The following is a 72089-nucleotide window of genomic DNA, read 5'->3' on the forward strand; positions in this document are numbered from 1 at the left end:
GTGATGTCAATTGAAAATGAGCTCTAGGAGTTATGAGGCTCCCTCCCAGAAAGGAAGGGACCAAGCGGGACCATATGACCACTTTTTAGGGGACTTTGTAAAAAGGTACCTTGCAGTGGATAGGCTTGATGTCCATGTCCTTTAGAAGGACTTGGGAACAAACCCAACTCCGATCATGTGTTCTTTTCAAAAGCACTTCAGTCCCTTCTATGTGCCAGGCCCTGGGCACACAGAAGGCACCCATTTCAAAGGACATCTCAGCCCAGCAGTGAAGACAAAGACAATACATGGATCAATGTGACCAACAGCAAAAGAAAGGCCAGGACAGAAACATACTGAAGCAGCGTGTGTCTGCATGTGTCGGGGGTCAGGGCTCGGGACAGCTCCCAACTGCACCTGTCAGGACAAGGGGGCTTCAGCCTGAAAGACCTGGACAAACAGTGGGGTGCAATATAGGTGAGGATAACAAAACACAGTCCATACAAAGGCACAGAGGTGATGAGAAATCAGGGGCGTTCAGACAAACACAAGTGTCCTATAAGAGCACCATTTTCCCCAGGAAACAGGCACAGCATGAGGGCATATGACCAATGTTTATGACCACAGAAACCAACAGGATGACTTTTCTGATACTGTAGACTTACCCAGAAATAATTACATCACAAAACTTCCTAATCAGTGTAAAATGATTTGAGGGCTCCCACCCAACATACATAAATCAGCAGTTTTATTCTCATACAGAGTTAGCTGGCCCACAAATATTTAATGAATCTAATTATTTCTATGGTATTTTGGAATGTGACATTTTCAGAAATTTAGCATTTTTTCTTAAAATTTTTCTTAAAATGCTAGTTTTCCTTTAAAATGAAATTTACACATGACATCAAGAAATTAGAGAAGGGAGCCGTCAGAGCACAGGCTATCTGCTTTTCATCCAGTTCCCATAGGTGAAGGACAACATCCAGCCTTTAGTATGAAGGAGCAGGCTGACATTCCTGCGGACTCAACCACATCATACTTGGTTAGTGTGAAGTTCCATAGATGTGTACATCAAGTTCAGTGCATTCCCTCCTGCGGACACACTGAGAATTAATTCAGAGGGCCTTGCATTACTACCGTAGCAGGGGTGATACTGAATGTCTTCACAACCAGCATGACCAGGGCTCCCGCTTCTGAGGCTGCACCAGCTGTGAGTGGCAGGTTGGCTGCCCTGTGTCCCTCCTGAAGGCACACTGTCCTCTGGGCTCGGAGACAGAACTTCCAGTACAATTAGCCACATGCTGGGAAGTCACCTCTAGTGATACTGGATAAAGGATGTGTATCTTGCTTCTTCAACACATCCAGAAAACAACTTTATATAATTCCAAAAGAAAAACCATAACCATTCTTGGCTTGTAATAGTATCTCTTCTGAAGTTCCCAATGGTATGTTGACAATAACAAATTTTAAATATATATTCTTGTTGAGATGTATGCTGAACTATTTTTGGGTGAAATGACAGAGGCTTTGGATGTTTGCAAATACTACAGTGTAAACAAGTGGGGCAAAGGTAGATAGAGCAAGACTGGCATAATGAATAGACAGTTGTGGAAAACAGCTGATGTAGCGGTTCTATATGCTATTTTCTCCATACTTGTGTATGTTCAAAAACCCTCAAAATTAAAAAAAAAAAAAGGAAAACAACACAAATTCTATTTTAAAGGAAAAAGAAGACTCCCTGATCACATTATTTTCTGGCAGTTAGTTTCTAACATTAGGGGGTGATGGCCGACAACTTATTTCTTCTTACTGAACCTGGCAAGTTGAGTACTCTCAAATAAATCCCTCTAAAAACTTCTAAAAGCAACTCCTTAAAGAAGTGAACATAATCAGGAAACAACCAAGCAACAACTGGGACAAACTTGGACTGTTTTCAATTGATTAATAAAGTCACTTTATAACTAGTACAAAAAATTATTTAAAATTTACTGGTGTTTTAAAGACTAACTTTCCCCTCTGGAAAAAAAAGCAAAAAAAATAGGACAAATGTGACAGAAAATAAAGCACCATCTACTGTGTCACAGTATGAAATGCGAATCATTTAGATGACTAATCTTAGCATTTTCTTCATTCTGAATAATATTGATCTGCTAGGAATCAATGTTCTTAAGATTTCAAGAACTCTTATTATTTTTCAATAAAACCATTACAGTATCCCAATTTGTAATGTTTTCATTTTCACTTAGATGCTGGACTGTGAAAAAATAAATTAAAATCTCAAGTCTAAACGGAGTGTAGAATCTTCTAGGAAAACTGAGAAAATGCTTTTCTAGAAATGTAAATTAAGGACATCCTGCAAACTTAACAAACTGTGGGAAATGTACACATTTAATAACATTCACTATTAGATATATTTGGTCTTTATTTCTGGTTCCTGACACAAAGCTCCTAAAAGACTAAGAATTTCCTGAGTTTTAGGGGTTCCTTTTGAGCAGAGTTTATGCTGATGAAATGACTTCAGGGTCACCCTAGAGAGGTTCAGGGTGCAGCTGGTCACAAGAAAGATCTAAGGAAGTTTTGGCTCCACCCACTGACCTCAGAGAAGGGGGTGCTAGAGATTAAGATCTAGTAAGAAACTTGTTAACAAGATTTGAGAAGCCTCTTGTTTGGTGAACAGGAAAACAGCCATGAGCCAGGAGGGTGGGGCACCCCAAACTCCATGGGGACAGAGGCTCTTGTGCTCGGGACCCTTCCAGGCCTGGCCCTATGTGCCTCCTCATCTGCTGTTCATATGTAGCTTTTGTAATAGACCAGTAATCTCATGGGCTTCCCCGGTGGGCTTAGTGGTAAAGAATCCGCCTGAAATGCAGAAGCCACGGGTTTGATCTCTGGGTTGGGAAGATCCCCTGGAGGAGGGCATGGCAACCCATTCCAGTATTCTTGCCTGAAGAATCCCATGGACAGAGGAGCCTGGTGGGCTATAGTCCATAGGGTCGCAAAGAGTCAGACACGACTGAAGTGACTTAGCACACAGTATAATCTCATAAGGAAACTTTCAGTTCTATGAGCTGCTCTAGAAATTAATTAAACCCAAGGAGTGGGTCATAGGAACCTCAGGTTTAGGGCTGGCTGGTGGGAAGCACAAGTGACACCCTGGACCTGTGACTGGCGCCTAGAATGTGTCGCTTTGGGTGGTGGGGGGTGTTGACGCAGGCTTTAGCTTGTGTGATCTGATGCCATTTCCAGGTAGACAATGTCAGAACAGAACCCATCTGGTGTCAGAAGAATCAGAGGATTGGCTGGCGGTAGAAAACACTCCAGGGACCATATACCACATCTTCTCTCCTCTTCATTTTTTCCTAAAGGCCTTTATTACGAACCACCATGGTTTGGTTCTCCAGCAAATTTTATTGGTCAAGGGATGTGGAATTATATGCAATACCTGGGGTTTAAATTAACAGGCTCACTTTTAAACCAACATTTACCTTATTTTTAAAAAATTTTGCTTTTGCATAAACTGATGTAGCCAAGCAGACATGCTTCTACCCATGCAAAAAGCTGTTCAAAAATGAGCAGCTTGCAAACCCACTGTTAACAAGACACTGAATGAAACATTCTTCCAGTGAGGTCCAAGAAGCAGATCAGTCTGAGAATTTGCTTCATATTTTGACTTTTCAAAATCAAATATTCAAGATATAAAGAAGCAAAATTAAAATATCTAAAACAGTTACATCTTGATATTTTTATCCAAGTCGCTTCCAGAGTTTGTAGTGCTGCTGTGCTCTATTGATTAAAACAAAACAACAAAAGCAGTAGGCAGCTTCTAACTTAAAGGTAATCAAATTTACCACTTTGAGCTAAAAGTCACAGTGGAAGAACACATGTAAGGTGAAGAATGCTATTTAAACCTTTCAGTTTTAAATAGTACTGTATTTTAGCTTTAAAGAAAAGTTCTATATTTTTGCATAAACATTTTAAAATATTAAAACAAGTCTTTGTAATACAATATACATTAACTCATGTCAATTAAAAAACATGTCAACTTGATATCTGTTGTAAGGCATTTAAGTATTTAGCAAAAGTGTACAGAAATTTCTTAGAGGTGTCCCTTTAATATTAACTTTAGTGGGTGTCCTTAAAATGAACGCAAAACAATAAAACACTAAAAAGGAGGCAGTGATGCTGTAATACTTAATCCCAGAAAAAGCACAGTAGCAAAAATGAGTTTTCTAACAGGAAGACCAGATGATCAGCAAACTGGGACCAGGAAAACAGCCCTGGTTCAGCTATTGCACTGACCAATGCTGAGAGCTGCATCTGTTGCCTAGGAAGTTTGGTGAAAGGTACCAGCATCCTTAGTGCCTGAAACACATCGGGTGCTTGGCTCTCCTTCCTGAACTAAGCTGATGAAGATGCTTTAAAATCAGAGTGCTAGACAGTTCATGGGAAAATTTCATTTACCGCTTTATTTCAGTATGTGAGTAAATTCTGATCTAGTATTTCCAGTGTGGCTCATGTAACACCTTGTGGACTGTGGTAAGTACTGCATTGGCCATCAATGCCAGAATCTCTGAATATCAGGTCACAAACAACCAACTGTGCAATATAACCGACATAATGATCAAAGCACACCTCACAATGAACAGATTTTAGTTCAGACGATTAAAAAAAATAAAGTATTAGACTGCATTTAGTGCAGTGGTCTATCATACCATATGTCAGATACCATGCTGTGGAGATGCACTGGACAAGCATACGTACAGTACACAGCCAGGATCCAAACCAGGGTGAAAGGGCGGATATGGGACAGAACACTTTTACATACGTGTATACATTTAACGGTCTCGTCCACTGAACTGGATTTATTATACAGTTTGCTGTGCCACATCTACTAGCTTGCATAATATACCAAATTATTATTATTATAATTTTTTTTGCACAAAGATCTACTTCCATATAAAGTAGAAAAAGACGGTGGTTAAAAAAAAAAACCTTCTTCTTCAAGCTTCAATAATTGTGTCCCAAATACCACTGTATGAATACCTAAAAAATATTAAGAATGATTTAGAAATATGCATAGTTACAAATGTCCAAACATAGCTTAAAGTCACAAAGGGAACCAGTGAACGCTTCCAACTTTTATTTAAGCTTACTTATGCCTATTAGATAATGCTGACTACACGTAAAAAAGAGGAGGCTTTAGAAAGTTAAAATCTCAACTTGCAAATTTTATAAACAAGCCTTAGCTAGAGGCACATTTGATTAGACTTCAACTAACCCAAGAAAGACTCATCACTGACATGAAGGCAGGAGAGTCTGTAACCCAATCATTCCCATCAACTTTCCTTTCTTTCTGAGCAAGAGCATAAAGCTTTCCTACAAATTATTTCAAGCAGAATATCTAATTTTTTTTTTAATTGGGAAGGTTTACGCTAGCATTTTGTTCCATATTTTCCCCATTTGTTCTATGTCCTTTTTCCTTCTTTTTCTGTCTTCTTTCAGATTATTTAGATTAATTATGTGTTTATTCCATTTTAATTCCCATGTTGATTTAAATTTGCCAAAACCCTTTGTTGTGTTGCTTCAGTGGTGGCTTTAGGTTTTTTTCTTAAGATTTAATTTATTTTTAGTGCAGTTTTAGGTTCCCAGTAAAACTGAGGAGGAAACAACTATACACAGCTCCCAAACACCCCCAACCCTCACACATATACAGCCTCCTCCATTACCAACATCCCGCCCGCTGGCACCTTGTTACAGGGGATGAACCTACGCTGACACGTAATTATCACCCCAAACCCACAGTTAAACCACAGTTCACGCTTGTAGATTCTATGGGTTTGGTCAAATATACGCAGACATATATTCCTCCCTCTCATCCCCAGTCTTTTCACTGTCTCCATAGTTTTGCCTTTTTCAGAATGTCACAATCAGGTAGCATGTAGCCTGGCGGCTTCTTTTACTTAGTTACACGCGTTGAAGGTTCTTCTTTCATTTAGTTATATGCATTGAACTTATATGCTAAGTCTTTTCATGGCTTGATAGCTCATTCCTTTTCAGTGCTGAATGATATTCCACGGTCTGGATGGACCATAGTTAACCCATTTGCCTTCTGAAGTACATCCTGTTTGTTTGCAAGTTTTGGCAGTTATGAACAATGCTGCTATAAACATCCATGTGCAGGTATTTGTGTGGACATGAGTTTTCAACTACTTTGTGTAAATACCAAGCAGTGAGACTGCTGGATTATATAGTAAGAGTATGCTTAGTTTTGGACTGTGAATAAGGCTGAGTGCCGAAGAATTGATGCTTTTGAACTGTGGTATTGGAGAAGACTCTTGAGAGTCCCTTGGACTGCAAGGAGATCCAACCAGTCCATGCTGTAGGAGATCAACCCTGGGATTTCTCTGGAAGGAATGATGCTAAAGCTGAAACTCCAGTACTTTGGCCACCTCATGTGAAGAGTTGACTCACTGGAAAAGACTCTGATGCTGGGAGGGATTGGGGGCAGGAGAAGAGGGCAACAGAGGATGAGATGGCTGGATGGCATCACTGACTCGATGGACGTGAGTCTGAGTGAACTCCGGGAGTTGGTGATGGACAGGGAGGCCTGGCGTGCTGCGATTCATGGGGTCGCAAAGAGGCGGACACGACTGAGTGACTGAACTGAACTGATGCTTAGTTTTATAAGAAAATGTCAAACTGTCTTCCAAAGTAGCTGCGCCATTTTGTACTCTTACCAGCAATGAACGAGAATTTCTATTGCTCTACATGCTCACCAGCATTTGCTGCTGTCACTGTCTTAGATTTTGGCCATTCTAATAGGCTTGTAATGACAGCTCATTTATGAAGTATCTTTTCCTGTACTTAACTGCCATCTGGATACCTTCCTTGGCAAGGTATCTGTTAAGGTCTTTGGTCCATTTTTAAGTTGGGTATGTTTTCTTTCTTATTGTTGAGTTTTAAGAATTCTTTGTATATTTACAGTAACAGTTATCAGATATGTCTTTTGTAAACATTTTCTCCTGGTGTGTAGCTTGTCTACTAATTCTGTTGACACTGTCTTTTGTAGAGCAGAAGTTTTTCCTTTTCAGGAAGTTCAGCTTACCAATTATTTCTTTCATGGATTGTATCTTTAGTGTTGTATCTAAAAAATCATCAAAATACTCAAGGATATCTACATTTTCTCTCATTTTATGTTCTATGAGTTTTATGATTTTTCACTTTTCTTTAGATCTATGACTCATTTGGAGCTAGTTTTTGTAAAGGGTATAAGGTCTGACGTCTACATTCATTTTTTGCATAACGGTGGCCAATTGTTTCAGGACCATTTGTTGAAAAGACTATTTCTGCTTCACTGCACTGTCTTTGCTCCTTTGTCAAACACCAGTGTATGGGTCTATTTCCGGGCTCTCTATTCGGTCCCACTGATCTCTTATTTCACCAATGCCATACTGTCCTGACTACAATAGCTCTACAGTGCGCTGAAGCTGGGTGGTGACAGCCCTTCCGTTTTGTTCTTCTCTCTCAGTACTGTGTTGGCTATTAGGGGTCTTTTGTCTTTTCTCCACATGAACTTTAGAATCAGTTTGGTTTTCCTCATATAGATGTTGTTAAGAGTTCTGCCTGAGTATTTCCTTTTTGGGGAAACCGATGTAAATGGTATTGTGTTTTTCAATTCAGACTGCACTTGTTCATTGCTGGCATACAGAAAACTGATAGACTTTTGTATATTAACCTCGTATCTTGCAACTGTGCTATTAATGTATAATCACTTATATGGGAGTTTGTGGATTCTTTTGGATTTTCTACATAATCATGTCATCTGCCAACAATGTTAGTTAATTTCTTCCTTCCCAATCTGTATACCTTTTATTTCCTTTTCTTACTGCATCAGCTAGGACTTCTGGTTTGATGTTGAAAAAGAGTGCTGAGAGGGCACAATCTTGCCTTGTACCTGATATTCACAGGACATCTTCAACTTTCTCACCATTAGGTCTAATTTTAGCAGTAGGTTTTGGTAGACTTTACTAAGTTGAGGTGATTCCCCACTATTCCTAGTTTACTGAGAGTTCTCATTGCAAAACAATATTGGAACTTGTCCACTGATTTTTCTATATGTCTTGATGAAATCATGTGATTTTTGTTCCCTGTTGATGTGATGATTATATTAATTGATTTTGGAATGTTGAACCAGTCTTGTATATCTGGGATAAATCCACTTGGAAGTATGTAATTCTTTTTATACCTTGCTGGATCCAATCTACTATTTTGTTGAGAATTTCTGTATCTATGTTTACAGGAGATACTAGTTTGTAGTTTTCTTTTCTTTTAATGTCTGTCTGGCTTTGGGATTAAGATAATACTGGCCTCACAGAATGCCTTAGGAGGTGTTCTGTCTGCTTTTGTTCTGTAAACAAGACTGCAGAGACCTGGTATAATCTCTTCTTTAAATGTTTGGAAGAATTCACCAGTGGAGCCACCTGGGTCTGGTACGTTCTGTTTTGGAAGGTTACTAGTTATTGGTTCAAGTTCTTTAAAATAGATATAGACTTATATACATTATCTGTTTCTTCTTGTTTGAGTTTTGGCAAATTCTATCTTTGGCAGAATTGGTTTATTTCATCTACGTTATCAAATTTGTGGGCACAGAGTTATTCATAGTCTTCCTTTATTATCCTTTAAATGTCCATAGAATCTGCAGTGATGTCCCTGCTTTCATTTCTGATATTAGTAGTTTATATTGGGTTGTTTTTTGTTTTTTTTTGGCTTGGCTAGAGTCATTGACTTTACTGTATTTTTTCAAGGAACCAACTTTGCTTTCACTAATTTTTTTCTATTGATTTCCTGATCTAATTTTTATTATTTCTTTTCTTCTTTCTACTTTGGATTTCATTGTTCTTCTTTTTCTAGTTTTTTATGGAGGAGACATACGATTATATTTAGATCTTTCTTCTTTTCTAATATATGCCTGCAATGCTATAAAATTTACTTTAACTACTATTTGTGTTGAATCTCCCCCAAATTTTGATAAGTTGTATTTTTTTCATTTAGTTCAAAATACTATTAAATTTCTCTTGAGACTTCTTCTTTGACCCACTTATTATTTAGAAGTATGCTGTTTAATACTCACATTTCTGGATTTCCCAGTTATCTTCCAACTACCGATTTCTAGTTTTCTTCCACTGTGCTCTGAGAGAGGACACAGAATGACTGCTGCTCTTTTAAACGTTTTCAAGTGTGTTTTATGGCCTAGATGTGGCCTGTTTTGATGAGTGCTCCGTGTGAGCGTGAGAAGAATGTGCAAGCCACTGCTGAGAATGGACCTCTAGCTATGCAATCACCTATCCTTTCCATAATGCAGCTTCAAAAAGCAATGGCAGCCTCCCCGGTTAGTCCTGCGTGGGGCTCTGGGTGGGAAACAGGACAGGCCCGACAGGACTGCTGCAATGTGGGCACCTACCTGCGCGCCCGAAATGCCTCAGCAGCCGCACTCCTGCGCGCTCGGGGCCTGTGCACGGCGCGGGGACCGCAGCTGTCTCAAGGCCGCATCTCCGTACTGGATACCTGAGCCCATTCTTTCTGGGTCCAGCTCACCTGAGGATCGAGTAAATCTTTAGAAAAAGTTTTTATGTTTCTGTGATCCCCAAAATATATTAAGTGAAAAAAGCAAAGTACAGAACACTGTATATATAAAACATTATTTTGAATAAAGAGGAAAAATATACACATATTTGATTGCATGGGCATAAAAATATCTTTGGATGGGTACATAAAAAACTGGTAATAGTGGCTGACTTCAAGAAAGAGCTCTAGATGCAGGGGATAGGAGATGGGGGGAATAGAGGGTGAATTTCACTGTATCCTCTACTTGAATCTGGAATTATGTGAATATATTACATATACAAAAAGCACTGAAATGAAACCACAAAGATAACCATTCTTCACTATGAGACTGGTAAAGACCCAAACATGATAATATATCCTGTGGACATGGCTTTAGTGAAATAAAACACCTTCATTCATACTAGTGGGATGATAAACTGCCTCAAGCCTAAAAGGAGGAATCTGACAGCCTCTACATAAATTCCAAATGCCTCTGTTCTTTGACCCATTTCTGAGAATTTATCTTACATATATACTCACACACATGTGAAATGATATACAAAAGGTTACTTACTGCAACATTGTAACATCTGGCAACAACTCAAATGTCCAAAGCAGACTGGTTAGATAAATTATGGCAATATACAAAATTGAATATTACACACACACTACACTTGTATATACACACTAGCACAATGTGTATGTCGAAGTCTCTAAGACCGATCTGCAATGACTGGTAGGTGCAGCAAGAGCAGAATGTATGATACGCTAACCTTTCTGTATAAAGTGGTAGAGAGAATAAAGGGTTTGAACCATGCGCATATACTGCCTATTTAGAAGATTACAATGAAAAAGTACTGCTGAAGAATTCGAACACATCTGGATATGTTTTTCACTTGATGTAATTATGATTTTGATGATTTTAGGAGAAAAAGATCTTGAAAGCTTTCTGTGTGTTAACTTATATGCACTGTCTTCATGGGTACCAAAGGGGGAAGGTAATCTAAATAAGTTGAGCCTGATTGTACTCAACACAACGCCAATTTTAATGTTACCTACTTATGCTATAGACTCTTTAAAAAAAATAACAGTACTGTACCAAGTTGAGTAACTATTTTGTTGCTCTTTTCAGACCAAAAGCCCACCGAGGGGTGGAGCACCCCTCTTTCTGCTGAGACCAGAGGTCTGTCTGGGCCCCAACACTCTCCCACCACCTTCCGTGTCCCACCCTCTTGTCAGTTCCCCTCTCGCCTCTCCTTTACCTTCCTCTCGCTTCTCCCTCAGCATTTACAGGTGCTAAGACTTCTTCCATTCCTGAAACCTCTCATGTTAAATTAACCCTCTGCCTCCTCCTCCAGGGAGACACCCAGGCTCTGCTTCCTCATCTCCTCTGTGCTCAGTTGCTCCATCTCCTCCCTGCATCATTCTGCTGGTAAAGATGACTAGTGACTTCCTCTTGCCCACCCCACCGGATACTTTTCGGCTCTAGATGAAAAGTAGATTCATTTGAAAATGAACAGCCTTTTGGCTGAATGTGGGCAGAAGTGACACTCGTGTTCCTGGGTGTCTTCCTGAATCTCTGACCTTTCCCCGCCTCCTCTCATCCTTCGGTCTGCAAGGCTTTGCTCTGGGCCACTGCTCTTCCCACTCTTCACCGCTCTCTGGGGGATCACATTCCTTCCCCCGGTGCACCTACTCCTATAGACCGACGGCTCCCAGGGGGGCACCACCAGCTGGGTTCTTCCCACAGGTTCCTGGATGGTGCCCTGTGCCTGTTCCAGTGATGCCACCCAGGGAACATTTCAACACACAGCCACCCTGCTTCCCGTGAACTGGCTTCTCCTCTGGTTCTGCCATCTCATCCCTGAGCTGCGCAGCTGTGACATGGAGTTACCTGCGGCTCCTCCTCTCTTCTGATCCCTGCTCTTCCAATACCCCACAAAGCCGAAAGGCCCTGCCCTGCTATTTGGCATCTGAGTCAGGATGCCACTGCCAACATGTTTCTTAGAGTCATCTATGTCTCTTCAGCTCTGCTCCTCATCCTTGTTACAGCTTTAATCAGGCATCTTTTCTTGAATTACTCAAACATGCCTCGGTTGGTATCCTGGCCATCAGCCCTGGGCTCCCTTTGGTCCGTCTCTGATGTGACCGCCTACACACACGACGTGTCTCCAGCCACAACCTGACCATATCACTCTCTGCCTCCCACCCTCGAATGGCTTCTCAGCCCTACAGCAGTGGTCCTCTATCTTGGACGAACATGAGAATCACACGGGACAGCTTTTTAAAATGATGATGCTGAGGCCTTAACTCAGCATCTCCAGAGGTGGGGCCTAGAATTCAAATTTGTACGTATCCCAGGCGACTCTTGCGTCCAGCCAAGGTGGAGACTCAGTCACCCAGGGAGCGAAGTTCGAGCCTGGGTGAAGACCACTGGCCTGGCTGCTGCCTCTCCTGAGCCTTCTCTCCCGCCATTCCCCACTGTGGTCTTTCTCTTCTAGTGACTGCAACCTTCCCCCCAGTCTCCACTCATGCTGCCCCTCTGATGGCCTACCCTCCTCCCCACCCCCATGCCCGGTTCCTCCTCACACTTTGAAAGCCTGAGCTCAGTCACCGTCTCTTCCTAGAAGCTCTTCCTGATATCACCTCCTAAACAAGCAGGCTCTCCTTTGCGTGGCCCCAAGGTCTGGTGCACTTCTCAGTTACTGTATTGACCACACCGTGTTATAATTATCTTTTGACTGTTTCCCATGAAAGACAGTTTCTTGAGGGCGAGGGTTGGGATTAATTTATTTTTGTATCCCCACACCTGACAAAGAATAGGCATTCAGTTAAATGAGTCAATTAAAAATGTAATGCCCACATGTGATTTTGGTGATATTTGAATAAAAATCAACTCTAATAAATGACAACTATATGTTATTTTGTCAGCTGCCTATAGTAGGGTTGTTTTAAATTTATTTTTACTGAAGCAACAAGTAGAACAATAATGAGACAGGTCACTACTGTGACATGCTCAGTTAGCTTCAGAAACAAATTCTCCACGATGCCCGATCTGTAACCAGCAGCATTAAGCGAGGTGCCCATAATTCATTTCCTGTCACACAGTTGCTTCCCTGCCACCACAGAGCTGAAGAAGTCCCTGTGAAGGAGGCCTGGGCTTCCACCTGCAGTGTAGACAAGACCTTCAAACCCCTAAGAGGTCACTGCAGGTCGGCAGGTAGAGAGAGGAAACTCCATGACCAAATCACTCCTGGAAACACTGAAAAGTGACGCTACTGAGCTAGAGAGGAAAATGTGCTGCAGGAAAGTTTATTAATGGGAAGTTCTTACCTGATTCAATTTTGTTAAGGATTTTCCTTGCACACTGTACAAAGGCCTCTTCTACATTCTCCCCTGTGAGTGCACTTGTTTCCAGAAACATCAGCTCTAAAATCAACATCAAACAAAACATGAAGCCATATTTAGAAGATAATCACAATTATTCAACTCATAACCACCTGCTTAATGTATTATTCTCTTAGAATAGCAGACAAAATAGAATTTTGTCCTTATAACCAGGTATTTCTGCAAATAGAAAATCAATAAATGTCAATACATACATATTTTTTAAGTCTTAAAAAAGAATTCCAACTTTTTCTGAAAAGTAACTGGCAGTGTGTGCTAGCACTTACATGTGCTGAAGAAGAAACTAAGCAAGCTGACAGGGAAGCAGGCTGGCTGAGGCACCTAGCTGCTGGCGTAAGACTCAGCAGCAACTTCTTCCCAACAGGCTTCAGGTCGCCAGACACAGCCTGCAAGTGCCGGCGCCGGGGGCCACATGGCGTGTGGTCCCTGACAGTGGGAGGTCTTATGTGAAGGAGCCCTCTGCTATCCACTGGGTGGTCACTCACCCAGGTGAAGGCCTCTCTCCTTGCTTTTGTGAGCAAACCACAACCTCTCCAGACACTTGTTTCCTTATTGGTAAAAATGAGGTGCATGTAAATGATAGAGAAATTCCTTCTGAGCATTAACATTCTCAGCTTACATATTTCTAAACAGCTTCTTTATGAACTCATAATGGCTTATGTTTTTATTGCATGCTTATTTTCTTAGCAGAAAACCTGTTTGTGAGAGTGTAAGTTGGCAGTTCTAGAGTCCCACTGAAAGTTGCTATTAGCGTATTTTATTTCCTGACTGGTTCTAAAAATTAAAGTTATTTTAAAATGTCTGAATTCTCGTTATTTTGCTGTCTATAGGGAATCATTCATTTTATGTGTCATCCTTATGTATTCTACATAAAAATTCAGCAAGTTTCAAAGGCATCTTTAGCCAAATGACTTAAATTTAATGTAAGCAAAATAAAGCCAGTAAGTCCAGCATCTCATCTACTGCTTCACTTTCTATTTAGATCTAATATTTCACCAACTTAGCTTCAAATTACATTTTAAAAATGATAACACCATCGGATTAGGGCCTTTAAAAATTGTTATAATTTTCACTTCAAACCAAGAGCTGTGATATTAAAGATCCTAAACTGAAACACCATCACAGAATGCAAAGAGATTAGCTTCTATCATCATAGCAACCTCTGCAGGCACAAAGCAACAGGGTGAAAATATGCTAGATGTCTAAATGTCTAATAAAAACAATAGGAGCTTCCACACTCCCTAAATACAGCTTCATCTTAAACCTCCAGTAGCTGTGACAGGTGAAAGGCCACTTGCCATTTTCCTGAGCAAATCGGGAGGCCTCCAGGAAAGTGACTTCCCGATCGGTGTCCAAGTCCTTCTTGTTCCCGCAGAGGATGATGACAATGTTCTGGCTCGCGAGCATTCGGGCATCTGTTAACCAATTAGTAAGCGCATTGTAGGTTTCTCGGCTGCGTAATATAAGATTGTGAGAACAGTACATGTATTTTATAAAGCTAGCAACTCTTTCCAGTCACTCACACCACCTCTATACACGCAGGGCAGTGCCCACGACCTTCAAAGCACTCAGAGGACCTGGGCGCCCCAAGAGCACACCACATGCCAAGGGTGTGTTCCACCTTGTTTCCAGGGAGATGCCACAGCGAGTCAGACAGCTTGCCACCGGCTGTTTCCCCAAGCAGGGTGCGGTTATTTACTCGGGTCTTGGTTCACACAACATGCGAGCAAAACCTAAGGCTAACTGCTGTCACTCGACGAATCCGTGCAACATGACGGTCCTTTGTTTCACAGGAATTTATCACACTGATTCTCCGCGACACACTCTTATCATCTCCCATTTACATGAGAAACCTAAGGCCCAGAGAGACTGGTTTAAGTTGCCCAAAGTCACACACATGGAGCCAGGACCTGACCAGGTCTGTCTGCCTCCAGTACTGTGTTCAGCTCTTATCTATCTAAGGGCAAAATCCTTGTATATTCTACGGACTGACCAAGGAACTGAATTTTTAATTGAATTTAACTGTGACACCAAGGTGACGGCTACATGCAGGACAGTGCACTCAGATCCTTAAGATGGGCCAAGAGCTTTATAGGAACCAATTTAACCACCCAACAGCCTCACGAGTATTATGTGGTCATCATGACTCAGTGGAACAGACAAGGAAACTAAAGTCCAGAGGGCTCACACTGCTTTGGGACAGGAACCAGGATTTGAACCCAGGCCATTGCAGCATAGAGCCCGTGCTTATTAACAATTTACCACGTGCAAAACTTCAAGCTGTGAATCTTAAGGAAACACGATGACACAGGAGATGCTTTATCTATCTGAAACTTGGGAACAGGTTTCACATGGTGAAGGGGTGAAAGGGGCTGCTCTGAAAACCTGCAAGACCCTCAGGGAAAGGGCGGAGGGTCTTGCTGAGTCCCACCTCTGCTGTCCGCCGACACACCAGCGGCCTATGGGGAGGAGCAGACCCCAGGGAGCATGGGCTGAGTAGGGGTGTTATTACCTGGTGATGTCGTAGACAAGCAGTGCCCCCGCTGCACCTCTGTAGTAGCTTCTCGTCACAGACCTGGAAGAGTTACAGGCTTTTACTTTCAAGGGAGCAGAGCCCTTGCTCATGAGCAGCAGCCTCCCATGCAAAACACCCATTTTTGGCCTTGACAACTGCAATACAGTGCCAGATACCTCTCTAAAGAGAAATGATACAAAGACATTTGAAAGCAGACACGAAGGGCTGTTCTGTCCAAAACAGGATCACAGTAGTGATAAGGAGGTGGGGCCATGAGGCTGGGGATGAGTGTGCCCCTCATGGAGTGGGGGAGGCCCCGCAGAACTGAGGGGACCTCTGAGAACATGTAGGGGAAAGACAGGAAGGCGGCAGCAGGGCTACAGTGCACGAGGCCCTCGGTGGCTCCTCTGCTTGCGTGGGGTCGTCTTCCAGGGCACGGGCCATCGCCCGCCCTGCCCCAGGCCCGGCGGTGCAGCTCATGCTCCCTCCCTCCTGGGGGCACACCAGTCTGAACTGAGCACCCACCCAGGTACAACACGTCCATTCTCACAACCTCCGGAGTTTTCCTTCAGTAAACACTTCCCTGAATCATGACTTTCCCTGTGCATTAGATTTTCCCAGGGGTAGAATAAAATGTGCTTGGCACCTCCTGTCTTGAACAAGCATGGTGCAGGCAGCAGGAAGCTCCTGCTACTGTTCCAAAGGGGATTCTTTTGCACCCAGACTTCTCAGTAGCTGCTCCACCAGTGCCTCTTCCTCCTCCTCCTCCATGACACAGCCCATCTGGACCACGCAGCTCCACAGACAGATGACCCAGTGCCAGCTGCCCTCCCCCTCTGCCTTGACCCCCTGCCTCCTCCCTCTGCTCTACAGCCCACTCTGTGTTGCATCACTGGAGACACTCTGATTTCACTCTCATACTTCATGGAGAGTCTGGCTGAGTGTACAATTTTAGGTTGGAAAAAAATTTTCATGTTGAGTTTTGAAGTCACGGTTGTAATTATCTTCCAGCTTTCAACTGCTGCTGCTGAAAAGCCCAGTGCAATGGTCATAGTGCTCCTTGAGATGTGTCTGCTTTTCCCTCTTAGAATCTCTGGCATCTCCAGCCCATCCCTGGCGTTCTGAGATTTCACATGGCAGACCCTGGCCTCATCTGTGTTTGGTGTAATGTGGAATTTTATAGACTCATTTCCTTTAGGGGAAAATCTTCAACTGTTGCTTTCATTGTCTCCTCTCCTCCTCTGCCTTCAGGAAGGCATCACTGGTCAGGCCTTGGCCTTCCTGGACTGACTCTGGATGACTCTCTATGTTGTCTCTTCTCTTTCTCACCTCAAGTTTATTGTTTAACTTTCTGGAAGAGTATTACTCTATTTAATACATTATTTTAATTTCTCTTTTTAAATTTAAATTTTGTTTTTATTTCCTTGATGCAACCTTTACTCTTACTTGTGAGGATATAGTAGTTTTTAGTTTTTGTCTATTCCCTGAGAGTTCTTACTTATTTGGGGCTCTTTATTTTAGAAGCTTTCTTCACATACATGTCTGGCTATCCACAGATCATTTATATTGATCATTTATATTCAAGAGCAAGGAATACCAAAGTGAAAAAGATGCTTTTTATGTGTGGGGTTGGGGGGCTCCACTGTGAGATGGCTGGACAGAGATCGGGCTATTTCATTGGGGAAACCAAAATGTTAGTACCTTTAAGCCTTTTCCTTGTGGCTATTTTTCTGTGGAGAAGAATCACTTCCTCTGTCTGAGACATACACGCCTGGCTGTCAGTAACTAAGGAGGATGTGGGGAAGAGATAAGGGTCAGCAGTTTTCAATTAACTTTCATCTTTCCAGTCCTTGCCTCACTTACCCCTGCCCTCTAATGGGTCCCTACTTTCACTTTTTCCAGGAATCTCCGCACAGTCCTCCTTAGTGTTCGCACCAACTTACATTCCCACCAGCAGCGCAGGAGGGTTCCTTCCTTCCCACACCTTCTTCAGCACTTACTGTTTGTAGATTTTTTGTGATGGCCATTCTGACAAGTGTGAGGTGACAGCTCATTGCAGTTTTGATTTGCATTTCTCTAATAATTAGCAATGTTGACCATTTTTTCATGTGCCTACTGGTCATCTGTATGTCTTCTCTGGAGAAATGCCTATTTAGGTTTTCTCCCCATTTTTTTGATCAGGTTTTTAAAATATTGAACCGTATGAGTTTGTGTATTTTGGAATTTAGTAATCCCTTGTCAGTCGTATCATCTGCAAGTATTTTCTCCCAGTCTGTAGGTTGTCTTTTTGCTTTGTTTATGGTTCACTTTGCTGTGCAAAAGCTTTTAAGTTTAATTAGGTCCCATTTTTAAAATTTTTGCTTTTATTTCCATTATTTTAGGAGATGGATCCAAAAAAATATTGCTGTGACTTATGTCAGAGACTGCTCTACCTCTGTTTTCCTGTAGAAGTTTTATAGTATCTGGTCTCACATTTAGGTCTTTAATCCATTTTGAGTTTATTTTTGTGTACAGTGTTAGAGAATGTTCTAATTTCATTCTTTTACATGTAGCTGTCCCCTTTTCCCAGTACCACTTGTTGACGAGACTGTCTTTTCTCTGTTGTCTATTCTTGCCATCTTTGTGGAAGATTAACTGTGTGGACTTACTCCTAGGCTCTCTGTTCTGCTTATTGATCCATATGTCTGCTTCGGTGCAATAGCCTGCCGCTTTGGTTACTGCAGCTTTGTATTCTTGCCTGAAGTCTAGTTATGAGACTTTCTGAAGCAAACAATTATTAAGCATTTAAAATACTCTACCTGACTTTAAGTGAAATGCTTGCACTGGGATTGAGTTTAACTGAATTTTGAAATTGTGAATATCTTTTGTTTGACTTTGTGTATTGACTCAAAAAACACAACCAGAATATTAATCTACTTTCCTGCTTTAGCACTTATTGTTTGTTGTTTAATGTTTAAGTTGTATCTGATTCTTCTGTGACTCCATGGATTGTAGCCTGCCAGGCTCCTTTGTCTATGGGATTTTCCAGGCAAGAATACTGGAGTGGGTTGCCATTTCCTTCTCCAGGGGATCTTCCCTACCCAGGGACTGAACCACACCTCCTGCAGGTGGATTGTTTACCACTGATCCCACTTCAGTAGTTATGGAATATCAAACATGGAACTTATCTGCAGTGATCTGGCAGTTATTATTCCAAATGTTGATTATGACTTGAGTGTAATGAAAGTGCTAAGGAGAGAATATTTTGTGGACTGTTTTCAGTTCAGTTCAGTCGCTCAGTCATGTCCGACTCTGTAAACCCGTGAATTGCAGCATGCTAGGGCCTCCCTGTCCATCACCAATTCCAGGAGTTTACCCAAATTCATGTGCACTGAGTCAGTGATGCCATTCAGCCCCAATCCCTCCCAGCATCAGGGTCTTTTCCAATGAGTCAACTCTTCACATGAGGTAGCCAAAGTATTGGAGTTTCAGCTTTGGCATCAGTCCTTCCAATGATCACCCAGGACTGATCTCCTTTAGAATGGACTGGTTGGATCTCCTTGCAGTCCAAGAGACTCTCAAGAGTCTTCTCCAACACCACAGTTCAAAAGCATCAATTCTTCAGAGCTCAGCTTTCTTCACAGTCCAACTCTCACATCCATACATGACCACAGGAAAAACCATAGCCTCGACTAGACGGACCTTTGTTGGCAAAGGAATGTCTCTGCTTTTCAATATGCTATCTAGGTTGGTCATAACTTTCCTTCCAAGGAGTAAGCATCTTTTAATTTCATGGCTGCAATCACCATCTACAGTGATTTTGGAGCTCCCCAAAATAAAGTCTGACACTGTTTCCACTGTTTCCCCATCTATTTCCCATGAAGTGATGGGACCGGATGCCATGATCGATCTTTGTTTTCTGAATGTTGAGCTTTAAGCCAACTTTTTCACTCTCCTCTTTCACTTTCATCAGGAGGCTTTTTAGTTCCTCTTCACTTTCTGCCATAAGGGTGGTGTCATCTGCTATCTGAGGTTATTGATATTTCTCCCAGCAATCTTGATTCCAGCTTGTGCTTCTTCCAGCCCAGCGTTTCTCATGATGTACTCTGCATATAAGTTAAATAAGCAGGGTGACAATATACAGCCTTGATGTACTCCTTTTCCTATTTGGAACCAGTCTGTTGTTCCATGTCCAGTTCTAACTGTTGCTTGCTGACCTGCATATAGGTTTCTCAAGAGGCAGGTCAGGTGGTCTGGTATTCTGATTATTTAATGTAAAGCAAAACCATCCCCCAAAGAGATTTAAAAAAATTCTTAATGTGCAATGCTATACCCTCCTAATGTGCCACTAGGTCTCAAAGAATAAATTATCCTCCAAATTAGAAAATGTTCATTTGGAAGTGATTCCCTAACCCCCAGGGCACACAGCAGGAGATAACTGGTGGGCCAGCCAGTCAAGTTTCACCTGCCGCTCCCCATCACTTCCCATCGCTCACATTACCACCTAAACCATACCCTCTCCTCGTCTGTGGAAAAACTGTCTTCTGTGAAACCGGTCCCTGATGCCAGAAAGGTTGGGGACACTGTTCTAACATATTCTTCCATAAATCAATGCTGCATGGAGAAAAATGGAGTTTTAGCTTGTCTTAAAGCTTTCACAGGTGAAGTTTCTAAAACCTGTGGTGGGGAGGAGGGGGTTATATACATTAAGAGACCATAATTGATTATTTCAAACCAAATTTTCAAATATTAAGTTAGAGAAAAAGCTACCTGAATCGTTCTTGGCCTGCTGTGTCCCATATCTGTAACTTTACATATTTACCACCAACATTTATTATCTTTGAACCAAATTCCACTCCTATTGTATGATTTGAGTCATCTTTGACTGCAAAAAAAAAAAGGAAATTTAATTTTAGGACATTAAGGTAACAAGCTTATAAATTTAAACACGTAACATTCAAATCAAGAGTTAAGTCTTGATTACATTAATAGAAAATGTAATTTACTTATGCCATTCATTTCTCCAAAAGTAAAATGATAAAAAGCACTCAATGCTTTAAACAGAATACATACAGTTTCTGTTCTCAAAGAGCCAATCAAGTTTTTTTCTCAAAACCCCTAAACAAGCCATATATTTTAAAGCCAACGCTGGGTGACCCTGCCACATGAGGCCGTATCTACCCGACCACTATTAAGGTTCTCAAGAAGGGTAACTGCACAAAATACTGGGCACCACCTTGAGAGGCAAAATACTGGGCACCACCTTGAGAGGCAAAATACTGGGCACCACCTTGAGCGGCTTACTGCCCAGTGACAGACTGCAACTCGGCCAACGATGGTTTCAGCTATTTGGACAAAGATTCTAAACAAAAAAAAGTAAAGGGAAGGAAAAGCACTGTAGCCCAAGAAGGAAACTTGATGGATACCAAAGATTAAAGGAAAAAGAGGAAAAGATAGAGTGAAAAAACACAAATAAACCCCCCCCCCCCACCAAACCAAGACCTGGATGCAGTTATTACAGCTGTTGAGTTTTCATGAACTTCAGCATTGTGTGTGGCAATCATTTGGAACGAATTTGTTGGCAAAATCAATACTGTCTGAATGGGCAGGGATGCAGGCAAAATATGTAGTTTGCCAAACTCAACTGGAATAAGCTGTCTATAAAAGAAAATATCTGTGATGATAAAAAAAGGGATAAAACAAACATCCTGGCTACGCAGTCTGGTTCATAGTTTACAGCCATAGGATAAAATTTAATTGCACCAGAAATCATCTGACAGCTGTGTTCCCTGCTTCCTGGGGACCTGGGGTAGGAAAGGGTTTGAGTCCAGCAGCCTGTCTCATCCTGCACATTCACCAGCACCCAGCTACTGGGCCAGCCTGGGAGGAAACGCCTCCGAAGGTGAGATCTAAAAACCAGGTTAACACACGGCTGAGAGAAATACTGTCGCTATGGTCGTGAGAAGCGAAGGGAGGATGTGTGGGGAGAGTGCCTGCTCAGGCCAGGCACCTGGCCAGTGTCCCCTCTGCTGAGACGGAACAACACAACGTCTAAGTGACTGGTTCAGAACCCTGGGCCCACCCAGCAGATGAACGCTTGTTGATGCAGCGGGCCCTGGCGCCGTGACTAAGCCACACTGGGTCTCTGTCACCACACAGAGACTCCAGTGAGCTCCTGGTCGATGGAAACGGATGCAGCAGAAAACATTCTAGAATCTTACTCTTCAAGCTCTTTCCCAGGACACCCTCTGCCTGCAGTTTACCCACCATCTAACAGATCTCACACACCCTTACTTAGGATGAACTTCATTAAATGAAATTAATTCTGTTTTTGTGCCTTTGTCTGACTATAGTAATATAGACAGGTCATTCTCCACAACTCTTTTGATAATTATAAAAGAAAGGTACATTTTAAGGGCCTTTCAAACCTACCATGTTTTACAATAGTTTGGAATACAAAATGTAACCTCCCTTACAACATGGGGCAAGTCAATGACAAAAGATACTTCTGTGGGCAAAAGGCCTGGATTGAGTCTCACATGCACAGTCACTACCTGTTTCTTTTCCTGTAAAAGGACTGATGACAACAACTGCCCTAATGACAACACAAGGCCGCTGGGGGCCAAACACTACTTTATCCAAGATGTACAACTAGGGTTACCGGGCCACTCCCTGTCAGGAAATGGAATTCCACTGCATTATAAGGTATTTTAGTATCTGGAAAATGTACAAGACAATTTACCACATAATGAACAATGACCCACTATGAAACTGAAGTGCTAAATAATCAGATTATTAAACACTTAATAAGATAAACTTTTACCGTCATTTAAAAATATTTGTAAACTACAACTTTCTTCCTGAAAACATATTCAGAAGTTTTGCCATACACAAGTTGGTGTCGGAGCACGCTCTCAGAAGACGACATAAGAGGAGCACGGACCATGTGACATCACTTACATTTTTTTTCAATAAACTGATGAAGCAAGCAAGACTTGCCAGTTCCTGCATTTCCAATGACCAAGAATTTAAACAAAAAATCTGAAACACAAAAAGAGACTGTGAGCAATAACATTAAAACAGGTGCTATGAGCTTAGACTACAGTCATAAAATTTCATGAGATTGTAATTGTTAACATCACAGAGAAAACAGGTAACTGAATATTTTGAGAACATGGCAATAAACACATTGACTTACCTTTCCACCTTTTCAATACCTGGCTTACATGCTAACCCAGTGCCTTTTCTAACTTCTCTGTGGATAATTTCTTTTCTGAAAGTTTGAAATGTAATAACTATAATGACAAAAGTGACTAAAATCTCTCTCTTTGCTATTCAAATAAATATGCATATCCAGTGACAAGTAAAAATCACTTAGAAACTTCAAATGCTTTCTATACAGAAGAAAAAACTTGGTAGACTCATGGGCTTTGAGAAATTCACTCTTCTTCTTTTAAAAAACAGGTGCAACTTATCTCCACACTTGCTTCTGTGGCCCGGCCTCTGTTCCCGCACCTAGGGCTCATGGGAAGGCTGGCTTCTGGTCAGTATTTCCCAATTTGGTCAGTATTCCACGTGTGAAATTTGTCTCATTCAATACAGGGACAGCTCTTCACTTCTTCTTTACACAGAGGAATATATTTAATTTGGGACCTTATTCTGCATAAACTATAAAAAGAGGCTTTCTAGCATGGAACCTGTGAGTCAGAATGAGGGACACCAGTAGCCTGACATTGCCCTGGTGATTTATGCTGCTTTTTCTGATAGCAAAGGAGTCTAGTTCTGCTCAGCCTAGCCTTGCGAGCATAGCTCCCACCCTCACGCTTTGACCACCACCCACCTCTGCCAATCCCCAGGCTGCAAGGCTCGCCTGTGGCTCTGAAGGCCCTGCTCTATGCTCCTGGTTCCCTTGGCCGCACCTCTGATGCTATCACCTCCACACTCCCGTTTTGGACCTGACCACACATTCCCAGCCCTGGCCAAAAGACAGAAGCAACCCAACTATCCACTGATGGATAAATAATAAACAAAATATGGTACATATATACTTTGGAATATTATTCAGCCTTGAAAAGGAAGGAAATTCTGATATATGCTACAGTATGGATGAAACTTCACACTGTGCTAAGTGAAATAAGCCGGACACAAAAGAAGACATATCAGAAGATTCTGTTCACATGAGGTGCCCAGAGTGCTCAAACTCACAGAGACAGAAAGTTGAATGGTGGTTGTAGGCGTGCTAGGGGAGAGGGAACGCACAGCCAGTGTTCAGTGATTACGAGCATCAGTCTGGAAAGATGAGAGTTCTGAGGATGATGGCGGCGATGGCTGCACAACAAATGTGAGTGTGCTGAGCGCCAGGGCCTCTAAAACGGCCAATCTCATGGCACATGTGCATTTCATCACACACAAAGCAAAACAGGCCAGGTCTGATCATTTGCACTGCACAGCTTTTACAGCCCAAGAAATTAAAACTTCCAAGTTAAAATGACAATACTAAAATTTCTCAATTTTGTTCAGTATCCTCTTCGAGAAATAAAGCCCAATACATTGTTGCATAAGTTGTAAACACAGGAAAATGAGAATCAGGTAAAAATGCTGCCACCGTGTAGGCAAACCTAAGTCTTGAGAGAGAAAATAATTTGTACACACAAATGGGAGTGTTTCTTATGCTTCATATGTACACAGCAAAAGGAGTTTCAGTAATCCATCTAATCCTGAAACAAAACTCTGATGTCTAAGCACAGACTTTGACTTAAAGCTTGTTCCCTTATTATTTTCTGCTTTGGAAGTTTTGCTTAAATGGACTTCATTTGGACATAGGAGCCTGGTGGGCTACAGTCCATGGGGTTGCAAAGAGTCAGACACAACTGAGCAACTAAGCACGCCCGCGTGCGCATGCGCGCGCACGCACACACACACACACACACACACACACACACACACACACAGTAACTGTTTTCCAGATTATACCACAGTCTCAGCAGGTAAAAGGGTAACAATGTCAACTGATTTTACCTTGCTGGACAAAGACAAGTAAGATGTGCAATTTCCATATATGAAAATACTTAATTCCTCCAAAAAACTCTTCACACTCTGAATCTTGTAGCTCAAAGAGGTTAAGTTTTCTTACTTAGAAAACCTTTTTGTTTGAAAACGCTTTTGGAGTCAAACCATTTAAAAAACTATACAGCTGACCTTTCAGGAAAAAGGACTGGAAAAAGCAGTAGGGGCCCTGGAGGGCTGTCAGTTTTGGGTCTTAAGACATGTGGGACCGAGTTCAAGAGTGTACCCATGTGAAGGACAGAGTACAGAGGTCAACCTGAACTTTCTTCAAGGCTTGGCCTGAAGTGAAGGACAGGCTAGGAAATCCTCTCACCAGCTTAGCGGGACAAGGAGCCTTCTCTGACTCTGTCTGGCCTCTCAGCAAAACAAACAAACAAAAAAACATTCCCCTTTGAAGATTTATTATTGGCTGGCTCCACAGGAGTTTGATATTCAAACCAAAAAACACGTGTACGGTGAAACTCCAAGTCAAGAAATTTAAAACAGTAAAAATGGCCCTAGACAGTGATGTCACCAGGATGCCTGGAAGAAGCAAAGCAGATCACTCTGGAATCACACTGGCTCCCAGGTGGTGCTAGTGGTAAAGAACCCGCCTGCCAATGGGGGCGACGTAAGAGACTCAGGTTCAACCCCTGGTTTGGGAAAATACCCTGGATCAGGGCATGGCAACCCACTCCAGTACTCTTGTCTGGAGAATCCCATGGACAGAGGAGCCTGGAGGGCTACAGTCCATAGCGTCACCAAGAGTTTGGACACAGCTGAAGGGACTCAGTACACTGGAAGGACACATCCTCCAATCAGGATACTCAGGAGTCCCAGACTTAGAGCTTCTCTCAAGATAAGCTCACAATTTAAAACAACAAAACACTCTAGCAAACAATCCATCGTGAGTGAGTCAGCAGTCCAGAGATATCACACTCTCAGGAATCTGATCCTGAAAAGAGCCTGAGAGGGGCCTCCCTGGCGGCCATCGGAAGACTCTGCCTTTCAGTGCACGGAATGCAGGCTTGGTCCGACTGGGGGCCGAGACCCAACACATCTCATGGCCAAAACACAGAATAGGGATCTGATGAAGTGCACTCAACGTGATCAAGACGATAAAAGAGGAATTGAATCCATAAGCAAAGAATAAAACGATATGGAAGAATATATCAATTTCTAGAATGTGGTTAGAAACAAAAGCTGCAGTCATTAGAAACAATCAATGGATAAATGAAAGAGCAGAATAAACAAAACTAACGAGAAAATTAGTGGACTGGAATAGAGACTGGAGAAAATTACCATGAGGCAAAATAGAGAACTGAAGAGAGAGAAAATATGAGCGTTTAAGAAAAATGCGAGAGTTGAAAGAAAGGGTCCAACATGGGTCTGATATGTATTTTGGAATAAAAAGAGAGCGAGAGAGACAATGTGTAGAGAAGGTCAACGTTAAACTGTAACAACATTCAGTAAGAAAGGAAAAACTCCCTGCGAAGAAACTAGGTTCCAAAGGTCACCATCTTCAGTGTTGGGACAGAAGCGCAGGAACAGTGCACTGTCTAATGCAGAATTCAATATGCAATGGTCACCCTAAACACCAAGATGGACTTCTGCTTCCAAAAAGAGGGAGCAGAAAGAAGCACTTTTCCTCATTCCTCCTGCTCAGTACAACCTAGGATCCTGGCATCACACATAAAAGAAACACAAGGAGACTTGGAAACGTGTAGCGAAGGTGAGAAACGGGCCAGAGACCTAGGGGCCTGAGGAGTGACACTGGCTTTTCCGTGGGTTTTTCTCCTTTTCCCTCCTATCTCCCAGACAGGGAGCTGAACAAGCTAACAGCCAACAGAGGCAGATTTTAAGAAGCCACAGCAAAAGCCTGGTCTCTCTACTCACAGGACCAGTAAAGGCCAGCCTAGCAAGACAGAAAACTTACACAAAACTGCTCTATTCCAGGCAAACACTACAGGAAAAACTCACCCCAGGTCTCACCCTGCTCAGGCCAGCAAAGGATGGATGGGAACCTGGACCGCTACCCTTTTGAGGCTCTAATGAGGTTCCCCCAACACCAGTAGGGTGCTGTCACAGAAACCAGGGACAGGGTGGGGCCCTCATTCCTGCAAGCCAGTTCTGAGCCATCCTTGCCCCCACTGCATGGCAGGGGAGACACGGCGGTGACAGGGGGCAGAGGGCACAGGTCACAAGAGCTCTCATCCCAACTCAGCAGCACAAGCAGCAGCCCCTCCACCCGGATGTCCAGACGCTCAGACGGCAACCTGGACTTCCACCTCTACCTGGCAGTAATAAGGCAGCACCTAGGAGCAGAAATGAGTTAAACAAGATTTAAGTCAAGATCTAAGGCCTCATAACATAATGCAAACATGCCCATGTTTTGAGTAAAAATCCCTCATCATAGCAAGAACCAGGAAGACCTCAAACAAAGGAAGAATATCAACAGATTTCAATGCCAAGATGATAGAAACGGGAAAACTCTGACAAAGATTTTAAAGCGGCCATCATGAATGCTTCAACAAGCAATAAGAACATGTTTGAAACACATGAAAAGCAGATATCTTCACCAAAAAGAAAGTATCATCAAAGAAAAAGAAAACACATATAAGAACCAAATGGATATTTCCGAATTAAAACATACAATAACTGAAGTACGGGGCTCCGTGGATGGGCTCAAAACAAAATGGGGCAGAGGAAACAGTGAACTGAGCATCAAAGTGACAGAAAATGTCCAATCTGAACAACAAAGAGAAAATAGACTGAAAATGTGTTGATACAGGCCTCATGGACCTTTCAGACTACCAAAAAAAAAAAAAAAAAATCTAACTTTCATGTCACTGGAGTCTCAGAAGGAGAGAAAACAGGATAGGGTTGAAAAAGTACTCAAAAGAAATAATGGCTGAAAACTTTCTAAATTTAATAAGACAGCAATTCAAAAAGCTAGATTATTCCAAAGGGAAAGTGAAAGACGCTCAGTTGCGTCTGACTCTTTGTGACCTGTACAGTCCATGGAATTCTCCAGGCCAGAAAGCTGGAGCGGGCAAGCCTTTCCCTTCTCTGGGGATCTTCCCAACCCAGGGATCGAACCCAGGTCTCCCACATTGCAGGAGAATTCTTTATCAACTGAGCTATCAGGGAAGCCAGATTCTTTCCAACAAGAATCTAAATACATTCATGTCAAGGCACATCATACTTAAACTTCTTGAAACAAATAAACAAAAAAATCTTGAACACAGCCAGAGAAAAATGATAGCTTACCTAAAGGTAAAAAACAATACTAGCGCCAGCACATTTCTCGTCAGAAACCACTGAGGCCTGAAGGGGCACACTAGTTTTCAAGGGCTGCAAGTAAAGAGCGCTCCATTCAGAATCTTATACCCTAAAAATATCCTTCTAGACTGAAGGACTGAGACATTCTTAGAGGGAAAAAAAGAGCTAACAGAATTTGTCACCAACAGATCTACCCTAAAAGAATGGCTAAGGGAAGTCCTACAGACTGAAAGGAAAGGAATTCCCTGGCAGTCCAGTGGTTAGAACTCAGTGCTTTCACCACTGAGCCCAGGGTTCAATCCCTGGTGGGGAAACTATGATTTCAAAAGCCATGCCAAAAAAAAAAATAAAATAAATAAAGCCTGAAAGGAAGTGATCAAACAAATTATAATCATGGAACATTATACAAAGGAAAGTGAAAATGAAATTATACAAAGGAAGAACATGGTAAATAAAAACATTGGTAAACATATTTTGCTGTTTAAGCAAAAATGGTTAATGCTATTTGATGTAACTCTAAACAACAGGAAATATTTAAGACCATTATAAGCGAGGGAGGGTGAAGGAACGCACAAGTCCAACTCAGACATACTGCGGTTCAGTCCCAGTTCACTGCAACAAAGCAAAACTCACAGTAAAATGAGCGACACAAATATTTTGGTTTCCCAGTACATATAAAGTTATGTTTATCTTTCAGTCTAGTCAGTGTGCAACAGCATTATGTCTAAAAAATGCATACCCTTTAATTAAAAGTATTTTATTGGTATAAAAACTTAACCATCCACTGACCTTCCAGCAAGTCACAGGGTCAGAATCTTTTGCCACAGTAACATCAAAGATCACTGGTCACTGTAACAAGTATAGTAATAATGCAAAACTCTAAAATATTTTGAGAATTACCAAAACATGTCCCAGAAACAAGAGGTATGCAAATGTTACTGGAAAAATGATGCCAATAGACTTGCTCAATGGAGCATTGCCACAAGCCTTCAATTTGTTAAAAAAAAAAAAAAAAGTCTCTGTGAAGCACAATAAAGCAAGGTTTGCCCATAAGAGAAGGTAAGGGTTTTACACTAGTAAAACAATGACACAAGCGACTGCAGTATGTACCTATGATGTAATACCTGGCGCAACCACTAATAACGCTATGCAAAGAGACATACTCAAAAGCACTATAGGTAATTCAAAAAGAATTCTAAAAAATGTTCACATAAACCCAGTAAGACTAGAAAAAGAAAAGAGAAAAATGAAAAATCGAGCAGAAATCAAAAATATAAAATGGCAAAAATAAATTCTAATAGACCAATAATTAGATTAAATATAAACTACATAAATATACCAATTAAAAGACAAAGATTGACAGAAAAGATGAAAAAAAAAAAGCCCAACTATCAGCTGCCTACAAAAAACTCACTTAAATTTTGATGTTCAGGCAGATTGAAAGTAAAAGGATGAAAAAAGCTCTATCATGCAAATATTAATCAAAGTAAATCATTATCATTATCAGATACAACAATCTTCAGAGCAAAGAAAACGACCAAAGACAGAAATGGTCACAGTAACAATAAAAGTGAAAATCCACCAATAAGACATAGGAAACTTCAACGTGTGCACCATAAAACAGCTACAAAACACATCAAACCAAAACTAAAAAGAGAAATAGACAAGCCCAAAATTATGGCAGGACATCAACACCTTTCTCTCAATATTGACAGAAAAACTAGACGGAAAATAGCAAAGACAGAGAAGAATTCAGCACAGCAAACCACTAGGATGGAGCAGGCCACGTTCTTTCCAAGGGCCCGCGTATCAAGATAGACCACACCTTGGGCCATAAAACAAATCTCAGCAAATTTAAAAGAACTAAAATCATGTAGAATGTGTTCTCCAAACACAAGGAATCAAAATAGAAATTTGTAATATATATACAATAAGAAAATCTCCATTCATTGGAAGGATTGATGCTGAAGCTGAAGCTCCAATACTTTGGTTACCTGATTCGAAGAGACAACTCATTAGAAAAGACCCTGATGCTGGGAAAGATTGAAGGCAGGAGGAGAAAGGGATGACAGAGGAGGAGATGGCTGGATGGCATCACCGACTCAAAGGACAAGAGTTTGAGCAAGCTACAGGAGATAGTAAATGACAGGAAAGCCTAGCGTGCTGCAGTCCATGGGGTCACAAAGAGTTGGACATGACTGAGTGACTGAACAACAAAGAAAATCTCCAAATACTTGGATACTAACCAATCTACGTCTGCATAAACCATGATTTAAAGAGGAGGTCTCCTGGGAAATTGAAAAATGCACTGAACCAAAAGGAAATGAAACTGCAACCCATCGAGAGTTGTGAATTACAACTAGAGCAGTGCTGAAAGGAAAATTCAGAACACTGAATCATATATCAGAAAAGAGGAGGAGTCTCAGTCAATTATCTAGGCACCCATCCTGAAGAACCTGGAAAGAGAAGAGCAAAATAAATGGAAAGCAAGCAGAGGAAAGAAAGAAAGAGCAGACATCAGGGAAACAAAAGACAAAGAAAATCCATAAACTACAGCTGGTTCCTTGAAAAGGTCAATAAAATTGACAAACGTCTAGCGTAACTGATGAGTTCAAGGTCTGGAAGTTGATCAAGGAAAAAGAAGGTCCTTGAGATGGTCTCAGCACACAACCACCTTTGTTTTGGTAGCGCTTTGACAGGGTGCATGGGAGGGAAACCCCTCACCACAGGAGGCCTTCCTACTGTCTCCAAAGGGGGAACAGGGCCTAGAAACTCCCAGGCATCCGGCATCGCACCCCAGGGAACTCAGTGTCCACGTCATGTTGCTCAGCAGCCGGGGTGGCAGCACCTGCGGGAGCTCTGTCTCAGCCCCAGTTTCTTTAAGCAAAGATGAATAGATGAGTGTGTGGCTTCATAGGGTATTCAAAGCAGGCAGCCTCTGAATGGCTAAAAACATGCATATTGGGGCTAAATTTAAAGTAACTGAGTGTATAAATAAAAGGTTGTTGCTCAGCCATGAAAGACGCTGGGATTCTTGGCCTCTAGAGGACAGGAATCAATCCCAGGCCAGTGACGAGCCTTGATCACTCAGCACTTCTGTGTAATAAAAGTTTTATTAAAGTATAAAAGAGATAGAGAAAACTTCTGACATAGACATCAGAAGGGGGCAGAAAGAGTGCCCCCTGCTAGCCTTTAGCAGTACATTATATACCTATCAGCAAGCTGTTAATTAGAGAGAGGAGATGTCTCAAAACTCAGAGCGGCAGCGGGCCCCTCACCTACAACATGCGTTTTGAGATAACACTGGCACCAGGTGAGTCATCCTGGGCCATTAAAGGGTTGACATGAATCTTGAAGAAAGGCAGGTTTCCAGGTAAATATAGAGTTTCATTAACATAGATTAGGAGACCAGTGTATGAGTGAAGCATACTGGTTTGTTGAGCCCTTATTGGTTCTGAGTCTTAAGCAGAAACTTACAGTTCTTAAGCAGAACCTGAAGACAGAATCTAGGGTAAATACACCGGGTGTCATGGCAACACAGAATTTTAAAAGAAACCTCCTTTTAATTTTGTACAGAGAAGGAAAAAAATCTGACACGTGTAGTTTGTTTCCTCCTGCCGCTTAAAAGAGAAATTTAAAAAATGTCTAACACTTGCAGCCCATTTCCTCTGTTTGGAGACCCCTGGCCTTCTTGCCTGTTACCCTTTCATTAAGAACAGAGTTTGGTGCCAGCAGGCTTCGAACTAACGTCTCGGCTGGTTATGAAGAAGAAAACCACAGAGGGACCAATACGCAGGGCTATTTTAACTCATTTATGTAACAAAGACTGACAACGACAGCAACAAGAAAGAGAGGGCACACATGGCCGATTTCAGGACACAGCACTAGGCCCAGCAGGGCAACGGAGGAGTCACAGTGCGCACTTGCATTTGTCAACAACAGTAACACATGGAACAGACCAATTCTTTGAAAACAAAAAGCACTACAACTCACCAACGTAAAATAAATAATTTAAATAGTGATATAACTATTAAGGAAACAGAATTTGTAATTTTAAAACAAATGAATGTTCAGGCCAGGATGGTTTTACTAGAGAATCCTATAAACATTCAGAAAAGAATCAACACCAACTCAGACATAAATGGTTGCAATATTTTCTTAGAAATAAGAAATAAAAGCAAACATAAATGGGACCTAATCAGCTAAAAAGCTTTGGTACAGTAAAAGAAATCATTAACAGAATGAAAAAACAACCTATCCACTGCAAATATTTGCAAATAATGAGACCAACAAGGGATTGACGAAGAGCTCATCCAACTCAATATACAGAAAATGAACAATCCACCTGAAAAATGGGCAGAAGACCTAAATAAACATTTCTCTGCAGAAGACTAACAGATGGCCAACAGGCACAGGCAAAGATGCCCAGCATCAATGATCATCAGGAAAATGCAAATCGGAACCACAATGAAGTACCACCTCAGGCTGGTCAGAATGGCCACCATCAAAAAATCTACAGAGAGCAATGCTGGAGAGGGTTGAGGAAATCCTCCTCTACTGCTGGTGGGAATGTAAATTGGTGCAGCCACTACGGAGAAGAGTTCCTTAAAAAACTAAAAATAAGTTGCCATATGATCCGGGTATACCACTCCTGAGTGTATATCCAGAAAGACAAAAAAGCTCTAATTTGAAAAGATACACCCCAATATTCATGAAGCATCAAGTACAATCAATATCTTATAATGGCCCAGAAAGGAAAATAATCTGCAAAAAGTATGTAAATGAATCACTTTGCTAGATGCCTGAAACTAACACAACATTGTAAATGAACTATAATTCAATAATTAATTAATTAAAAAAATCAAACCCAGTTAGAAAATGGGCATGCACCATGAACAGGCATTTCACTTAAAAGAATATACAAATGACAGATAAGAATGTGAAGATATGCTTAAGATCATTAACCAATAATCAGGGAAATGTAAATAAAGCCATCATGACGTGTCGCTACACATCTATCAGGAAAGGCTAAAATAAAAAAGTAACGACAGCAACAAAAGCTGACCAGGATGCACAGAAACTAGATCACTCACACACTGCTGGAAGAAATATAACATGGAACAGTGAATTTAGAAAACAACTTGACAGTTTCTCAAAAACACTAAACACGCAACCACCAGATGACTCAGCAACTGAACTTCCAGGCATTTACCCAGAAAAATGAAGACTTATGTTCACACAAAACCCTGTACATGAATGTCTATAGTAGCTTCATTTGTAACAGCAAGAAACTGAAAAGAGCCCAGATGTTCTTCAACAGGTGACTGGTTAAACAAATTATACATGCAGATCAAGAAACACTACTCAGCAATAAAGAGGAGTGAACCATTGATACTGCAATAAGCGGGATGGATCTCCAGAGAATTATGCTGCGTGAAAATGCCAATCCCCAAAGATTCTACACTGCATGATTCTATTTACAGAACAGTCTTGAAACAGACGAAAAATTAGTAGTTGCCAGGGGACAGGGAGAAAGAGTATTCAGGGGCACAGGAGAGATACTTCTGCTGATAGAAGCGATCTATATCAGCAGTTATGGCAATATCAACATTCTAGTTACCTTAGACAGTTTTGCAAGGGGGATGGGGAAATTTTCTATTTTTCTTAAACCTGGCTATGAATCTATAAAGATTTCAAAAGGACAATGACTCTGTAAGTTTACTCTGCACATCCCAAACTGAAAGGATTACTTAAGGATGGGCTTCATAGAAGTCCTACCTAGTGGGAGGGGAGCAGGTGAGATGCGAGGTATGTGCCCTGTTGTTTCCAGTCTGGGTGTTTGGGTGATGCAAACACAACCAAGGACCACAATGGGCAACCACTCATTCCCTGTAGGTGACAAAAATCCAACTTAGGAAGAGTTTCTACTAAGTTCTTCCTGTGGACGACGGGATGTGAATTTCACAGCCTCTCCCAGAGATGAGTGCCTTCCTGTACAAACGGTCTCCCCTTGGAGCATGAGGTTGGATGGCTTATCACAGCAGCAAATCTCTTAACACACCAGGTACATAGCCATAGATTTAGTAGAAAATGTGCTGGTTTTACTGATATTTGTTTTTACGATCTGTGGGATATTTTTCTCTTTGCTTGAAGTTGGATGACATACACATTGCATGTCACGTATGTTTTACATGTCAAGTGCACAGTGCCTAATAGCTACAAAAAGGCTTACCAGGAGCAGAAAACTAGCCATGTTACAGAGTAATTAATGGAGGGGTGCAAGATACATTGTTAGGTTGCATATGATAACTAAGTGTGAACTAAATAGTTTTGTCCACTTGAGTGGGATTGATGTTGCTTTATTACAGTGGATGTTACTTTGCTCAAAATTACAAAGAAATTTTCTGCATACAACTTATGGTCATTACATTCACCTGATGAGGGTTTCCTCAGAATGAGTTAAGCTGTAGGGTTGGGGAAAGACCATATTCTAGAACAGAAGATCTAAAATAGATCTATGCTACTAACGCACTTTTTTTTGGGCGGGGGGACATATCGCATGGCATGCAGGATATCTTAGTTCCCTGCAGTTGAAGCTCAGAGTTTTAACCACTGAACTGCCAGGGAAGTCCATGTATTTTTAACTTTGCATGATAAATGTTGAATGAAATGACAAGAAAGGTATTGAGTAATTAGAAATCAGTCTTGGGCAAAAGACAGTCATTGAGGAACACAGGCGAATTCACATCAGGAAAAAAATGGCCTCCACTGAAACAGCTAACACAAAGCCAGGGGATTAACTCCAGGGTGAAATCTCATTTGGAATGTACTGACTCATTTTTACACTCATTTCAAGCAACCTCCAATTTCCTGGAGCACGGGAGGTTGGCAGCACATGCTACAGTATGGCTGTGGCCACAGGGACAATGACAGCCAGTGACAGGGAACTGGGCCAAGAAGGGGTGCTAAGAGCCCCGCACATCCACCAGCTGGGCCCCAGCCTCCAGAGACAGCCCCGCACATCCACCAGCTGGGCCCAGGCCTCCAGAGACAGCCCCGCACATCCACCAGCTAGGCCCCAGCCTCCAGAGACAGCCCCGCACATCCACCAGCTGGGCCCCAGCCTCCAGAGACAGCCCCGCACATCCACCAGCTGGCCCCCAGCCTCCAGAGACAGCCCCGCACATCCACCAGCTGGCCCCCAGCCTTCACAGAAGCACCGCACATCCACCAGCTGGGCCCCAGCCTCCAGAGACAGCCCCGCACATCCACCAGCTGGCCCCCAGCCTCCAGAGACAGCCCCGCACATCCACCAGCTGGGCCCCAGCCTCCAGAGACAGCCCCGCACATCCACCAGCTGGGCCCCAGCCTCCAGAGACAGCACCGCACATCCACCAGCTGGCCCCCAGCCTCCAGAGACAGCCCCGCACATCCACCAGCTGGCCCCCAGCCTTCACAGAAGCACCGCACATCCACCAGCTGGGCCCCAGCCTCCAGAGACAGCCCCGCACATCCACCAGCTGGGCCCCAGCCTTCACAGAAGCACCGCACATCCACCAGCGGGGCCCCAGCCTTCACAGAAGCACCGCACATCCACCAGCTGGCCCCCAGTCTCCAGAGACAGCCCCACACATCCACCAGCTGGCCCCCAGCCTCCAGAGACAGCCCCGCACATCCACCAGCTGGCCCCCAGCCTCCAGAGACAGCCCCGCACATCCACCAGCTGGGCCCCAGCCTCCAGAGACAGCCCCGCACATCCACCAGCTGGGCCCCAGCCTTCACAGAAGCACCGCACATCCACCAGCTGGGCCCCAGCCTTCACAGAAGCACCGCACATCCACCAGCTGGGCCCCAGCCTTCACAGAAGCACCGCACATCCACCAGCTGGGCCCCAGCCTCCAGAGACAGCCCCGCACACCCACCAGCTGGCCCCCAGCCTCCAGAGACAGCACCGCACATCCACCAGCTGGCCCCCAGCCTTCACAGAAGCACCGCACATCTACCAGCTGGCCCCCAGCCTCCAGAGACAGCACCGCACATCCACCAGCTGGCCCCCAGCCTCCAGAGACAGCACCGCACATCCACCAGCGGGGCCCCAGCCTTCACAGAAGCACCGCACATCCACCAGCTGGGCCCCAGCCTCCAGAGACAGCACCGCACATCCACCAGCTGGCCCCCAGCCTCCAGAGACAGCACCGCACATCCACCAGCTGGCCCCCAGCCTTCACAGAAGCACCGCACATCCACCAGCTGGCCCCCAGCCTCCAGAGACAGCCCCGCACATCCACCAGCTGGGCCCCAGCCTCCAGAGACAGCACCGCACATCCACCAGCTTGCCCCCAGCCTCCAGAGACAGCCCCGCACATCCACCAGCTGGGCCCCAGCCTTCACAGAAGCACCGCACATCCACCAGCTGGCCCCCAGCCTCCAGAGACAGCACCGCACATCCACCAGCTGGCCCCCAGCCTTCACAGAAGCACCGCACATCCACCAGCTGGCCCCCAGTCTCCAGAGACAGCACCACACATCCACCAGCTGGCCCCAGCCTCCAGAGACAGCACCACACATCCACCAGCTGGCCCCAGCCTCCAGAGACAGCACCGCACATCCACCAGCTGGCCCCCAGCCTTCACAGAAGCACCGCACATCCAACAGCTGGCCTCCAGCCTTCAGAGACAGCACCGCACATCCACCAGCTGGCCCCAGCCTCCAGAGACAGCCCCGCACATCCACCAGCTGGCCCCCAGCCTCCAGAGACAGCCCCGCACATCCACCAGCTGGGCCCCAGCCTTCACAGAAGCACCGCACATCCACCAGCTGGCCCCCCGCCTTCAGAGACAGCCTCACACATCCACCAGCTGGCCCCCAGCCTTCAGAGACAGTCCCACACATCCACCAGCTGGCCCCCAGCCTTCAGAGACAGTCCCACACATCCACCTGCTGGCCCCCAGCCTCCAGAGATAGTCATGCTGGGTAGACCAGATGCCCTCTGCCTTCCCAGTTTCTCCCACAAGCACTGGTTCTGCTTTTAAGGTTCCCAAAGATCTGAAAGGAAGCACAGGTGGAAGATGGCCTTGACTGCAGGATTCGCTCCATGTATTTCCCTTCCTGGGATGGTGGGGTCACCTGAGAATGGTTTCTGGCCTCTGACACCAACAAGTGAGATGAGAAAGCCTGAAGAGCCGGAGAAGGCATCCCTGTTGCAGACGCAGATTCACAACCTACACCCGTGACCCCGGAGGAGACCTGGGGAGGCAGGGCCTGTGAGGGCCGAATGGGAAGGGAAGCTCAGGAGGGTCGGCTGTGAAATGCCCAGGGTCCGACCCCAAGGGGAGCCAGGTCACCGGGGGTGGAGGCTGCGGAGGCCGCAGCAGAACCAGGGAAGTGAGAGGATGCAGATAAACATCACGAGCAGCTCTGAGCAAAAGCTTAGGTAGGATGGAAAGTAAAGCCGGGGCAGTGAGAGGAGGGGGTAGTGTGGACGCCAGCAGACAGAAGTGACCACAAGAACAGCGGATGACTAGTGACGCCCCTCCCTGAGACTTGGGAGATGAGGTCTGCGCAGAAGGCAGGGCTGAGTCTCAGCCAGGGACACAGGCAGCAGGAACAGGGCTGAGGTGAGGCGTGGAGGGAGACAGACACAGGTGGAGAAAGGGCAGGAGAGCAGGGCGGCTCCTCAGTGCGGCCCCTTTCTCCTCCGGTCATCTAGCGTAGGGGAGCTTGGGGCTTAAGGAGAGCACAGGGAAGGTGCAAAACAACCGATGCAGAGGAAAAGCAAGAGGGCCAGGAGAGGGGGAGGGTGGCCAGGCACCAGCGAGCTCCCTGCCAGAGGCAAAGGCCACCCATCTACAGGATCTCAAAGGGAGAAGAGCTCCATCCACAGGGCAGCAGGTGGGGCAGGCGGTGGAGAGCCAGGCCGGGGTCCCAGGGGGAGGGCAGCTGAGGAGCAGACGGGGAAGGGCAGGGTTGCGGGCGGCACAGCTGGAGACAGAGCCGCTCACCTCCTGAACAGAAGGGGCCGGAGGGGCACGGGACACCGGCCAGTGGGCAGCTGGGGATGCAAGAGGCAAAAGCCTGGAAGTAGGGGCAGAAGAGAAGCTTGGAAGGGGACTGGCGATGACATCAAGAAATCGAGAAGCCAAAGCTGTTGAGTGACTCCTGCGTGGGGACCCTGCGGCTGCCCGGGGTGGGCAAGGAGCTGGGGTGGAAAGCAGGACCTCAGGATAGGGGACCTTGGTGGGCGGGTGAAGGAACAGCCGCAAGGACCCCGGGGAAGAGCAACGGGGAGGAGCTAGGAAGGCACGGAACATCACACCGCACGTTCTGCAAACAAAGCTCTGGTTTACTGGGTGGCAGGAATCGAGCAGCAGAACCCCTGGCAGAGCGCTGGCTGAGGCAAGGTGGCCACACAGTGAGCTGCAGGCGGCAGGGACACACACACACACAGACACACACACACACAGACACACACACACACACAGACACAGACACACACAGACACAGAGTGCACGTCCAAGGCACAGGCCCCCAGCGCTGCTCAGGGCAGAGGGCGGGCTCTGAACCGTGTGGACAAGCTTGTGTGGATCTGACCCACTGCAGGTCTGAGGTGTGCACCCAGGTTCTTCAGCAGGTGAGTAAGCCCAACCAGCAACCCAGCATCAAGACCACAAGTTTGTAGGTGATTTCTACTTGATGTAATAGTATTTTTTGAAAAAAAGAAAAGAAATTATTCTCCTGAAGTAGAAAATGACCCAGAAAAGCAAGCTAGTGGCTGGCGAAGTAGATAGAAATGAAGAGAACTAAACAAAAAGCAACTATCTTTAACCAGGAAACAAGTTAGGATCCTTTAAGGAGCAAAATGTTAAATCTGATTGAGGTATTTGAAAGGAAAAAATCATTTAAAGAAATAAAGGCAAGTTGTTTGTCAAAAAGTTTTAGAGAACTCTCCAACTAGGGTAATAAAAGGGGAAAAGCTGAACTGTTATTTTTGTATTTGAGGATTCACACAGACAGTGTGTTTTTCTAAACCACAAGTTTGAAGCAAGCATTGAGTAGTATCTGCAACTTTAGAGATTACACACATCTATGAAAGCACCCCTCCCAAATGGGAGAGGTTTTCAGCATTAGCACCTACTTCCCAATTCTGTCTTAAGAGTTAGATTTTGACTCGTATCAAATATCCAATGTTTGTGGAGAACACGCCCCTAGAGCTGTGCGATCCAGGGGGTCACCAGTGATCAAAGAGTATAAGGAGGAGACAGATTTCTGTATGGGAAAGAAAAATAGAGTAAGACCGTGACTACCTTTGAGAATGAGTTCAAATGCCAGCCCCGCTGCCCTCAGCTCTGGGACCCTGAGCAGGCACCTGGCCTCCTAGTGTCCTCACCTGTAAGTGGGTCGCAGTGTTTACCTTACTCTGTCCTGATGAAGACAGAAAGTACTTTGTGTAGATTATTCTAATTCCACCCTTTATCTAGAGATTAAGATTATCATTCAGGCTGACATACCCATGGCTTCCCTAAAATAAGGAAAGATTTCCTAGCATAAGGGAAACAGAGTAACAGGCCAACACCAGAAGAATCTTATTCAATGAAATTGACCTGCAAGGTGCTTAGTCACATGACTGCTAGAAATGACACTGTTCTTGGGAAAATTTACTTTATTACTAAATAATGCATATAAGAAGAAATACAGAGAGGGTCAGTTTTAACTTATAATGCTTTTTATAGTTGTGAATATTTATTGAACTTGTTTACCTAAAAACAAACTGTAATATTAATTTTACCAATAAAGTTTTATTGACGTTTAGACTAGGAAGGTCTCTGCATTTTAATATTAAAAAGACAATCCAAAATAAAGACTTCATTCTTATAAAGGTATGTGACAGGTATACTAACCTAGTTTACTTATGTATTTATGACAGAACTCCTCATGGTGCTAATTAAAGGAAAGTGAGGAAATCCAGTACTCTTGTCTGGAAAATCCCATGGACGGAGGAGCCTGATAGGCTGCAGTCCATGGGGTCACAGAGAGTCAGACAGGACTGAGTGACTTCACTTTCACTCTTCACTTTCATGCATTGGAGAAGGAAATGGCAACCCACTCCAGTGTTCTTGCCTGGAGAATTCCAGGGATGGCGGAGCCTGGTGGGCTGCCATCTATGGGGTCGCACAGAGTCGGACACGACTGAAGCGACTTAGCAGCAGCAGCAACGATGGTCACCAAATAACTGACTTTCATTTCCCCTCCAAAGTACTGTCATGGTCAAGGTGGTTCTGAAGGTGAATGTTAGTCTTCAAAATACCAAATACTTCTATCAGATTCACAAAGACAGTAAAAACTAAGATTAAATGAAAGTATATTGTGTCTGCAAAATAAGAAAAATTTCACTCTTCTTACGACGATCAGGGATTCTGACCTGTACACACCTGTGGCGGGGCCCATGCCCTTTCCACAGCTCTGCTGCAGCCTCCACACCAGAGAAGAGACACCTAAGTTTGCCATCTACTTCGCAAGATTACTAACTGGAACAAATTAAGTTCAAATTGAACTGCAGCTGACATTTTTTTGGGAGACTAGGAGGTGCTACTGCTGTAGATGTCTGTCTAACATTCAGGCTCCTCTGTCTGTGGAATTTTCCAGGCCAGAATACTGGGGTGGGTTGTCATCTCCTAACTCAGGGGATCTTCCCAACCCAGGGAGCGAACCTGCATCTCCTTTGTTTCCTGCACTGGCAAGAAGATTCTTTACCACTGAGCCCCCTGGGAAGCCAGAAACACAGGCTTAAGACAATCATAGCCAGACATTACCTGCCTGTAACTGGTCCAGGGCAGGCACTTGACCTAACGGCCCAATGACATAGGAAGGAAGGACTTTATTTCATAAACATGGGAAAGCACTCCTCTTTCCTGTGGATGTAAATAAGGAAGGGTACTCAGATTACAAACAGTAGCCGTTTATGACTCAGGAAATGAGGGAAGAGATAACAGGGTCAGAGGAGAGAGATGCTAAGAATTTAGGTCCCCGCTAACATGACTGTGCTTCTCAATCAAGCGGCCCTGAAACCTCATCTATAGCTATTTGCAAAAACACATTTTTATATCATCCATGCCACCTGCAGTTGGAAACCTACTTGATAAAATGACCAAAAGAGCTAACTATTTATATCTATTGAACGGAAATTTTCTTCTAAGCATAATTAAAAGAAAAATTGTTTTTAATTTTTGGTCATGTAGAGTCAATTTATAAACAGAAGGTAGTTAAATGAACATGGATATAAAACCAGGGGAGTACATTTAACAAATACATATTTAATAACTACCAGCTGCCAGGTATTTTAATATTTGGTGAGCACAGATTCAGGTCACCTGGTGTCTGTGCATTCAGTGGGGAGAGGTCTGCCGGGGTGCCCCAGGCGCCAAGGCAGGGCACCAGGCTCCCTGACGTGCCTGAAGGCCACAGCAAGGCCTGCCTCTGGGCTCTGTAGCTCCAGGCCGCCAGCTGCCCTCCAGCTGTCCTGTTCTCTCCACGCTCAACTGAGCAGGGCCACGTGCTGCCACCCAAGAAGCACCCTCAGCTCCAAGCACTGGGAGCTGATTTCAGATATGACTGGTGGAGAGAAGTCCATTTACAAAAAGAATGCCTGGGTAACCTCTTTAGGGGATGTCTTAATTCAAGTTGCGTTTATATCACATACAGTGTAAAAAACTGGTAGCCTTCTACCATAAAAGGACCTCCCTGGTGGCTCAGATGGTAAAGTGTCTGTCTACAATGCAGGAGACCCGGGTTCAATCCCTGGGTTGGGAACATTCCCTGGAGAAGGAAATGGCAACCCACTCCAGTACTATTGCCTGGAAAATCCCATGGACAGAGGAGCCTGGTAGGCTACAGTCTATGGGGCCGCAAAGAGTCGGACACGACTGAGCGACTTCACTTTCCTTTCTACCATAAAGAAAAGAATTAAGCTAATCTTCGAATTTGCTTTTCTGTTCACCCTTGCCTTCTGTTTCATGTTCTGTAGCGGAGAGGGAAACAGACCACCTACCTTTCCTGCAGGCTGTCTAGGGACTGGTCACAGCATGAGGGACAGACAGTTATGCAAGCAATCCCCTGCCTTCAAAGAGTCTGTGGTCTGGTCTCAAAAGAGACAAGCTTTGTCACCACTGAGAGTTGACTGAATTGCAAAACAGATCTGCTAAGTCCCCAAAGGCAGCAACGAGTGTTTATTTATGAGGACGGCTGTCATAACCCATGTAAGCAAGTGAACCAGAGAAACTACCGTAATGAAGTGAGCACCTCGCACATAATAATATTGTATATTACAACAAAGAAGGGAGAGAGGCTGTGTTTTTAAGTCCTCAGTCTCTTTTCTGGAAGATTAAAAATTCATATTTAAAAACGATAAACCTCCCTCTAAAATACATCCTCTCTCAACTTCCCTGGAGTCAAGTGGTTAAGAATCCACCTGTCAATGCAGGGGACACTGGTTTGATCCTTGGTCCAGGAAGATCTCACATGCCAAGGAGCAACTAAGCCTGTGTGCCCCAACGAAGACCCAACAAAGCCAAAAAATCAAGTTAACTAATAATACTCTCATCATAAATTATTAGTACTTTGTAAATGGTGTCCTTCCCTCCATATCTAAATATTAGCCACTTTTTAAGACTTCTTAAATGCCCAAAGCCGAGCACATAAGAGAAACAGAAAGAGTTATAAGGCCAAGGTCACTGTCATCACATAAGTAGGTACCATTCTGAGCGCAGGGTTGCATCTGGCTGTGGCAGAGCAACCAAGTGTGGTTCCTCCAGGTATCACATCTGTCATCATCAGGGATTTGTTTATGGGACAAATTTCTCTCAATGCAAACTTATTTTTGTTTAGAAAGCTCAGTGGGGATTACCAAGGGAGACAATCTGTAGAGACAGAGTCCTTTGACTTGTGCGCCGTGCTGAAGTCCACTATCCTCTACATCTGTCCTTCTTGATCCAGCTCTTAAATGACAGTACCCTGCACATCACTTCAGGTTTTGATTCACAGCTAAAGAGAAGCAAAAGTATTGATCAAACACACAGAACTCAGTCCATTACCAAGATGAGACTGGCAGGGAAAGCTGTGACATCCAAAGACAAGTGTTACAGGATGCATAGGAATCAAAGGTTTTCCCTCAAACTATTTTCCCTGGCGAGTATTCTAATGGTTATTAGAAGTGGGAACAAAAATCTATTACATCAGTCTGAGCAATTTCTAGAGGATGGTTTAAGAGAAAAGGAAAAAAACAAAGAAACTTCAGCTTCCTTCTTATTCCCAAAAATATTCAGAGCAAAGATTACCTCCTAAGAAAATGGGGAAAACAAGATTCTGTGGAATAGCAATGAGTAATCAGCTGGATTTGGGACATAGGCCAGGCTACCCCTAGCCCATCCACATGGAAGAAGTAGGTAGGAAGTTGAAAACAAAGGTATTTAGCTTGAAGGACTGATGTGGCTAGAAATATTTAGGAGACTTCAGAGAAAGGCAAGTAACAGGCAAAGACTGGAGTGCCTCACAGTTCAAATGACCATGAAAAATTCTCATAAACTTTTGATTTCTCAAAGACCAATGTTTTCAAAATTCCATGGCCTGGAGGCACCACACAGAATAGTGCCCTGATAATGCAATTGTGCTCTTTAGACCAACAGCACCTGCATGGCCAGGGAGCTGGGCAGGTGCAGAAGTGAATATGCAAAACCAGAATGTGCATCTTAAACACACCAGTGGGCACGTGCAGTTGAGAACCACGGTGGTAGTATTCCCCAAATTCTGGTCTTTGTTCACCAATTTTCCATGGTGACAAAAATACAAACACTTAAAATGACAAATTCATCCACTTTAGGGAAATGTCCTTTATTCTGAGGTCACATGCTTCCTCTGTTGACATTTTTTATATGCCCTAACAAAATACAGTAATGGCAATTAAGTGATCTCCTTAACAGCAGGTTATCTCATACTTCACTGGAACCAAGGTGAATTTGAAGACGTATGTCCTGTGCCTAGAATATTCTGTTTACTCCACTTTGCCTTATCAAGACTAAATTTCTTCTTGAATCATATTTTGACTACTATGTATTGGTTTCCTGTGGCTGCTATAACAAAATTCCACAAACTGGATCGCTTATTTCGTAGTCTTCATAGTTTTAGGCTAGAAGTCCAAAGTCAAGTTGCCCGTCAGCCTCTCTGAGGACTCCAGGAAAGGGCTCCCTCCTTGCCTCTTCCTAGCTTCTGGTGGCTGCTGGCCACTCTTGGCGGTCCTGGGCTTATAGTTCTTCAAACCACATTCCTTCCTGCGTGAGTCCACATCCAAATTCCTCTCATCTTACAAGAACTCCAGTGCATGAGAGCTCACCCTAACCGGACATGACCTCATCTGAACCTAATTACACCTGTAAAGACCCTGTTTCCAAACAAGGTCACATTCACAGGGTGCCTGGGCTTAGGACCTGAACATACCTTTTGGGGGATACAATTCAACCCATAGCAGCATACAATCATACATTTTAAAAAGAAAATATCCTGATAATTCTCAAAATTATATGGTAAATACTGTAATACTTTCAAACTAAAGCACAAAATAAAAATATTAAGAGTACATTGTAATAAAGCTAGTACAGGACCAACAATTTGTGTTCTTGCTTCATAAATTGTCATGGTAGAATGCATAAATTACAGTGTGTATAGAGATTTGGCTTAGATTTTTTTCCTCATTCTCAAACTGCCCCAGCCCTTAAACCTTTTTTTTTTTTTAAAATTTCTAGCATCTTCTATACCACTTATACTTTTTAGCTCCTTTCTGAACATCAGTGCTTGATATTAATATTTGATTTGTGAGTTTTTGTCTCACAAACCTTGGCATCAGAAATCACCTAAAGCCAATCTGTGATCAGCCAATCAATCTCCTTGGGAAGTCCCAAGCCACATCAACTGGCCAGGCCTTTAAGAATGCTGTGAATCTAACGGTATTTGTGAAGCACTGTTTAGGGATAATCAGCAGGAGCTTTCAGTCAGAAACCGGTATGTTTGAGATTTCAATGTTGTATTGCAATATTACATAAAGTATTACATAAGGTATGGTTTTCATGTGCTTGGTGTTTCTGGAGCAGCAAAATGTTGAACACTAGTCACTGGAAGGTGAAACACTGCCTTAAGAAGCTAAAAGGCATGCAGACACAGCTCATGAACGTATAGTCATTAACAGTATACTGGTAAGCAACAGTTCTTCATTTTTCATCATATCCCTGGCAAACTACAGAGATTCCTTTTCCAGAAGAGAGAAAGTGAGCACAGAGTACTAAGGAGTTTAAAGATCAGGAAAGCATTCCTTTACCACCTACCTAACAGGCAAACGTCTGAAAGGAGGGAAACTGTTTTCCATCTGGGAAACAATGCTATGCAAACCTACCAATGATAAGTGAAGGTGATAGCTTGGTTTGGGGTGACTTTTATTTTGGGTTAGCACTGTGAAGTGCCACACTGCTCTTGCTAAAACTAAATTTCTATGTGTTTCACTTAATTTCTTCTATTAGAGGGAAGGACTACAATTAGTGAGTAAAAACTAAAAACATATTTGGAAGCCACCATGAAATAAGAGGAATAAAGGTCAAAGCCTGATGAACAGAATTTGATCAGTTGACCTGTGATGCTCGATGAGCTCTGTCTGAAATGGAGACACCATGTTTTATCAAGGTTATCATTTCATACAAAATATGGTGTCTCCACTTCAGAGAAAATGGCAACCCACTCCAGAATTCTTGCCTGGAGAATCCCATGGACAGAGGAGCCTGGCAGGCTACAGTCCATTGGGTCACAAAGAGTCAGACACGACTGAAGCAATTTAGCATGCATGTTTCACATGAGACAGATGAAACATAAAAACTCCATCTTTCAGTCCTCCTCCTAACTCATAACCCCACTTGGTTTCTTACTTGACTTTCCACTGCTCCCATGTGCTCCTTCTCCAGGTCAGAGAGGAAAAAAAAAGCGTGGGGAAAGGAGCACTTGAAAAATAAAGAAAAAGCAAAAGCATAACCAACACTTGCTGGAGAAATGGATTTTTTTTTTTTTTTTTTTTTTAGGAAATCTGACTACAGTTCTCTACACAGAGGCAGACCACGTGGATGTGGCAAGTATAGTAACATTAGAAGCTCTGACAACACTGATCCTTACAAGCCAGGGGTGTGGTTTCCGACTCCCTAAACCTTCTAGGAATAGCTGTCTTGCTCCAAGTGTTACCAAGAACAAGGCACGTACCAGGCACAGGAGTGGCTGAAGGTGGAGCAAATGCCTGGGTGCTTGAGGGGCCTCAACCACAGTCCTCTTACAGGCATCCCGGATCCCTCAGGGCCTGGGCACTTGTAGACCAGTTAATGCCTCTGTGCCTCAGGTCTGAGTCACATTTCTTTTTAACATACGTTCAGAGACCATATTCCTTCAGAACTCCAGCCTGGGTTTTTTTTTTTTTTTTTTTAATATTCATTAGTATCATAAGTGGATTAACACTGTATCCCCCAATAGACTAGCTTGCCAAGACCAGAACAGTGCAGGTGGGTACCTTGCAGTGTTGGAAACCACACCAGCCCGTAAAGCTGGTCCACACCTATCTGCTGACAGAAAGTGGCAGCACGCCAGGGCACACGGAAGAAGACATGACGAATTTGACTAGAGGTAATGTTTTTGAACTCGAGCCCCTCCCTGGGGCTGTAAAATCAAAATCAGACTTAATCTAAGAATGCCCAATCTCAGAGTGACTCCAGACTAGTAAACACTAGTAAACCTTGATACAAAGCAGAGATGTACTCTATTGTTTATTTTTACCACGCAGGACAAAAACACACAGATTAGGAATTGGGAAGGCTTTCGTTTATTAAAATAAAAATGTCTGCTGGCTGCCTTCGGGTGTGAGTGCTACAGAAGAAGCAAAGATCAAGCAGAATAGGCTCTGCTTCCGAGGTGTTTATAGTCTTGCAAAGACACATTTATAAACAGCCACCACACAGCTTGAAAGGTCTCGGAAGGAAGAAATGCCTGTCCATAAGTCCTTGTAATTTGCGTGCAAAGGAAGGAATTTCAAGCAAGGAAAGGTCAAAGTGGAAGAGTCGAAGAACACACTCAACTGCAGGCGTCGTCCCAAGTCCTTCACATCCCTCGCTGGGGACAGCATCGCAGTCTCTAATGGGCTTCCCTAAACCCTGAACTAACATCAGACCAAGAAACGGAAACCCTACCGGCAAGTACGCGGAGAAGCAGCAGGCAGACCCTCGGAGAAGCAGATCACATAGCCGGGCTACCCTCGGGCGGCCGCGCCCCAGCACTGGGATCCCGGTCCCCACGCCCCCGGCCCCGGCCCGCGCCCCCCGCCCCGTACCGTAGGTCTCGGACATGGCCGTCTGCGACATCTTGGGAGCGGCTGCGCCTCTCGCGGGGCGCCGCTGCGGCTCCGCCGGGCCGGCGGCAGGGAGGCCGGGGAGTCGGCCGCGCCTCGGTGGGGAACGCGAGGGGCAGGGAGCGGAGGAGGGAGGGGCCCGCGGTCCCCACGGCAACTGCCGGCCCCCGGCTGCTGCGGCCCCGCCGGACTGCGGGCTCCGCGCAGGCGCACGGCCCCGCCCCGCTGTCCGGACGCGGAGGGGAGGGGAGGGGAGGGGAGGGGCGGCCGGGAGGGGAGGGGCGGAGACCCGGCGCTCGCTGGGGGAGCGCGCGGGGCGGCTGGGGCGGGTCCGGCCGAGGGGCGCAGCGGAGCCGGGGCGGGGCGCGCGGGGGCGGGCGGAGGGGTGCGGGCGGCCCCCGCAGTGGCTGCAAGGGTGGGGAGCCATCGGCGGCCTGCAGGCCCGGAGGTGACCGGGAGGGGCTGGGGGTGTCCGGGGCTGAGCCATCAGGGTCCGCTCCCTCACAGAGGAGGCTGAGTGCCCGCCTTGGAGAGGCAGGCCGCCCTTTGCCAGGTGGGCCGCCTCCGCAAAGACGTGGTCGTCGTCATCTGGGGCACTCGGCCAACGAAGGACTTCCTCTGAGCTGCAATGATCAACCCGGGTCGGGGTGAATGTGTGACTAGGAGGCGGTGGCCGCAGGTGTCCAGCGGGAGGCCAGCGCTGCCGGCTGGGAGGCAGGCTGGCCTGCCGGGGATGGAGCTTTCTTTCACTCCTAACCCGCGGGGGCCTCGCCGGTGGGGCTGAGCTGGCGTCTGGGGAAAGCTGACAAAATCTCAGGATGTACCTGTGGAGAGGAGTCCCTAGAAAACTGTAGTCGTCGCCCCTCCGCACTCCACTTTAGGGGAATGTGGCTTTGGACAGGAAGCATCTCTCGGCGCTCAGCCGCGGGTGCATTTTCTACGGGTAGGAGTCGTTGGTTGAATATTTTGATGTAAAGAGCACAGCTGAATTCAGAATCCCCTTCTGTTGTCAATGTAGTGATAAACGGGAAGAGATTTTGGGGGATTTTGCTCCATTGGAGCATGATCAGGACCACGTGGTATCGTATAAGACTCAACCTTGTTCAAAAGACACAGTAGAATACTGAAGGTATGCCCTGGCTAAGCTTCCAAGTGACTTGGATGGTGAGGGTGATGCCATAAAATACATTTTATTCAAGTCCATTTGAGTCTGTCCTCCAAACTGGCATCGGTCCTTCCCTACGGTCATTCCTCTCCTCCCCAGCGGCCATCTGGCTCTACATGGTTCCCTCTCTGATTCTCCTAGAAAAGAGATACTCTGCTTCTACATCACGGAGGAGCCCTCCCCACGCCCCCTACCCGCTGGGCAATGTGGTTCAGTTCAGTTCAGTCACTCAGTCATGTCCGCCTCTTTGTGACCCCATGAGTTGCAGCACGCCAGGCCTCCCTGTCCATCACCAACTCCCAGAGTTCACTCAAACTCCCCTCCATTGAGTTGGTGATGCCATCCAGCCATCTCATCCTCTGTTGTTCCCTTCTCCGCCTCCCCCCAATATCTCCCAGCATCAAAGTCTTTTCCAAATGAGTCAACTCTTCGCATGAGGTGGCCAAAGTACTGGAGTTTCAGCTTTAGCATCAGTCCTTCCAAAGAAATCCCAGGGCTGATCTCCTTCAGAATGGACTGGTTGGATCTCCTTGCAGTCCAAGGGACTCTCAAGAGTCTTCTCCAACACCACAGTTCAAAAGCATCAGTTCTTTGGCGCTCAGCTTTCCTCACAGTCCAGTTCTCACATCTATACATGACCACAGGAAAAACCATAGCCTTGACTAGATGGACCTTTGTTGGCAAAGTAATGTCTCTGCTTTTGAATATGCTATCTAGGTTGGTCATAACTTTGCTTCCAAGGAGTAAGCATCTTAATTTCATTGCTGCAGTCACCATCTGCAGTGATTTTGAAGCCCCCCAAAATAAAATCTGACACTGTTTCCCCATCTGTTTGCCATGAAGTGATGGGACCGGATGCCATGATCTTTGTTTTCTGAATGTTGAGCTTTAAGCCAACGTTTTCACTCTCCTCTTTCACTTTCATCAAGAGACTTTTTAGTTCCTCTTCATGTTCTGCCATAAGGGTGGTATCATCTGCACATCTGAGGTTATTGATATATCTCCCAGCAATCTTGATTCCAGCTTGTGCTTCTTCCAGCCCAGCGTTTCTCATGATGTACTCTGCATATAAGTTAAATAAGCAGGGTGACAATATACAGCCTTGACGTACTCCTTTTCCTATTTGGAACCAGTCTGTTGTTCCATGTCCAGTTCTCACTGTTGCTTCCTGAACTGCATACAGGTTTCTTAAGAGGCAATGTGGTAGGAATGTAATTCTCTAGGATTGTTTTGTATATATCCCTGGTTCAGTGGCTGGAACTCATTGTTGCTTTCTTCAGGTTAGGTTTGATCTACACTCCTGAGGATAGTAGTCTTACTGTGATTAGAGCTATTTCAGAAGAAAGAGAGTGATCCGTTCTTTACATTTAAGCGTTCTTGTCAGGAACTTCTGTAGATGATAAGAAAGAAATCAATGAGTTATTGAAGCTGGACCTGATGAATTGTGAAGCCTGGACATGGTGATAGAAATAAAAATTAAATGACTATTTAAAAAATGAGAGCAGTTTTCCTTAGAAGACGAATACTTAGTTGGGCCTTCAGGAAAGATTGTTTGTTTTGGAAAAAACACCCAGAGAAGCCATTTTTGTTTTAGTTTGCAAATATAAAGCCAAACATCACAACTGGAAGGGGAAATACTCAAGAACTGAGGTTTGAAGGAGCCAGGCTTACTTCAATAATAATGTGAAAGGTGATTGCATCTCAGCAACTTTTGAATCTTCGAGAGAAAAATACGTTTCTCCTAAGTGTTCTTGGAGACTGCTTTGATTCTGAGGTACTGATGATTGTGTGTAAGGGAAACTTACCACAAAATTAATTTGTGTTTTCTTCAGCTATTTTCTTCTTTCTCCTCACGGAAGGCTTCCATAAGCCAAGGCACACTGGAGATACTTCTGAGGGAAATGAAAGGAGAAGGATTTCTTCCAAAATAGATGCTGCCTCCTCCTCAGGTCAGTGAACACTTTCCTCTTTTTCCCTGACATGCCTCACATTTAACAAGCAATTAGGAGCTTTGGAGACTGCCAGGCTCCCAAAAAGTCCCGTTCCCCAGGACTGGCAGAAGCCCGCATGGGCGGGGAGGTGGTGTGGGGAACAGTGGGACAGACGGGCTCCTAGGCACAGGGCCGGACCTGGAACAGTGGCCTAGTCCCCTGGAGGGGACCTTAGAAAGATCTAGGGATGAGAATCCTGCACGACCCTGACATTTTGGGGAGCAGTGACACCGGGAACAAAAGGACGTGGCATCTTGGCAGTGCCAGGCTTGGCGGAAGGCACTGGTCACGGTCTGTGTCACAGTGACTTTCCTTGGTAACCGGAACCGAAGAACAGGAGCCAGCTTGTGTTTGAGTGTTTGGGGAGTCAGAAGTATCTGGATGATACTGTGAGAGGGTGCCAAGTTCTCCACGGGTTGGTGGAGTCTTGAAAAGGTCCCTTAGTTAAACACTCAGGCTGGTGACACCTGTGACATATAACTCATATTTTTAAGGTGGAGGAGCCCGCAGAAGCTGCTGGGCTGGTTTGCCTTCTAGGGCCAAACAGGGCTACCTCTGTAATGGGATATGTGTGGTGTCAGGGCATATTCAGTCAGCATGGGCTAAGTCAGTGATAGTAACAGAGAGACGCCAACACATCTGTGAAGGCCATCTCTCCCTCAGCCTGCCTGCCTCGCTCCCTCGTCCTGGCAGAGACTCGGCTCTGCAAGCTGTTGGCAGACCCAGGCTGACCCAAGGCTCAGCTGCACATGTACTCCCACCATCTCTGGGGCAGAAGAAGGACATGGCGCCACATGATTAGCTTGTGAGGACCAACAGGGAGCTGACAGAATCACTTTCATTGACATTTCACAGGCCAAAGCAAGTGATGTGGTTACAGCTCAGGCGGAGAGCACAGTGTCATTCTTGCTCCAGGAAGAGAGAAGAGGGTTGTGGAGAGACGTTTCCCTGCCCTCCCCTGCCACTGCCATCACTGGGAGCTCTCACCTGTGCAGGCAGCTCATTCTGCTTTTATTTTGAACAATTGCACTGAAGTGTAGCTGACATTTAAACTACACACCTCAATAATTTTTGGTGTCTGTGTATGCCTGTTAGTGCTACTTGGATGTCCCTGCTTCCAAGCCTTTAAGTTGCACAGAGGCATTTTTTTAATGGTTCTGTTTCATTTGCTTTTTGCTTATTAGGAGTAAGTACTTGTGAGATTATGTTCGTGGTTGTTTTAGGGTCTTTAGTGGTTGTTTAGTGGTTGTTTTAGGTCTTGGGGCTTCCCTGGTGGCTCAGATGAAGAATCTGCCTGCAATGCAGGAGCCCTGGGTTCAATCCCTGGGTTGGAAAGATCCCCTGGAGAAGGGAATGGCTACCCACTCCAGTATTCTTGCCTGGAGAATCCCATGGCCAGAGGAGCTTGGTGGGCTACAGTCCATGGGGTCACCAAGAGTCAGGCATGACTGAGCAGCAATCACTTCACTTCGCTTGGGGCTTCACTGGTAGCTTGATGTTAAAGAGTCCGCCTGCCGATACAGGAGACACAGGCTCAGGCCCAGGTCTGGGAGGATCCCACGTGCCGAGGGGCAGCTGGGCCTGTGTGCCGCAGCTATTGCGCTTGTGCTCTAGAGCTCGGGAGCCACAGCTAACGAGGCCAGAGCTCCCTGAAGCCCTTGCTCTGCAACAGGAGAGGCCCCTGCACTGAGCAGCCCTCACACCGCTGCTGGAGAGTAGCCCCTGCTTGCTGCAACTAGAGAACAAGCCCGTGTAGCAACGAAAACCCAGGGCAGCCAAAAATACCATAAGCAGCAGATTTTCTGAAACGAAGCATTTTGTAGTAAATTCTTTCCCTCGTCACTGTCCACTTTCTGCTCCCAGCAGCTCACCCCTAACTTCCCCACCCACTGTGCGGTACATCTTCTGCCTCACATTTCTTATACACCCCACACATGTTGTGACTAGTTTTGCTTTAAGCAGCCAGTTTACTCTCTTTTTAAAACTGTGATAAAGTTCCTCTCATGAAATTGACCATCTCAACCGTCTGACTTGAAGAGTACAGTTCAGTCATTCAGGCCCTCTGTGACTGTGGGGGATTGGTCTCAGCAGCCCCTGTGGATATCCAAATCCATGGATGCTCAGCTCCTTTGGATAAAATGATGTGGTGCAGTTGGTCCTCTGTTTCTGTGGTTCCACAGCCACAGATTGAACCAACCACAGAGGAAAATTTCAATCAGTGGTTGGTGGAATCTGTGGATGTGAAACCCATGCCTATGGGGGGCAGGGGGGGGGTCCACTGTGTATTTATTGAAAAAATCCATATATAAGTAGACCCATGCAGTTCAAACCTGCAGTGTTCCAGGGTCACCTCTATTTACAGTGTTTAGCCATCACACCCTCCATTCACAAAATTCTTTCCATCTTGCAAAAGTGTAACTGCACCCATTAAACACTGACTCCCCTTCCCCTCAGCCCCTACCCCAGACAACGACCTTTCCATTTCTCTGTCTACAAATTTGACTGCGTCCTGTGAATGCAATCACACATTTGTCATTTTGTGACTGGCTTATTCCACTGAGCATCACGTCTTCCAGGCTCATCCCTGTTGTAGCACATGTCAGAATCTCCTGCCTATATATTCCACTGTATGTTTCACCACATTTTCCAGCAAATTCCTTATTCAACAATAAAAGCAAGCATTTCATACTGAGCCCATAGGTAGCATATCTAGGATTTCCCAGTCCCTAGTGAGAATGCAGATCTCTACTGCTGTGATTCCCCTTTTGCCTGCAGGACTTTCCTAGTGGATCTTGAAGCACAGATCTGCTGGTGATGAGTTCTTTCAGCTTATGTATGTCTAAAACCGTCTTTATTTCATCTCTGTTTTTGAATATTTTTGATAAGTTTTTATTTCTAAATTAATGTGTTTTTCCCCCTATTAAAATGTTCTTTGGCTTATGTTGTTTCTGGTCAGAAGTCTGTTGCCACTCCTATCTTCATACCTTTGTAGGCAAGGTGTCTTTTATCTCTGCCAGTACTTGAGATTTTATCTTCATTTCTGGTTTAAGCACTTTGATTATGATGTGCTGCAATGTGCTTTGGTGTGGTTTTCTTCGTGGATTTTGTCCTCCGGTTTCATTAAACTTCTTTAGGTATGTGTGTGTATGAGTTTCTAGCTTTTATCAGATTTGGAAGTTTTTCAGCCATTATTTCTTCAGATATTCTTTCTTCTCCTCCCCTTCTTCTGCACTGATGACTTAGACCACATATATATTTGAATTTGTTCCAGTTAATGGCTGCTCTGTTCATTTCTGGCCAGTCTTTCTTTCTGTGTTTCATTTTGGATAATTTTTGTTGTCCTGTCTTTAAAGTCACTGATCTTTCTTGCAGTGTTTCATCTGCTCTCAATCCCATCCAGGGTATTCTCTATTTCAGACATTGCAGTTTCATCTCTGGAAGTGGATCTTGGGTGTGTGTGTACCACGTTCAGCACTTGGCCTCTTATCCTCACTCGCTCCCTCACTAGTTGATCTCATCTGGTCGCAGGGCTTTAAATATCTTGCCAAGTTGATCCTTCCAGATCTTCCTCTTGCCTTCTGTATACAATCAGTTGATATCTCTCACTTAAACAAGTATGAGGTTTCTTAATACCCACAAAATAAAACCCAAACATCAAAGTTCTCAACACACCCGTGCCCTCTGTGGGCTTTCCTGCCTCAGCGCACAGCAGTTTGCTCAGGACAAACCCTCGCAGTCCTCGACCCCACTGTCACTGGTGCCTGCGTTTGACCCTCAGCGAGTCTCCTGGGCTCCACCGTTATCATCTTTGCTGCCCCTCCCCATGTGCCCTCTGCTCTTTACTGGCCTCTCTGCATCTCTCCTGACCTCCCTGCCTTCTACTTTCTATACAGCTACTGGAGCAAGCCTATTAAAATGTAGAGATGCTTTTGAACCGTGGTGTTGGAGAAGACTCTTGAGAGTCTCTTGGACTGCAAGGAGATCCAACCAGTCCATCCTAAAGGAGATCAGTCCTGGGTGTTCTTTGGAAGGAATGATGCTAAAGCTGAAAGTCCAGTACTTTGGGCACCTCATGTGAAGAGTTGACTCATTGGAAAAGACTCTGACGCTGGGAGGGATTGGGGGCGGGAGGAGAAGGGGACGACAGAGGATGAGATGGCTGGATGGCATCACCGACTCGATGGACATGAGTCTGAGTGAACTCCGGGAGTTGGTGATGGACAGGGAGGCGTGGCGTGCTGCGATTCATGGGGTCACAAAGAGTCAGACACGACTGAGTAACTGAACTGAAGCAAAACATATAGCTTATTAAAAAGCAGAGACATTACTTTGCCAACAAAGGTCCGTCTAGTCAAAGCTATGGTTTTCCCAATAGTCATATAAGGATGTGAGAGTTGGACCATAAAGAAAGCTGAGCACTGAAGAATTGATATTTTTGAACTGTGGTATTGGAGAAGACTCTTGAGAGTCCCTTGGACTGCAAGGAGAGCCAACCAGTCCATCCTAAAGGAGATCAGTCCTGGGTGTTCATTGGAAGGACTGATGCTGAAGCTGAAACTCCAATACTTTGGCCACCTAATGTGAAGAGTTGACTCATTTGAAAAGACCCTGATGCTGGGAAAGACTGAAGGCAGGAGAAGAAGGGGATGACAGAGGATGGGATGGTTGGATGGCATCACTGACTCAATGCACATGAGTTTGAGTAAACTCTGGCAATTCATGTTGGACAGGGAGGCCTGGTGTGCTGCAGTCCCTGGGGTTGCAAAGAGTTGGAGAAGCCTGAGTGACTGAACTGAACTGAAGCAAAACATAAAGAACAATCCTTTACAGCAGCTGATAATGGTGGGGTGGGGGGGGTGATCATGCTCTACTCAGAACCCTTCCTCTCATCACTTGCCAGGGCTGTATGTCTGCCTCTCCTCTGATGCTCTCCTCCCACCCCCACCCCCACAAGTAATCTCTTGGGTCTGATCACACAGATCTTCTTGTTGTGTCTTGAACACACCAGGCATTCTCTGGCCTCAGGGCCTTTGCACGTATTCTTCCCTCTGCATGGAATGCTCTTGTCCCAGACATGTCCATGCTTATACCTCCAGAAGCTTCATGTTTTCTGCTTATATGTCACCTCACTTTCAGGCCCTCACTTTCATCTCCTACTTTGTCCCCCCCACACACAACCGCAGCATTTACCCTGTGCATGAATTATTAGTACTAATATATTGTCTGCTGTCCTCTAGGCTGTAAGCTCTGTAAAGGAAGGGGATGTATTCATCTTATTTCCTGTTCTATCCTCATACCTAAAATAGTGCTGGTCACATAGCTTCAATAATTAAAAAGCTGTTGAATGGGGAATGACTGGAATAAAACTCAGAAGCTCTGTATTAATTTGGATTAATTTAATATAATGAACTTAATTTTAAACTTGTTGATTTATGGGAAATTTAAAAGTCAGTGTTTTATATGCCACTATGTAACTATGGAAAGATTGCAAGAAAGCCATTTGAAAGTATCATCTAATACTATTTATTGAGGACTTAAGCATCAGATGTAGTGTTAAGTGCTTTACATGTATTATAAAGCCCAGTCGTCACAACAAACTCATCAGGTAGGTATCATCGCATTTTGCAGGTCAGGAATTAAAGGTCCAAATGGATATGTATTTTGCCTCAGTTCTCACTGCCAGTATGTAGCAATGTTGGGATTTTTCTTGAAAGCCAAACTAAACTAGACATGTCTTCCTTTTATCTATAATCTGGGTAAGAGGAAAAAATGCAGTATAAAAGCAATCAAAAACACAGAAGCATGACTTGAAAAGGCATTAAATTGTTTCAAGTAGGGGAACCTGAGAAAACAATGCCCTGTGTGGGGGCTGTCTCTTCCCTTGACCCCCACAGCACCTGCCCAGGTAGCGCTTGCCACCCTCCTTTACAGCCAAGGATATGCCAATCCAGGTTTGCTTGGGCACCACCATGTTGAATGTATGGAGATGTGAGAGGGAGAGTTTATGGGAGCACTTCTGGTTGTGAGACAGAGTAGACACTGAAGACCGAGCTCAAGGCTTTGGACTTCCCCTAAAAGCCACCGACTTGTCGACCTGACCAGGATATATGGCAAATGCTGTGTACGAGTGCACAGCGGACAGTGTGCAGGTGAGGACGGAGCTGTGGGTGCAAGGCCATTCCCCACCTTCCTCTTGTTGTTGGAAACTTGCCAGTGAACCTTCCATTAGTTCTAATGGTGGTGCTTCTCTGCTTATTTCTGTATTTAATAACACTTATATTCAGGGATTATTCATGAATTCTTTTATTTTTTTTTCAGAAGAAGATTTTCTGGTTCCTCTTTTTATTATATTTCCTGTATCAGATTAACTATCTGCCTGATACTACAAAACTTTTTTTCTTTCCATTTTTCTGATTAAAATACCATGGAATTATACTTATTCTATTTTTCTATTTCCTTTCTGTGTGTGTGTGTTTGCGTGTGTGTGTGTATGTGTGTGCGTGCATGCGTGTGTGTGTGTGTGTGTGTGTGTGTGTGTGTGTTAGGGGCTTCCCAGGTGGTGCTAGCAGTAAAGTACCTGCTTGCCAATGCAGGAGACGTAAGAGATACAGGTTCCATCCCTCGGTCAAGAAGATCCCCTGGAAGAGGGCACAGCAACCCACTCCGGTAACCTTGCCTGGAGAATCCCGCAGACAGAGGAGCCTCGAAGGCTATAGTCCATAGGGTCGCAAAGAGTCGGAAGCAACTGAAGCGACTTAGCACGAATACATGTGTGTGTTAATTGCCCAGATGTGTTCGACTCTTTGTGACCATATAGATGATACTGGAGTGGGTTGCGTTTTCTTCTCCAGGAGATCTTCCCGACCAAGGGATAGAACCCAGGTCTCCTGCATTGTAGGCAGATTCTTTACTGTCCCAGCCACCAGGGAAGCCCCTTTCTTTCTATACTATGTTTCAAATCAAATGGCCAATTGTTAGCCTGATTTCTTGCTTAAAAGATGGTTTGCAAAACTAAGTGCTTTTTAAACATTTTTTTTTTGTTTTGTTGTTATTTTGGATTTTCTCCCCAATCACCACCAAACTAATTTTACCTGAATTTTCTTTTTTGGGCTGATTTATTTTTACTTTAATCAGCTTTGTGTGCATGTGTGCTAAGTCACCTCAGTCTGTCCAACTCTTTGCAACCCATGGACTATAGCCCGCCAGGTTCATCTGTCCAAGGGATTCTCCAGGCAGGAATACTGCAGTGGGTTGCCATGCCCTCCTTCAGGGGATCTTCCCGACCCAGAGACTGAACCTGTGTCTCTTATGTCTCCTGCATTGGCAGGTGGGTTCTTTACCACTAGCATCACCTGGGAAGCTGTTATCAGCTTTCTTGTTGTTCAGTTGACCAGTTGTGTTGACTCTTTATAACCCCAGGGACTGAAGCACACCAGGCCCCCCTGTCTCTCACCATCTCCTGAAGTTTTCCCAAATTCATGTCCCATTGCATCAGTGATGCCATCCAGCCATCTCATCCACTGTCTTCCTCTTCTCCTTCTGCCCTCAATCTTTCCCAGCATCAGGGACTTTTCCAATAAGTTGACTGCTTGCATCAGGTGACCAAAATACTGGAGCTTCAGCTTCAGCATCGGCATCAGCTTTATTCAGGTCATCGTCACTGTCGTTTAGTTGCTAAGTCGTGTCCAACTCTCTACAGCTCGATGGACTGTAGCCCACCAGGCTCCTGTGTCCATGGGAGTTTTCAGGCAAGGTTGCTGGAGTGGGTTGCCATTTCCTTCTCCAATAATCAGCTTTACTGAGGTATAATTTACATGCAACAAAATATACCAGTTTTATATACAATTCAATGAGTCTTGACAAATTTTATATAGCTGTATAACAACCAAGGGAACATTTCATGCAAAGATGAGCACAATAAAGGACAGAAATGGTATGGACCTAGTAGAAGAAGATATTAAAAAGAGATGGTAGCAATACACAGAAGAACTGTACAAAAAAGATCTTCATGACCCAGATAATCACGATGGTGTGATCACTCACCTAGAGCCAAACATCCTGGAATGCCAAGTCAAGTGGGCCTTACACAGTGTCACTACGAACAAAGCTAGTGGAAGGGATGGAATTCTAGCTGAGCTATTTCAAATCCTGAAAGATGATGCTGTGAAAGTGCTGCACTCAATATGCCAGCAAATTTGGAAAACTCAGCAGTGGCCACAGGACTGGAAAAGGTCTGTTTTCATTCCAGTCCCAAAGAAAGACAATGCCAAAGAATGCTTGAACTACCGCACAATTGCACTCATCTCACACGCTGCAAAGTAATGCTCAAAATTCTCCAAGCCAGGCTTCAACAGTACATGAACCGTGAACTTCCAGAATTCAAGCTGGATTTAGAAAAGGGAGAGGAGCCAGAGATCAAATTGCCAACATCTGTTGGATGATCGAAAAAGTAAGAGTTCTAGAAAAACATCTGCTTCTGCTTTATTGACTACGCCAAAGCCTTTGACTGTGTGGATCACAACAAACTGTGGAAAATTCTGAAAGAGATGGGAATACCAGACCACCTGACCTGCCCCCTGAGAAATCTGTATGCAGGTCAGGAAGCAACAGTTAGAACAGGTCATGGAACGACAGACTGGTTCCAAATCGGGAAAGGAGGACGTCAAGGCTGTATAATGTCACCCTGCTTATTTAACTTATATGCAGAGTACATCATGTGAAATGCCAGGCTGGATGAAGCACAAGCTGGACTCAAGATTGCCGGGAGAAATCTCAATAACCTCAGATATGCAGATGACACCACCCTTCTGGCAGAAAGTGAAGAACTAAAGAGCCTCTTGATGAAAGCAAAAGAGGAGAGTGAAAAAGTTGGCTTAAAGCTCAACATTCAGAAAACTGAGATCATGACATCTGGTCCCATCACGTCATGGCAAACAGATGGGGAAACAATGGAAACAGTGAGAGACTTTATTTTGGGGGGCTCCAAAATCACTGCAGATGGTAACTGCAGCCATGAAATTAAAAGAAGCTTGATCTCTGGAAGAAAAGCTATGACCAACCTAGACAGCATATTAAGAAGCAGAGACATTACTTTGCCAACAAAGGTCCATCTAGTCAAAGCTATGGTTTTTCCAGTAGTCATGTGTGGATGTGGGAGTTGGACTATAAAGAAAGCTGAGTGCTGAAGTATTGAAGCTTTTGAACTGTGGTGTTGGAGAAGACTCTTAAGAGTCCCTTGGACTGCAAGGAGATCCAACCTGTCCATCCTAAGGGAAATCAATCCTGAATATTCATTGGAAGGACTGATGCTGAAGCTGAAATTCCAATAATTTGGCCTACTGATGGGAAGAGCTGACTCATTTGAAAAGACCCTGATGCTGGGAAAGATTGAAGGTGGGAGGAGAAGGGGACAACAGAGGATGAGATGGTTGGATGGCACCACTGAGGTGATGGGCATGAGTTTGAGTAGGCTCCAGGGGTTGGTGATGGACACGGAAGCCATGGGGTCCATGGGGTCACAAAGAGTCGGACACGACCGAGCGACTGAACTGGGCTAAACTTAACTGAACAACCAACAGCAACCATCACGATACAGAATCTTTATGCCACCCTAAAAGCCCTTTCATGCTTTTTCCCAGTCCTCTCTAGGCTGATTTTTAAGAAATTCTGGTAGAAGATTACTGGCTTTCCTATGGGAAAATATGATTTGTTCTGTGAAACTGCAGAGCAGGCAGGGCAGATTTTCCCACTGTGAGGACACCTGCCTTACCCTCCATCTGCAGCCTGCCCTCCCTCCTCCAAACTAGGAATTTTCTGTTGCTCTCCACATCTATTTATTTGATGTGCAAATAAAACTGTGCCAAATAGCACCTCTATTCCTCTATGAATTTTCCAGGGCTGTTGTGACGAAGTATTAATTCCATAGACTCGGAAGCTTAAATAGCAGGCGTTTATTGTCCCCCAGTCTTGGCAGCAACACGACAGGGATAAAGGTGTGGGCAGGGTTGGCCTCCTTTGAGGCTGTGCAGGGGGATCTGTTCCCGCTGCTCTCAGCTTCTGGTGGTCATCGACACCCCCCGCCCCCCACCCATCTTCATTTTCACGTGGTCTGCTCCCTGTGTGTGTATCTGTGTCCAAATTTTCCCTTTCTTTAAGGGCGCCAGTCACACTGAATTAAACCTACCGCTTGTGTGCCAGGTCACTTCAGCCATGTTTGATTCTTTGAGACCCCGTAGGCTACAGTCCGACAGACTCCTCTGTCTACGGGATTCTCCAGGCAATAGTGCCGGCGTCGTTTGCCACGCCCTTTCCAGGTGGTCTTCCCAACCCAGCGACTGAACCCACATCTCTTAGGTCTCCTGCGCTGGCAGGCGGGTTCTTAACCGCTAGCACTACCTGGGGCCTGCCCCGATGACCTCAACGAATTACATCTGCAACAAACCCGACCCTAAACGAAAGTTCACTTTCTGAGGAACTAGGGGTTAGGACTTCGACATACGGGTGTCGGGGTGGGGACACAATTCAACCCATAAGTAAGACTTTTCATCACCCAAATGCCGCACAAGAGTACACAGTATATAGGTCTCACTGTCTTCTCAGACGTGAAGACCAGGCTTCTGCAGAGTCTGAAACTGTAAACACTTAGGAGACTGGCAGGAACAGACTCTGGATCCCAACTCCAGGGGCTCTGATTCACTGGTCCTGCCTCAGGGCCCACGGATCCGTATATTTTTTAACTAACCTCTCAGTTTTCTGATACAGGTGGTCCCCACACATGAGGAATCCTGGTGTGGGCCAGGAGGGGGTGGGCTTCCTTACTGAAGGACTTGGGCCCTGGCTGCTTGAGGGACATGCAAGGGAGGGGGCAGAGGCTAAGTAGAGTATTTAAATGCAGTGGGTGTCGGGGCTACCATGTCTGGAAGTGAGGATGTCTTGCTGGGAGGCAGTCCTTTGGTTAGAAGTATAGAAGAGCTGAAAACACACTGTGGGCTAAAGTGCAAGCTATCCAGTTTGGGGGCTGCTCTCTCCCCTTCAAGGCCGCTCCCCCCACTTCCCAGTCAGCAGAGCTGTCCAGGGCTGCAGCCACGCCATGTCAGCCATCAAAGGTGGGGAGACAGAGTGTGTGTGCAGGGCCCCCTCCTCACTCTCTCACCATCCTCAGGAGGCTCTTGAAACCCAGGACTTTCCCTGATCCCCTTTGTTGAGATGGTCCATTTCCATTATTACAGCCCAATGTGTTCAGTTTCTCTCTTCCTTTTAGTTTCCTGAGTCCGTAATTGAGCGATGGCTCAGTGTCACTGGGCCGGGAGTCTGAAGCCTTGGACCCAGGAGTGTCTGAGGACCCACCTGACCACTGTTGCGCTCCCTTTTCCCTCTCTAGCACCTGCCCTGGATCCAGGCGCCTTTTAGATGCCCCGGAATATGTGTGGGATCAGTGGCTGGATCAGTGGAAGCTGGTCCCACCTGTGTGGGAACAGGAATGATGGCCATGGAGATTATGTGATTGTGTGAGCCACTCAGTCATGTCTGACTCTTCGTTATCCCCAAGGACTGTAGCCTGCCAGGCTCCTCTTTCATGGAATTTTCCTAGTAAGAATACTGGAATGGGTAGCCATTTCCTTCTCCAGGGAATCTTCTCAACCCAGGGATGGAACCCGGGTCACTTGCATTGCAAGTGAATTCTTTGCCATCTGAGCCCCCAGGGAGGCCCATGTAGACCATGACAAGTCTTTAAACCATCCCAGGGGAGCCCCCAGTCTGTGCCAAGGCTGCAAGCCAGCACCCCCTGGATGGGTGAACCACTCCGAGCTGGGACTCAGGGACAGTTATTCTGAGGCTGCTTTTGTGGGTTTTCCTGCTGCCCCTTTTTGCTCAGCTTACAAGCTGCACACTGAATGTGAGTAACAAGGGGCCTTTCTTCACTACCGACCCTCAGGGACTGGAGATTTTCTTTGCTGGAGATATGATCTGGGGAACTTGAGGGCTTTTTGGGACCTGCTGTGCTGTGGGTTTGGGGGCAAGTCTGTGGGATATAAGAAAAAGAGGGGTAAGGGGGTGGGTGGGGGAGGAAGCGGTGGCCAGAGCAGACTTCTCTTCTTGGGCAGCTTCTCTGAGAGTTGAAATTCCCTTAGCGAGATAGGAGCTTGAGCCAGTCCCAGGGGGATGACCATCCTGCTCCTCCACGTACTTCTGTATTCACTGGACTCTCAGGGTCAGTGGGAGCTCCTGGCCCCTCTAACTGAGCTCATCCCAAGGGGGTGCCCTGGATAAGAACCAAGGAGCCACCCTCTTCCTGAAGAACCTAGCAGCACAGGGTGGCTCCAAGGTGTTGACTGCAAAGGTGGGAGCAGTGAGTTTTAAAGCTGCTCAGAAACCTGTAATTGGGAAACCAATAAACCCTTGAATCTCTCTGGACTATCAAATGGGAAGATCCTAATTTAAGAAATAAAATTAAAAAACAATTCATGAAGGAATTTAATAAACCAACACATATTTTAGTTATTGTCTGGTCAAGTGGTGCCCCCTCGTGGCCATTTGTGAATTCTCCCAGGCTTCACTTGGGGGCAAGGAGAATCCCAAGAATCCCCAGCTTAGGTCCAGTTCAGTGACTGTCTGTAGACTGACTACCAGGCAAGAAAATAACTATGAAGGTTTTCTGGGTTAATTTGTGTCCCCGCAAAAGATACAATGAAAACCTAAGCCCTGGTGCCTGTGAATGGGACTTTATTTGAACACAGGGTCTTTGCAGGTATAGTTAAGATGTAGTTAAGAAGTGAGATCAGGTCTTTAGGGTGGACTCTTACTCCAGTAACACTGGTGTCCTTATAAGAAGGCTAGAGAGACGCAGCATAAGGTGAAGTCACGTGAGGATGGTGGCAGAGCTCAGATGGTGCAGTCACAAGCCAGGGGACTTGTGGGTAAGACTGCCATCAACACCAGGACCTTGGGAGGGTGTGAAGCACATCTTCCCCCAGAGCTTCCAGGAGGACTTTGCTGACGCCTTGAGTTTGGACTACCAGCCTCTGGATCTGTGAGTGAATACATTTCTACTCTTTTGAGCCATTCTGTTCATGCTACTTTGTTATGGCAGCCCCAGCAAACTAATACAGAGAGAGGCTGGGCTTTGAATTAGAAGACCGGGTTTGAATTCCTGTTACCACTCACTACCTCTGTGACCTTGGACAAATCATTTCAGTTCCCCTGAGCCTCAATTTTTTGAACTACAAAATGGGGAAATGCAAGTGTCTCCCTTACTCTAAGTTTCCTGTGAAGATGAAGCGTGATCATGCCATCTGTAAGTTTTAGAGTGTGGTGCAAACGCTATATCGTTATGGAAAGGGAGCTGAGAGGTCGTGCAGTGCAGAGTGTGAGAGTTAGGCTCTGATGTCCGTTTGCCTTGGTCCATGTGCAAAAATATTATAAAGACGGGATTATTAAGTGGGTCAAAGCAGTGATGCCCAGGAATGGAGTTGGAGGAAGTTAAAGGGGCCTGTCATTTATTGCACTGTGGCAAATTATACCAAAACTAGTGTCTTAATACAGTAAGTGTGTTGCTGCACACAGATTCTGTGACTCGGGAATCCGGAGCACTTTAACTAGACGGTTCTGGTTTGGAGTCTCCTGAGAGGCTGCAGCATCTGAAGTTCGGACTGGGGTTGGGGCTCCATACCAGGGCGGCTCCCTCACGTGACTGCTGATGGGAAGCCTCAGGCCCTTGCTATGTGGTCCCTGTAGGTCCGCGTGACTGTTTTCCTGACTTGGCACCTCCTCATATCTCTCACCGCCCCTGTCTGCTTACCTCACCACCTTCTGCCCTTCCCAGTGGCTCTGACCTTAACAGGGATGCAGACTCCCTGAGATCTAAAGAGACCTAGGGACACTCCAGTGAAGCCTCTGCATCCACAACACAGAATGTCCCAGAGAGAGTTTTGGGAGGCTCCAAGGTCCACAGAGAGCTCTGTGAAACACAAATCTAACTAGGTAACTTCCTGTTTAAAATTCTTCCATGACTCCCAGTCCCCCAGGATGAAAACGCCTTCATGGCCCAATTTGATTGCCACTTACTTTTATTAATATCAACAGCAATGCTAACATCATACTCAGTGTCTTCTGTGTGGTGGGGGCTTTTCATACTCTTTCTCATCCTTCAAAGACCCCTGCAAGAACTGAGTTTTACTATTCCTGTTTCGGAGACAAGGAAAATGTTAGAGCTGAGATATGGCTCATCTAAGACCATATCTTGGAAAGAAGCCAATTTGGGTTGTATTGTCCATTAAAAACAAACATCTGAGTTAAGGAGGCAGAAACAAAGGTGGGCTCCTCTGGCTGACTCTCGTCCTATGTTGACAGTGCCCTTTGCTGCAGGTTTCAGAGTCTGGGTCGCAGACATTCACTACATGCCTGTCAGTTCCGGGTCTGTTCTCTTCCTAGGGCTGCAGCAGCGCACAAGCCACGGTCCTGCCCCCTGCAGCTCGCTTACGTGTCGGAGGAGACAGGACATGAGGGAAATAACAAGGCGATACAGAATGTGTCCTCTCTGGGAGAGGAGGGGTAGTTCCACATGCTGCGGGGCGGGGACTGTTGCCACCGTCCTCCAAGATGATAGAGGCTTGTGGGGCATGGGCAGTGAAGTAATGGGAAGTAGATGGGTTCTGTATGTATTTTGAAGGTAAAATCAGCTAAATCTGCTGATAGATTAGACATGAGAAGTGAGCAAAAAGTGAGTGTCTCCAGGCACTGGCCTGAGCCACGAGGTAATCAACATTGCTAATATCTGAGAAAGAGAAGCAGCTGGCTGGGGAGGTGGGGCAGAACGGAGCAGGACTGGGGGTTTCAGCGGTCAATCACTGAGTGACGGACCATCCCAAACTCAGTTCTGCTCACAAGCCTGCTGTGTGGGCAGAGCTCAGTGGGGACCTGGTGGGTGAGACGGCTCACACGCTGGCTGGGCCGGCTGAGGCTCCGTGCACGCCTGCTGTTGGCCATAACGCCCACACCTAGCCTTTCTGCACCAGTGTTCGGTGGCTCCCCGCCTGGGGGCCAGGCTCCAAGAGTGAGACTCAGACAAGGTGAAAGGGTGTGGCATTTTATGCCCCAGCCCTAGAAGTCCCTTGGCTCATTTCTACTATCTATTGCTTGAGGGAGTCATAGAGGTCTGCCAAGCTCAAGGGCAGGGAGCATGGACCCTGGATCTCCATGGGGGTGTCAATATCACATTCTAGAGGAGCATATGGGATGGTGGATATCCTGTTGCCCTCTTTGGGAAATACATTCTGCCACAGGAGGGATGCAGAGATCAAGATCTGCCAAGTGTGAGTTGGGATGCTGTGTAGGCAGGTGGATGCAGGAATCAAAAGAGGTCAGAGTCAGAGAAATAAAGGGTGGAGGCTGCTGTATACAGCTGGTATCACAGCTTCCTGGGATGAGTGGAAAGGAAGGGGGTTGTGAAGCCTGGCGCTACTTACTGCGCCTTGAATGCACATATTCTCAGTGTCGTGGGAGACAGTTTGTGGAGACTGTGCAGCTGGACTTGCTGCTGAAATTAATGTGGATTTCAGCTCAGTTTCCGACTCTGCATTTTAATCTCTCTCCCAGTGCCCTGGTGCCAGAGCCCCAGGATCAGATCTAACACAGGCCCTTTTGTCCCCAGGAAACTACCCTCTCTGCTGCGCTTTGGAAGTGCCTTCAGGCTATCCCCGTGTAACAATAGCCATGAGTTTTCAGATTTTTATAAAACCTGAAATCTTCAAAAGGGCAATATTGAGAAATAAAGAAATGAATTACTCCATTGTTGAGCAGCTTCATGTCAGAGTAAGAAAGAACAAGAAATTATGATGGTTAAAGTACTCACTTGAGATTAAAAAGATGAACAAAGAAATGAGATAGGAACGCCATTTTTCATCCTTAAGAGATCAGATGATGCTTAGAAGCAAGGCTCTAGTAAAGCATCAAGAGATCTTTATTTTATGATCAGACTACACAAGCTTCTTAGCATTATGCATAAAATCTTTCATAATCTGACCCTTCTCTTTCCCATCTCATGTGATAGCAACCCCTTTTAACCACTATATTCTGGTTACTCCACTCATATCCCCTAAACCTGCCACATCTGCTCACCTCTCCAGGGCTTTGCTCCCCTTTATTATTTCTGGCATACTCCTACACATCCTTCAAAGTTCATCTTAAATGTCCCCTGCCCTGTAAAATACATGTCCCTATAGTCTTCGGTAGTCCTGTAAATGCTTATCCCAAGCCGAACTAGTCTCCTCAGGGCTGTAACCCTGGGTACTCTTTTCAGCACCCTGCTCCTGCTGCTGCTGCTGCTAAGTTGCATCAGTCGTGTCCGACTCTGTGCGACCCCATAGACGGCAGCCCACTAGGCTCCTCTGTCCCTGGGATTCTCCAGGCAAGAATACTGGAGTGGGTTGCCATTTCCTTCTCCAATGCATTAAAGTGAAAAGTGAAAGTGAAGTCTCTGTTGTGTCCGACTCTTAGCGACCCCATGGACTGTAGCCTACCAGGCTCCTCCATCCATGGGATTCTCCAGGCACGAGTACTGGAGTGGGTTGCCATTGCCTTCTCTAGCACCTAGCAAAACTGGGCACAGAACTGTTAAATCACTGTACTTTTTGCTTTTGGAATGGATACACTAAAACTTTTAACACCGCACTTTGGCATAGAAAAGCACTTTGTTTCCCCTCCCATTTCTTGGTCTTCCTTCTAGATTTGCCTGTGTGGCTGCTGAGGGAGGCCTGGCCCTACTGCTGAGGTCCTTCACCCACTTTAAGGGCAGACCCACAGCCTAGACAGGAGGACAGTGTTGTCCCCAAACTCAGCTTCATTTCTGCCTGCTTCGTAGGTGTTGGTGAGGGAACCCTACAAACTCACCAATTTCCAAGTCACTGGGAGGCTGGCTCTTATCCTGAGCTGCCATAGCCCAAAGTCTGTTGACTTTTGTTCATAAAACCTTAACTCTTGACAGTTAATGGGCTTAACAAATCATTTTGATTAACTCGATTCATGAGCTACAGAAGCTGGTCCTTAATGTAGCTTTTGGAAGCTTGAAGGGGACTTCCCCGGTGGCCCAGCGGGTAAGAATCTGCCTGTCAATGCAGGGGACATGAGTTCAATCCCTGGTCCAGGAAGATCCCACATGCCGTGGGGCAATTAAGCCAGAGAGTCGCAACTAGAGAGCAGCAACAAAGACCCAGTGCAGCCAAAAATAAAAGTAATAAAATAGATAAATAAAAATAAAGTGAAGAAGCTTGAAGAAAAAGGGCAGAGGGATATATTTGAAGTACCTCGTGGAAGTGGCATGGCTATAAGAACATGTGACCTTATACGTAGCTCTGTTATTTTTATTTATTTAGATTTACCATATTGTGTTTAATTCTGCTGCACACTGATTTGGTTATATATATATATATACACATATGTATATATTCTTTTTCATGTTCTTTTCCATTATGGATTATCCCAGGATATTGAGTATAGTTTCCTGCGCTATATAGTAGGGCTTTGTTATTTCATCTGCTAACTCCAAACTCCCAATCCTTTCCTCCCTCAACTCCCTCCTCCCAGCAACCACAAGTCTATTCTCTTTGTAAGTCTATTTCTGTTTCATAGATAAATTCATCTGTGTCGTGTTTTAGATGCCACGTGTAAGTGATATCATACGATATCTGTCTTTCACTTAGTATGACGGCCGCCTCAGTGGGGTTCTGTGTTGTCATCCTGGGCACCTTCAGGTGTCTCCGTGGAGTCTGGCAGAGTTGACCAGCCCCCGTCCCATAGTCAGTGAACCTGCAGATTCCACTGTCATGTAGTGTGGATTCACTTAACAGTCCCTGAGCCAGTAGCAAGAGATGGAACCTTTGAGGGCAGCCCTCCTCCAGGAATCCTCATTGCTGGCTGGCACTGAACAATCCCTAATTGCCAGAAGAGGAAACTGGGCATTTCCCGGTTTACTTGTGTGTCAGCTGCCAAAAACTGCTAATAAATCAGTGTTTTGGAACCTGGAATCTATTTCCTAGAAACAATGCCTTGTCTGGCGGTGAGGTGGCAGCTAGCTCAGTTACACGGATTCAACTCCTAGTGACCTCATCCGTTAATCCTGCAGAGACTGGCAGTTGTGTAGGGAGCATTCATGTATGTGTGTGGGGTGGTCAGGAGACACGGACGGGGTCTCACTCCTCCTTCCCCAGGAGCCCAGGAGCATCACAAGCTCCCCACTCTATCACCAACCCCCATCACAGAGGCTGGCTGTGGCTTTCAAGGCTGGAGAAGCCGGGGGGCAGGAGGCAGTGGGTGGGCGGAGCTGCTGTGGGGTGGGCTCCTGCCCGGGAATCACGAGGCTGCTGCCAGTTCTCAGCTGACTCTTTTATACTATTGAACATAATAATGTTTATTGTTTTTCTTAATCCAGTAGTCATGGGAATGCATTTTAGAAAACTTTCAAAACATAGATAAACAGAATGAAGGACATTTAAACATCCCATATTCCCACCAATTTGTGTATAGACTTTGAGCGTTTCTATTCATGTGTCTATGCATAGATTTATGTATATATTTAATACACTTTACAAATGATATATTGTGAATATATTTTTGTGTCGTTATTTTCCTGCAGCATTTCAAAATGGATAGATACACCATAATTTATTTAATCAACCTCCTGCAGTTGGACTATTAGGTTTGCTACCAAGATTAACCCTGTGATTTGCATGGATCCACTATCATTTCCCTAGATGATTCAACAAGAAGACAAGATGTATATGTGAGTTCAGGTGTTCAGTGACTTAGTATCAAGGCACCTTTGCCCCCTTCCCTCCCCTTGTGAGTGAGAAGGCTTATCTCCACCTTTCCACCACTTCATGTCAAAACATTTACAAAAGTTGTGCTGGGTTTTGTTTCTTTTTTGAGTACTGATGAGCTTGGACATTTTTATATGTTTATTAGCCCTTTTGTGAATCGCTTCTTTCTTTAAATCAAAACTGGTGTCCTTGGATTGTTATGGCCCTTTGGAACAGAAGTGAGTGTATCCAGTTTTTATTATGCTTTGAAATGTAAGTACAGGCAAACCTTCCCAGGGTAGTGAATTGTCTGTCTGACTCCCTAGCCCTTTTTGTTCTTTTTTCAAAATTTTATTGGAGTATAGTTGATTTACAATGTTGTACTACTTGCTGCTTTACAGCAAAGTGAATCAGTTATACATCTATACTGATATATATCCACTGGTTTTAAGATTCTTTTCCCACGTAGGTCATTACAGAGTATTGAGTAGAGTTTCCTGTGCTATACAATAGGTCCTTATTAACTCAGTATTTTATATATAGTAGTGTGACTCCAAAGTCCTTTCACGATCCTTCATCCTCTGTCCCCAGCTGCCTTGACTGCATAAGCCCCAGGGTATTCAACACCATTTCCCTGCAGCACCCGGCAGGGGCCTGTATTGAGATGCTTTGCCTTTTTGGAACTTTGAGCTTTTAAGGAAAAGGAATGGAGGATAAAGTTGGATCAGCGAAACAGCAGGAAATCATGAATGGCTTTAAAGCCAAAAGGTTGGAACTGTCCATCTGCTGAAGAGACGTCTGGGTTCTGCCCAGTTCCTGGCCGTCACAGACAGACATGCCGCGAGTGCCTGGGTGTTTGGCAGACGTGCGTCTGCGTTGCGTTGGGTATTTACCTGGACGTGGAATCACTGGGCCAGAGTGCAGGTGTGTGTTCAGCTTTAGTAGATAATGCTAAACAGTTTTAAAAAGACCCAGTTTAACCTTTGACCAAGTGGTATCTGAGAGTTCAGCTGCTTTACAGTTTTACTGACATTTGGTATTTTCAGTCCTCTAATTTTAATCATTCTGGTAGGTTCCATATTTCTTTCAATAAGCTAGTTTGCTGCCATATATTATATTTTTACTTTTCTGTTCTTATTCAGTTTAGTTTTAAAACAGACTTTAATCTTACTAATCTATAGATATTAGATTTTATAGAAACATTGTACAGGATTTTATACAACGCTACCTAGTAAAAAATTCTTGGTATAGTCCCTTTATGATGATTTCACCCTTCTCTGTACTCTTCATGTATATCCTGCACACTTATTTTTGATAATGTGTTTTTACCACTTCTCATTTATCCTCATTCCTAAGTTTTGTCTTATCCTGCCCTATTTAAGACATGGCATAAATATTAAGCTGAAATAAATTCAGCATGGCTTGTTTTTTATTTTGCCTTCAGGATCTTTGTTCTTCAACCAGGGATTGAACCCATGCCCCCCTGCATTTAGAACGTGGTGTCTTAACCACTGAACCACCAGGGAAGACCCTCTTAAGCCTCCTTTTTCCTGAGTGACAGTGTGAAGACTGACTTGGGCTTATATCTTGGCCACACAGTTTACTAGCTGTGTGACCCTGGTTTAGTGACTTAACCTCTCAGAACGTTGGGTTCCCTATCTGTGGAGTAGGAGTAACAGAATCCCTCCCTTAGGATTGTTGGGATGGTAAATGAGGTGGCGTATGTAGAGTGTTCCACATGCGTGATGTATTCCGTCAGTCTTAGTTTCCTTCTGTGCTGGAAGCAAAGGCATCAGGTGCCCCTTTGCTACATTTGCCTCGTAAGTTCAGAGAGCTGCTAAAGTGGGCAGGACTTGGCTTCTCCGCTAACTGTGCCTTGCTGGCTGGCAAGAAACGCCAACTGTCAAGCATCACCTGGACGCCATCTGACCCTTGGTTTACCCTGCACACAGGGTGAATCTAAACATCCTACACAGAACGTCACCAGACAAAATAGCATTCTTGCGGTTGTGATTCTGAGAGCCTTCCACAGATCTGTGGGTTAGAAAAGTGCCCCGCTTTTCTGCCACATCTGATGCGTTCCCTCAGCACTTGACATTTACACTCATCTTCTAGAGCACTGGGCTGCTGGCTCCCGGTTCAGCTAGAATCTTGCCAAGCAGCCTGGAGCAGGGACCCCTTTATGCTCTGGAGCCAACATCATTCCAGCCAGAGACCCTTTCTTCTGCCAGGTGAAAGTGATGGCATCCATCCATTTGACACGAATCCTACTTTTTTGGTGTAAAGACCTTATAAATGGTCGACAGAGCCATGGGGGTAAAACACTCTAGATACTGTAAAATGCTGGCTCCCGCAAGAAAAGGCAGCTGGTGCTTCGAGAGGTGGCTTGAAAATTCTCAGCGCTTCTGTTTTTGTCTTTGTCTCTCGTTCCCACCAAGATGCACACACATAAAAAGGGACTGATATCAAGAAGGCAGCAGCTTGCTTAGTAAGGAGAAGTTATTATCAATCAAAGTCTCAAATACTGACTCTTCTTCCACCAAGGTTAAGCTCCAGTGCCATTGGGAACATGCAGCTGTAATGGAGAGTAGCATTTACGGCGTCTTCTTGGAGACAGTCTAGGAACTCACCCACAGTGCTGTGAGCACAGTGCTGTGAGCCTGCCGCACAGGCCTCGAGAAGGCTCGTCTCTCAGTCCCAGGGCCGTCGTGACTGTCGCATGTGTTTCCAAACCCACTGTCCCTCCTGAGCTCCGGGGCCAGGTCTCCACATGTAGGAGCTGGGTCCCTCGGGAGGTTCACTAGAACACCCCATGTGAGATGTGGAGGAAAGGAAACCCTCCTATACTGCTGGTGGTGAGGTGACTTAGGGCAGCCATTATGGAGAACAGTGTGGAGGTGCCTTAAAAAACTAAAAA

The 72089-nt window shown here is 44.9% G+C and overlaps 2 protein-coding genes across 2 annotated transcripts; both read right to left on the reverse strand.

Annotated features, from left to right (window-relative positions):
- SPHAR (S-phase response (cyclin related)) lies at positions 3328-4332 on the reverse strand. Its single transcript, XM_005698959.3, is given in 3 exon segments — positions 3328-3690; positions 3693-3762; positions 4279-4332. Coding segments are annotated over 3 exon segments (273 nt in total). The 3' UTR covers positions 3328-3541.
- RAB4A (RAB4A, member RAS oncogene family) lies at positions 4423-47430 on the reverse strand. The gene is made up of 8 exons (XM_018042533.1): positions 47208-47430; positions 22445-22525; positions 20255-20369; positions 15503-15565; positions 14289-14443; positions 12916-13011; positions 9440-9573; positions 4423-5022 (listed from the first exon to the last, which is right to left on the reverse strand). The coding sequence occupies exons 1-7, from the start codon at positions 47236-47238 to the stop codon at positions 9458-9460; spliced, it is 657 nt and encodes a 218-aa protein (XP_017898022.1). The 5' UTR covers positions 47239-47430; the 3' UTR covers positions 4423-5022; positions 9440-9457.

The sequence above is a fragment of the Capra hircus genome, chromosome 28, assembly GCF_001704415.2.
Source record: "Capra hircus breed San Clemente chromosome 28, ASM170441v1, whole genome shotgun sequence".
NCBI classification, from domain to species: domain Eukaryota; kingdom Metazoa; phylum Chordata; class Mammalia; order Artiodactyla; family Bovidae; genus Capra; species Capra hircus.

What these genes read in the sequence shown, in the direction of transcription:
- RAB4A (XM_018042533.1), bottom strand. Translation starts at nt 47,238, where the DNA reads ATGTCGCAGACGGCCATGTCCGAGACCTACG. An exon ending in GGCCATGTCCGAGACCTACG is followed by an intron (nt 22,526 to 47,207) that starts GTACGGGGCGGG and finishes TTTGTGTTTCAG; the next exon opens with ATTTTTTGTTTAAATTCTTG. An exon ending in CTTGTCTACGACATCACCAG is followed by an intron (nt 14,444 to 15,502) that starts GTAATAACACCC and finishes TATATTACGCAG; the next exon opens with CCGAGAAACCTACAATGCGC.